We start from the raw sequence: 72,089 nt of genomic DNA, 5'->3' as shown, positions 1-72,089 counted from the left end.
TCACGAAACAAGAAAGTTTTTGAAAAGGGGTTTACACCGAATTGGTCTCACGAAGTGTTTAAAGTAACAGCTATGAGGTCCAGCTTTCCGCGTGTGTATAACTTGAGTGATATGGATGGAAATGAAATACAAGGTGTTTTTTATGCTTCAGAAATTCAAATTACAAAATACCCCGATACATACTTGGTAAATAAAATTCATCGAAAGTGTGGTGAAAGATTCCAGGTGTCTTGGAAGGGGTTTCCCGATACCGTGAGGACATGGGTAAAGAGAAAGGATATGGGAGTTTAAGATTACATATACACATTTTATTTTACCTTATTGCTTGTTCTCAATCGAAGCATATTCTATGGAATCGTTTGTGTGGGCTGTTGTTGAGATTCTATTCCTGCAATGTATTTATAATGTGTGGACTACTTCCTGAACACGACCCAGCACTCTGCAGCTTGGGATCAACAAGCTGTGACGTCAGCCCGCGCTGGGTGCCTCATTGGAATGTGTAGCGCGACATCGGGGTTGCATGTCATCTTTCCGTCAAGACCAGGTCAACTATAGTCTTCATTCTGTCTCTGACAATTCCATAATGAACATGGCTGCTTTTGAGGAAATGCGCGATTGCATTGAATATGCGCTTCATGCTTGCATCGGCATGAATATAGATGCGATAGTACACCATCTAGAGGTCTCCGCGATCAATTTGTTCGCTGCATTTCCAGAGGAATACGAGTTTCTAACATACCTTTACAACGGTATTATAGCATGCTTTGAAGCTGTAATGGAGGCTCAAGAGCAAGTGGAGCCAGATGATGGAGTGGACAGCGGCTTGGGAGAGAGTGACGGTGAAGCATAATGCTTGCGCCCTTGTTAAACATGGAAAATAGGCCTCTCGGGGAAACTCGCCATGTATAAAAAAAAGGAGTTAACGCATCTAATGCTGTACCTCCTGAGACATAGTCTCTAAGGTGATGTGGAAAGCAGCATACCACTATAAATTCAAACACAAGTTTTTATTTTTTTTTTTTTTTTTCAGCTTACACTCCAGAGAATCTTCCGCCACGTCGAGATGAAGAGAATGAGACTACACATCATAGTTATAAATTCACTATCACTAAATAATAATAATGAGCTTACACTATTATTAAATGCATTACAGGAAAGCTAACACTAAAGTATGCCTACAAGAAAAAATTTCTTATGCCTGCTTCTTATGCATATAAAGGAACACATATCATGATCATTCAATATGGTGCACTCTGTGCATGTAAGGGAACAATCTTTTCGGTGCACTCTGTGCATGTATTGGAACGAGTCCTTGGGTGTATCATGTGCTTCCAAAATGGTGGGGCTGTTGAATCCAAGATGGCGGAGAATTGTTTAAAGGTTGTAATATTTTTTAAATTTAAATATCGCGCCCTCTGGTAGCAACACTTGTTACTAAATTTATCGATTAGCATTCGACCTATCGAATGGTGCTGCGCCCTGGCAGCTGAAATATGAAATAAAAGTAAATATATCGATTAGCATTCGATCTATCGAATGGTGCTGTGCCCTGGCAGCTGAAATATGAAATAAAAGTAAATATATCGATTAGCATTCGACCTATCGAATGGTGCTGTGCCCTGGCAGCTGAAATATGAAATAAAGATGGCGACGGTGGCACACTCTGGTAGCCAACTTGAGAATCAAGATGGCGGCGCCTCTGGCAACTAATTTTTGAATTTGCCGCGCGATACTAGCGACATCTACCAGCCAACTTGAGAACCAAGATGGCGGCGCCTCTGCCAACTAATTTTTGAATTTGGCGCCATCTGGTAGTCTGCACTGGAATTAAAGATGGCGGCTGTATAATAATTTTTAATTTCAAATGTGGCACCTTAGGTATGCATTAAGGAAGGCAAAAACACCCTCCCCCCATTTATCATAAACTTGCCGTCAGTACATAGCATATATAGATTATTTATTCCACCATATTCCAATTGGTCTCGTGGTCTAGTGGTCAAGGCGTCCGCCTCGTAACCACGACATCCTGGACGTTTTTACGTCCCATGGATCGAATCCCAGCCTCGGCACTGAAAATATTTTAGTTAAAATAAAATAATACCTGCTGCTACCTGGTGGCGACCAACAGAACTATATGACGTCACACAAGATGGCGGCCTCCAGCAGCCGAAACAAGATGGCGACCAGGAAAAATCAAGATGGCGGCCTCCAGCAGACGAAACAAGATGGCGACCAGGAAAAATCAAGATGGCGGCCTCCAGCAGACGAAACAAGATGGCGGCCAGAAGAAATCAAGATGGCGGCCTCCAGCAGACGACACAGAATCATGACGTCACGATTCGAAGTTGGTGGAAATTTCTAGAAATACAAAATGGCGGATTTGCGAATTTGCGATTTGCGGATCTGCGGATTTGCGATTTGCGGATCTGCGGATCTGCGGATTTGCGAATTTGCGGATTTGCGAATTTGCGAATTTGCGGATTTGCGGATTTGCGGATCTCCGGATTAGCCACTGGATTAGCGGATTAGCCACTGGATTAGCGCATAAAAAACTGGATTTGCACATAAAAAACCATAAAAAATGCGTAAAAAACCATAAAAAATGGGATAATCCCCGGATTACCCCGCTCCCCCCTCGTCTATGTTCCAGAGTCGGCACGCTCTCCCTACTGACGTAGACCCAAGTGTCTCCTCGGCTCCTAAAAGGCCGTTATGCCTCGTCAACGTCCTCCCTTGTTTCCCCAGTGAACCATCAGTGTAGTGCAACGGCCAGGGACGCACCCGCGTGCGCCCTAGCATGCCAGTGGGCTTCTTTAGTGTTACGAATAATTCTGTTTTATGTATTTTTCAAATGGTCGTGAACCTCAATAAGTGTGTAAATAATGTAACCGTAATGTATTAATTATTGTGTAAATAATCTTGTAATTTTCTCAAATGTCTCGCAGTGCTAATATGTAATCGCGGCCTGGCGCCCGTCCGCGTCGCCAGTGGCGGGGGGGGGGGGGAGGGGGGGGGGGCGCTCTCCCACGCCGGCCGATTTCTCCTCCCCTCCCCCTCGGCCCGAGGGCCAAGGCCCACTGGCGGGCGGGGAAGGTCAGTGTTGCTCAGGGGGGTGACAGTAGATAGGACAAACTGAATCCTTAAAAATGAGATCATAGGCTACCATGTTTCACCAACATCGGAAAAAAAAAATTACAAGTTTTGATCTCTTTAGTTTATTACATATCCAGTTATTATAATTACATACGGCCATCTTTGTATTGTCTCGTGGTAATAATGGGATTTGAAAGTAAAAGTATATATTTTTTAAATGTCACTGAAAACTAGATGCTGTGTGGCATATTGCCGAAAACGAAAATTAGAGCACGTTGGCCTGTCGTTCTCCATATTACCTGCTAGGGCTGCTACTGTAGTTTTTGAAGTTGAAAATTAAAAAAAAATTAAAAATGGAATGGAAAATAAATATAATAAACAGAAATAAAATTCATTACTAAACGATCATTAGTTTCAATCTGGCTGTATAATTAATTTGGACTTTACTAGTGCAGAAAAATATTATATAAACACATACACTTGTTGAATCAATTTTAAGATAGATTGGTGGTCTTGTGAGTAAAGGCGTCATGGTTCGAATCTACCTTCAATCATTAAATTTTTTTTTCTATTGCGGAAATAGTTTAACGTCCCATTATAAGGACTAACATAAAGCAATTTTACAATATCAGTAGCCTTTATCGAAAAAATATAAAATATGACGACTACAAAGGTGCCAACAGTGCCAACTATCACACGCTAAACCTTTCTCAGGTTGTATCTGGCTGTAATTTTTTCGTTGTCAAGTTGCAAAGAAATGGTATGATCGCAAGGGTTTTGTTTACAAATTTAAGCAAACGATCATTACTATAGGAGTGGCGCCTCTCCCTTTACTTACTCTATGGTGTTGCTCAGGGCTCGTTCAGCGGCAGACGTGCACGCCGCTCCGCGCTGATCGCGAGGCGCGTCTTCCGAGCTCGCGGTCCGGCGACAGCGCCACTGTACGGGTTGTCGCGGCAGCTGAGCTGCCTTCGCTGTGTCGCTCACACGGTTGAGCTTACGAGTTACGAGTTACGTCACGAGTCGAACATCCTAGGACGCGTAAGCGTAGTTACGAACCGCCGAACCTTCGTCGTCATTACGAGTCTGTTAGGTAAAGGACCGCGCACGTGTCACGCGCCTCTGTGGAGCAACTTTCAATCGGAAACCTTGTTACGTGGGAGGATTTCTAGTTCGTGTCGAGACGAGTTGATTGCACGAGACGGTCTTCGGGAGTCCGGGTCTTCGTGGGAAGGGCGCTCGTTCCGCGACGGATCCGCCAGGCCGCGGCAGGCTCTCAGAATTACAATAAAAGGGGCTCGTGGAACTGTTAACATCGAGTGGTCCTTAAAAACTGCCTATCATTCTTCCTCCTCACCTCACTCTCCCTCCAGGTCCCGTATTCTCCGGTCCTGGCCACGTTAGCCTGGACCCACACCTCTCCGACGAGAGCAGTACGGGCACAACAGGAATTTCAAGTAAACGGGGAAATAGGGACCAGAAGCCGAGGGACGTCACCGTGTTCGTGTAAGTCGGGCCGACGCGACGGACAAGGGCAAGGGTGGAGTCACTCCCTCCCCCTACTTCCTCTCGACGGTCCTCGGTGTGCTGAAACATGACTGTCCTACGCACAGAAAGTGTTTTGTTTTATTTAAATAACATTTTTAATTATTATTATTTGTTGACATTTTTATGTTTTGTTCTATGGTTGTGTGTTTGGACGTATCTGCAACTACCATACTCTATGGTGTAATCTGAGTGACGTCGAAGCTCAATTAGCAAGACCCCTAGGGAGCAATAATGGACTTAAACGGCAAATTGAACTTTTTATACATAATTTGCATAACAAAACTTTCATTGTTGAAAAATCATATTTTAAATTTAAGGCATTTTAGCGTATTAATTTGTATTGTTAATTGTCTGTGTTTGATTTTGACGTGGTAATTAAGTCAACAATCTTAGTGTCTCGGCTAATCAGAGGCCATGTTACTTAAGATAAGCGTCGTTACTGAATTAACGGTAAGAGTCTTTGAACAACGACGATGATGGCTATATAGCCCGGGTTTAAATCCCCTCAAAAATCAACAGAATTTAATAGCTGGGTAGATTATCCTACTACTAGGACGTTTAAAACGTCGTATGAACCTATATTACATGTTGTTTAATTAGGGCACGTCCCAATTGACGTGTATTTAGGAGTGATTTACCGTGAGTAAAATACCGACTCATGACGATATCCTAATTGAACTGTTTTTCTACTTACAAGCATCGTAATATTGTCAACGGACTTATAAACATTGCATTTTATTGTTGAGCACGTTAAAGAACCTATTGAGACAAACATTTTATTAAAAACAATTACGTATCTTGTTCTACACTTGATTTAGTTCTTACACCCAGAGGTGAACTGAGACAGAGCTCTCACGATGCTTTACCGCAATTATCTATTGAGTTCAGCCGCGGTATATCAAAATTAACTTTAATCACGAACACAACAAATAAACATTATTTTTCTCACGCTAATTTCCGATTATAAATTGATATTCAACAGGCATATTTAATTTGAACTATATGAACTTTTGTTTTATTTCATCATGTGTGCAACATAACTCCAGTAATTTCAGAAGATACGAATGGTATACCACTGGTCCAACCAAAAATTAATTATATTTGATTTGATTAAAGAATATTTGTGTTAACCATATGTTACCCTGTTGAATTTAATTATATTTGTTGTTAAAGAAAAAAGAAAGGGGGTATGCTGATCTGCTATGAAATGATAACAAGAAATTTGCAGAAGACATCTATATGAAGTTTTATTGTGAAAGGGCCCTATACAGAAAATTTATTAATATCCACTATATGAAGCTCTCGATTTGCGAAGTTTGTTTATTTGTGTATTTTTCGATGAGGAATCTTGGTATAGGCTGACCTGAAAAACACTGTGTAGAATCCTATGTCGCGAGATGACACGCTCTTGCAGTGTGTGTCCACAGGCCTCAATATAAACAAACTTCAAGCTAATACAATTCTCCAAGCAAAAGAGAATTTTCAAGAAAATATAAATTATTTTTAAAATACTAATTCAGCTCTGAGAAAAGAGAAAATTGAAAATTTACTACTCAGCAGGAGCTGTTGCAAGCTATCCTGAAAAACATATGTTGTTTTGTTTACAATTGATAAGATAGCATGTTGCTATCTGCACCAAGGCCGAGCCTCAGACACATTACAAGGCTCAATTCCTATAAGGAATATATTTGTGAAAAATGAACGTGAATTTCCGACCCAGCGAAGCCCGCTGCGGGTCGTTAAAACACGATGAAAATGAAAGTGGAATGAAAGAGCACAGAACAGCTGATCTGCTCCGATAGTCGCCAGAGTGGAATCGGAGACCACCAGTCAGATAAAAGAGTTCAAGTTACTCACTCGCCGAGACGATTGAGATAAGAAAAGAAAAAAGAAAAGACAAGAGAATTCGCCTGCTGCTGTGATAAAAGAGGCGGATGAAAATTAAACAAGAAAAGGAACATATAGTGTGATTTCTTTCACACAGCCTTGTCACCTAGCTAAAAACACTTTGTTTAGCTAAACACATTTTTTGTTTAAAGAATGCATTTAAAATCTTATTAAAATCAGGCTATCATAATGACAGCCTATAACACTGTATATAAATGTAATGTAAATGTTATGATATATTGTGAATTGTAAATTTTTGTGAATTGTTAATGAAATATAGATGTAAGATATACATGATGTTGATATGTTAGGTGAATTGTGAATCATATAAGCAGCATTATGCTTAGACTGCAAGTAAATAGACATTGGAAAATCACATCCTAACAATATGAGAAATGTATTAATCTACCAATTAATTTATGCAAAGTTGTAATAACTTGAATTTAATCATTTCAAGAAATATGTTATTCATGTTTAATGAGCTTATTGTTGATTAAGCTAATATATTATTCTTGTTAATAGGTTCCGAACCGAGAATTATTAAAATTATTTGATTTGTTATTGTTACCTATAAGCATAATATTCTAAGTATATTTGGTTGGCTAGTGGTATGCATGCTTTAAGAATAGAAGTTGATAGGCCTGCAGACACTCGTGCTTGCAAGTGCACGATCACACATGTTATAATTGATAAACTTTGATTTACGAACGAGAAGTTTAAGTTAAGCGAGTGCAGTGATTACACTCGACAATAGGAGCGAACAGAGACGCGAATTCCTTCGGAAGTGTACCTAACAATGACGTGTGCTGCAAACGATGTGCTGGCGCCGCGATGCTCCGCCGCGTCACGCACTGGGCCAGGACCAGGGCGGCAGGTGTCGTTGCTCCGAGACGACTACCCCAGCGGGAGCAGGTGGCGGTGATCCCGACTGCTGCTCCGTCGCCGCAGCGCGCCTGTGACGTCAGCCGACGTCCCGCGCCGATTTGGTCGGCAGAGCTGTCCAAGGGCAGTAGAATCACCACTCGGTGATATGGTCCCAGGTTCGCCTTCCACAGGATGCTGCCAGCACCACGGATGGAGGCCGATCCACTGCTACAGTGATGACCTGGATAAAGTCCCATTGTTATGCAATATGTACATTTCCTCACACTTCCCTTGTGATTGCGACGAATACTTACTGTGAGTATTGTCCTCCGAGTACCACTGCATCCAACTTAGTTCCAGGACTGACGATGCCGAGAACTTCTACAAGATTGCAAGTTTTCCCGCGAAAATGCACCGACGACCAGCGCAGGTCTGAACTCTGTGACGGAGTGCCGCGTACTGAGGGAATAGTCCACGAATCAGGAGGAGGGGTGCGGGACAGGTGTCCTTTCTCGCGCCAAAGTTTTTTTCTTCTCCCTTTTTCTTTCGTCGTTTTGTGGTGTCGCGCGAGTCGTTGCCTGGCAACTAACTTTTTTATTTAACTCAAGCAGCGAGTTTCCAACTGAAAAGCACACCGTGTCTTGTTTGAAATTTTGAAAACTGCAACACACTATGCTTATCAAGGGCGGCAATTCTGTGCTGAAACATGACTGTCCTACGCACAGAAAGTGTTTTGTTTTATTTAAATAACATTTTTAATTATTATTATTTGTTGACATTTTTATGTTTTGTTCTATGGCTGTGTGTTTGGACGTATCTGCAACTACCATACTCTATGGTGTAATCTGAGTGACGTCGAAGCTCAATTAGCAAGACCCCTCTAGGGAGCAATAATGGACTTAAACGGCAAATTGAACTTTTTATACATAATTTGCATAACAAAACTTTCATTGTTGAAAAATCATATTTTAAATTTAAGGCATTTTAGCGTATTAATTTGTATTGTTAATTGTCTGTGTTTGATTTTGACATGGTAATTAAGTCAACAATCTTAGTGTCTCGGCCAATCAGAGGCCATGTTACTTAAGATAAGCGTCGTTACTGAATTAACGGTAAGAGTCTTGGAACAACGACGATGATGGCTATATAGCCCGGGTTTAAATCCCCTCAAAAATCAACAGAATTTAATAGCTGGGTAGATCATCCTACTACTAGGATGTTTAAAACGTCGTATGAACTTATATTACATGTTGTTTAATTAGGGCACGTCCCAATTGACGTGTATTTAAGAGTGATTTACCGTGAGTAAAATAGGTACCGACTCATGGTGCTATCCTAATTGAACTGTTTTTCTACTTACAAGCATCGTAATATTGTCAACGGACTTATAAACATTGCATTTTATTGTTGAGCACGTTAAAGAACCTATTGAGACAAACATTTTATTAAAAACAATTACGTATCTTGTTCTACACTTGATTTAGTTCTTACACCCAGAGGTGAACTGAGACAGAGCTCTCACGATGCTTTACCGCAATTATCTATTGAGTTCAGCCGCGGTATATCAAAATTAACTTTAATCACGAACACAACAAATAAACATTATTTTTCTCGAGCTAATTTCCGATTATAAATTGAGATTCAACAGGCATATTTAATTTGAACTATATGAACTTTTGTTTTATTTCATCATGTGTGCAAAATAACTCCAGTAATTTCAGAAGATATGAATGGTATACCACTGGTCCAGCCATAAATTAATTACATTTTATTTGATTAAAGCATATTTGTGTTAACCATATGTTACCCTGTTGTTATTTTACAGTGCATATGTATGTTTTCCCCATGATTTCAATTTGTCTGTTGTTTAGTCTCATGCCTTTTGAAGATTTAAAGTGTGAGAATATTTAATCTTTCTCTTATGTACCACACTACATTAGCCTTGACATAGTAAGGAAATTAAGTTGTGCATAAGGGTGGCGCCCATATATCAGTTTTAAAAAAATAATCAGAGAATATATATATTCAACAGAGCAATAAATAGCCAATGAGAACTATTTATTTTTTAAACCTTATTACACTAAGAGCCTTTTAACAGAGTGTAGGAGAGTGTATGAAATATAGTAAATATTATTATTAAAAATAGTAAAAGTAAACTATCTTTCTCTCCCTAACAACAACTCTAACCCTTCATTATATATATATACATCGGGAACTCGCGCATGCGCAGTAAAAGGTCCAGCTCTATCTTGTCGGGTTATACAAGTCGATTCTGAGCGAATGGCTATGATTAGTAAACATATTTTTGATATTTGTTCCTTAGTGCATATTTCGCATGCTTTTATTACTTTTATAGCATCATGAGGGAAAAAAAAATATCATTCGATAATAAACATTGCAAGAAATCACCTGACAAACCTTAAAATCACAGTGTAGAATATTTTTTTCTGATGTTTTATATTTGACGTCGTCCGGCCGGAGGCCGATTCAAGCCCGACTTGCAACCGCCCGCCAGTAAACCCACCTCTTTCTGGAACAGACCTTTGTCTGAAAGAAATTGTACATGTCTCCGACCTGGTGCTTCTATGGAATGTTAGTTCAGCCAGCGCCCATAGATGGCAACTATAATTTATACACATACAGACTAAACAATGATGTGTCTTGGCCTCTATTAAACTGTGGCACCAATTAGCATTCATGTGTAATATAGTAATGTTGTAAAGTATTTGTTAAATTAGGGAAGTGTGCCGAGATCTTATGGGTAACTGTATTTTGCCACTGTATGCCACTGACCATTGTACCAGGCTGGGGGATATATTACTCCAGCAATGTTGACATGGTGGGATCCTTACCCCAGAAAAATCTGGGGAAATAAAGCAGTAATATTGGATTGTTGCTTTTATTTACTGCTCTCGCTTTCTCTCGAGCAGCCTTCGGGATTACGCTCTAGACTCCCTCCCACCCTTGGAGCAGCCCATCTGGGATCTCGCTCTAGGCTCCTGTTCTCCCCCCTCACCACTATCTTCGCTCATGCCCAGCAAGAGGGCAGGCAGACGACATTACAGGCAGGGCAATCACCAGCCGTATAAGGAGGAACTCTTCGGGAGTGCCTGAACCCGCTACACCTCGGGGGTTTCAATCCTGGGACATGTCAGTACTGGATAACTAGCTGTACGAAAACCACCCTCTTAAATTCAATCACAGCCGAAGGCCTAGTGGGCCACGCCGGGGCAGAAAGTATCCATGCCCAAAACCATTGGTTAGCGACTGTGCTAGCCTGGCGCCCACCGGAACATACCCACACACCACCACTTCCCACTAGGCCCCGCCCAGGTGTCGAAGCCAAGACCGTGGGTGACAGCATTTGGCGCCCTCGGCGTGGGGCAGAAAACAGAACATTTTAGCACAGGGGAACTGCAGACGTTAACGCAGAAAGCCACGCACGACAACACCATGCAGCCACAACCAGCTAGTGACGTGTGCGCACAATGCCATTTTCCTAGGAAAATGGACTTGTTGACTGGTGCATTACCATGGTACCGTACATGCCAATGCCACGCGCATCGTGACGACGGCCAGCTGGCCGACAAGACCCAATACTACACGTGGGCGAAACTGCAACACGAACCAAAACCGGAAGTGGCCTACGGGCATCCCCCATGTCAGTGGCCACACACCGACACCACCTTAACACCCACTAAAACGGAACCCGCAATCAGCACCACGCTCGTCGATACAAAGACAACCACGCGCCAGACGTGCGCGCAAGCTGCACAAGATCAGACCCAGACCCGAGGACCGACACCACCTACCTACCCAAGTGGAGGGGCGTTCCCCCACCCGATATGGAACCCGGGTAAATTGGTCCTCCCCGAGTTCAGCGGGGCTGTACACGAAGGGTCTAATGCCATGGTCAGCAATTTTATCTTCTACAAAAATAACTATCCTTCCATGATATTCTACCTCCTAAAAGAAAAATTTCTCATTAAAACAATGTTTAAAACCACTTTTTTTCTGAGGCTCTCGGGATAGACTAATATTTTAGAGACCGTTTCATTCATGTAATGCCGCCCGTTGAGGAGCGGCCAGGAAACGTCGAGTTTTCTGTCCCTGGCCAACGTCCAGATGTGTTTCAATGGTTCACGCAGGCCGAGTGGGCGGCCTCTTGAAGTTCATCACAATCACTCAGTACCACCGCGTTTATTCCTTTCACAAGTTACAAACACGGCAATCTTAGGAATTATTTTCACAACACACTACAGTAAACCGGCTGATTAGTTTGACAAAGAATGACATCAAGAGCACCGTACAGGAATATGCTCAGGTTTTCGAATACATGCTCCCGAATCGCATTCATCTATTTTGTCCCCGCATTATTTCTTGCATCGTATTCAGTAACCCCCCTAACTATTACCCTACCCTCACGGCAACAGTTGCCTGAACTTCTGCCCATAATACGTGCATCTTCCACAGCGCATCGGACGGCGCGGGTCTGGCCACGAGGCAGACTGCCGTGGCGACATACAGCTTGCACCAGGCCCTGCCGCGGTACTGTCTGGATGAGCAACTGGTCCGAGCAATTGTTACATCCGCTCCACACTATGCCAGTGGTTGCCAGTTTCCACTCTGTCAATTGGTTACATGCTCGATTTAGTGCATTCCTGTGAGAGCTGCTTTGAGCACTATAAGAAAAGCGGTCGAACGAATATTCAGCCAAAAACGCTGCGGGAGTTTGAGCCACAGTGGGAGAAAAGCATAGCGTGACATCAGACTTAGATGACACTATTGCCAGGATGGCGAGGCACTTAAATCTGGCAAGTCCCAGTTCACCGTTAATTTAATCGCATAAGTTCCAGAAAGAAGATACAAAAAGGCACTAGGGTGTTCAGACGCATCTCTCAGCATGTGATATGTCGTAGATGGCTTGTAGGCACGTACACGCCACAGCGCTCGGCGGGGCTGACGACTACGAAGCAGGCTGTACCGCCGCGAGCGAGACGACATTCCCCTCATTCGCCACATTTCCGCCTGCAACAGCCGTGCCGCCACAACACACGCGACGCTGTCTAGACTCTGGAGCCACGTACCGTCGGCATCCTGCGGTTAAGCACATGCTATACTCCGTCAACGATCGTCTCCACATTGATTTGCATGGATGCGGCGCGATAAGAGACTTCCTTAATCAGTAATGCTTATGAGGACTTCTTCTTGCTATAGCGTAACTAGTTAAAACTTATTTTCCCAATGTATTGTATGTATACTTTCATACATGTGTTAACACTATATGCATGGAGTATTAATAGCCAGGATACGGCATGCTGTGACGTAGTTGGTCACTTTTAACATCCATCGCCATATTCTCACACCAAAAACATAGTGTAAATGGTGCTTTATAACTTCTCATGATGGTTAATGAGTGTGAATTAGAATTGTTAAAAACAGTCACTTTAATAAAAAAAAAAGTCATATAAAACTATTTTCACAATGCCTCTACACATAATTATTTTGGGCGTCTAACCAGTATAGCGCAACAAAGCTGTAGAAAAATAAATAAAGCTCCACAGAATTACCATGTAATCATGCAGACATAGACAACCCCTGACTGACTATATGGACCTTCGGTAATCCGTCAAAGCTGCTAATCCGACCTTGGAGTTACGAATTAGGAGTTAAGAACCCGACAAGTGTTTTTACTAAAGTATTTTAACATGTTGTATAGTCTCACCAACGAAAGTGTGAGTTTAACTCCTACCAGTGAGAAGTAGCTGCGTAAATAAACTATGCCGCCGATTAAGATATAGTGATACCAGCTAAACAAACAAAAAAATGTTAATCTCGTCGGTGATTGGAAGTAGTATTCACATTATCGGGAATTGGGCGCCATTGCAGACCCTTGAAAATATTTAATATTAACAAATTACTTTAATCAGAAGGAAATGAAGTTAATACAATTATTTCGGAAAACAACAGCTTTCAATCTGCATAGAATTAGACATTATTGTACGAAAAATGAAATTTAGTTATAAATTACCCTTATTTAGCATATGGGATTATGTACTGGTTAAATATAGCTAACATTCAAATTATAAAATATAGTAGTAGTGCAATTGATTAGACAGTTACCTATAGTAGTGTGCTGAAATATTTACGTTAAATATCAGTTAGGAGTCCACAAAATCCTCTACTTCTCAACATTTCAAAAATTACTCGGCTTGGTAAAGTCAATAAATACGTTATTATTTCTGGTATCCTCCGAGTATACGGGGAAAAAATGCAAGGCTGAATCAAAGCACTTAAAAAGGCTGTAAAACAAATGAGGATCCATTATGAAGAATAAAAACAGAAGTAAAAATAATACTTCGCTTGAATTTTAACTAATGTTATATCACTACTCAAAATTACACACAACACATTATAACCCTACACAAATCACAATATCTCAAAATACATGTTTTACATATCACATTTACAATCGGGGTTAATCGTATTTCCTACATTAGGAAATGATAGTTTTCATCTAGCATTAATGGCTGTGATATGGGTCCTTCTCCACACCACCACGGTGATAGTACTGGAATCCGCCGAAGTTTCGAAACAGGTCACTATGTCTCTCGGAGTGCCGAAATCCTACAACAGCGGTAGACCACTCTGGCTCCGGAAGTCTGTTGTAAGACTGTCGACGATTCACCGATTTAAAACCGCCCTCCAATTGTTCACTAGTGAAGTCAGTTCTTAAATCTTGCAGCAAACCCGTAAGAGCTGGGTTTCGACGTGGTCCGTATTGATCTTGATAATTCAAATATAACACGAAATCAGTAAAATCAATTGCTTGTGCAAATATAGTTCATGTAACTGGTTTCCACTTACAGTAATGCTTCTCTGATCGACGTCAGTTAAAATAAGTCCACTTATTGTGACTCGAAGTTCATTTCCCTACATATATTCTTGCACATCCACAAAATAAATATATATATTCCAGCAACACAAAATGCTTGATTAAAATTTCTGTCATTTTATAGACAGCTTCTTAGTAGTTCAAAGGAATATATTGTTACGAATGTGGGCAGGGCCACGGCGCGAGCAGGTTCGGAGCTGGCTGGCGACCCCACACGGCCACTGATGCCACGTGGTCACCGCAACATAAGACGTGCCGCGCGCGCCTGGTAGCCCTGGTAGGCACTGTGAGGCGCGACTAACCAGGTCCGGGACGCCAACCGACGAGTGGTCAGGGCGCACCAGCGAACAGCTGAGAGGCGCAGCCCGCCGATGGTGGGAGTTATGGGGACAGTTCGGCATGCAATGGCAAGAGTTCGCGGCGACCCTCACGAACCGCTTTGACACCGATCAGGCGCTGATTCAATGCACGTCCAGGTTCTACGGCGAGCACCAACGCGACAACGAGCCCGTTGAACAGTTTGTGGCACAAAAAATGCAATTATTCAGGCGCGTGTCACCACACATAAGACCAACTGCCGCACTGACGACAGTGACGTCGCTGCTACGGAACGAGTTACAGCCCTTCCTCCGGTGCACTCGACACGACTCCGTGGAAAGTTATGTTCGACAGGCCGTGGACACCGAACACAACCTACAGGGCCTTTGGCGCCGCAACCAACCGAATGGTGACCGAGGGCGCAGCAACACGATGCCTAGTCACGGTCTACCCATCGCAAACACGCCGGAGGCATTCAGAGACCCACCACACATACGGCGACGTGCCATCGAAGACGCCCGGCCGTCCCACACGCCGGCCGTGCCGGAGCGACGCGACAATGCGACAGGATGAGGGGATGACCTCCTGCCACTGTGTCGGCGCGGATGCCCCACTGGGACACGCCACTGGCATGCCAGCTGCCCCCTACAACACCGCCAACAACCGGGGCCGGCGAACGCTTCGGGAAATGGAACCCCGGGGGCGGGACACTAGGATCCGCACCTCCGACGACCACGAGACGAGACACGCGTGACGGGGGAGACCCACCACCGGTCCTCAACCAATTGTCCCGTCACCGGGATAGCCTAATCCGCATTCCTGTCGAAGTCAACGGACGTTCGGCAGCTGCCCTGGTGGATACGGGCGCGAGCCACGTCTTCGTGGCACCACACCTCGTACCGCCCGGCATGCTGCGACCACACCGGATGGAGCTACGATTGGCAACCAGCACCCAACCAGCGGTGACGGTGGGCCAGGCGGAACTACGGGTAAGCCTTCGGGACCTGTCGACCACCGTAAATGTCCTGGTCGTCAAGGACCTACACGAGGAACTCGTGCTAGGGCAACCGTGGCTAGCAGAGCAGAGCGCGGTAATCGAAATGAAGCCCAACCGGGTTTACATCGGTACCCAAGAGCGCATCACTGTGTACGCATTGGGTTATGCCCCCAAGGCCCCAGCAGAGTGTGTAACCCTAGACCAGCTGCGGCACAACGTCCCCCCGGGGTACCACACAGCTGTGAACCGAGTACTAGCGGAGAGGCAGGACGTGTTCGCTATAGCCGACCCTCTCAGACGCACCACGGTAACGGAACACCACATCCCGACCACTCACAACGATCCCGTCTACGAATCCCCGAGACCCTATGGCTTCCGCGAACAGCGCGCCATTAGAGAGCAAGTGTCGGAGATGCTAAGGGACGGGGTCATCGAACCCTCAAATAGCCACTACAACGCCTGCATAGTGTTGGCACCGAAGAAGGACGGCTCCCTGCGTTTTTGCGTAGATTTTCGCCCTCTGAATAAGATCACCATCGGCTCCCCCCCAGCACAGATTAGCGTCGATGCCGCGGTAGCCGGGCTAGGACGAGCCAGGGTCTTCAGCACCCTCGACTTGAAGGCGGGCTACTGGCAGGTGCCGATATGGCTGGAGGATAGGGTGAAGACCGCTTTCACGATCCCAGACGGGCGAACGTTCCAGTTCAGGGCAATGCCGTTCGGGCTGAAGTGCGCGCCAGCAACCTTCCAGAGTATGATGACCAGGGTTCTGGAGGGGTATGTCGGCCAATTCGCACTCGCATACCTGGACGACGTTATAGTGTTCTCGGAGACGTGGGAGGACCATGTCAGACACTTGGCGCTTGTCTTGGAACGCTTAGCCACACACCAGCTGACCGCAGCACATCATAAATGCCACATAGGGACACAAGCGGTCGAATTCCTTGGGCACCTGGTGAATGCGGAGGGTAACCGCCCCCAACCTGGCCACTTAAAAAAGATCGCTGAAGCGGAAGCCCCACGGACCAGAAAACAGCTGCAACGCTTCATCGGCCTCGTTAACTGGCTACGGGGCTACGTTCCCGAGTTCTCCCAGACAATAGCCCCACTGAAAGACCTCCTGTCGCCCCCGTTTCGCTACCGATGGAATGACTCAGCCCAACACGCTTTCGAGGAGGTCAAAGCCGCGTTCACCAGGTGCCACACGCTCACGCGCGTGGACCCTGAACGCCATCTTTACCTACAAACGGACGCGAGCGCCCTCGGGGTGGGGGCAGTACTATACCACATGAGCCAGGACGGCCACAGAGAAGTCGTGGACTACGCCAGCGACAAGTTCAGCCCGGCCGAACGCCGGTACCATAGCAACGAGCAAGAGTGCCTGGCCGTGGTCTGGACTATAAGGAAATACCGTCCCCACCTCGAAGGGAAGAAATTCACACTGAGGACCGACAACCAGTGTCTCACGTGGTAGCATACGATGCAGGGGAGGAAAGGAAAGCTGATTCGGTGGGCGCTCTTCCTCCAGTCGTTCGACTTTGATGTGGAACACGTCCCGGGCACCGAAAACCAACTTCCCGACCTGCTATCGCGGGAACCCGACACGCACATCGAGATCACTGACAAAGATGACTGGGAGGGGATGCTACCCCCCGGGCCATACGGGAGACCGGCACACTCGGACTCGACATGTGCCCGCATCACCTCCGGCATCCCAGGGGACGAAGAACCACCCAACACCATCGCCGACGTCCACCGCCGGGTGCGCCAAGCGCAAGGAACATCGCAAGACGCCGACCGACGTCGACGACAGGCCACCGCCGGGGAACACGAGGCGTGGTGCGTACAACATGGGGTGGTGATGACCCGGACACCCGGGGGAAACCGCGACTGGAAAACCTACGTCCCACCCAAGGCACGGGAGGCGACCTTGAGGTTTTTCCATGACCATGACCTCGCCGGGCACCCGGGAACAGACCAGACGCGATGGGCGATAGGTCAACACTACCACTGGCCTGGCATCACCCACGATGTGCGGGAGTACGTCCGGGAATGCGAAGTCTGCCAAGTACGAAAAGCCAGGAGACGGGACGGAGAGGAGCAACAGCGGCCAAGGGACCCCACCACCGCCTTCCAGACCATAGCACTGGACGTGATGGGCCCTTACCGCCGCACCCTGCGCGGAAAACGTTTCCTACTGGTAATAACGGACTTATTCACACGGTGGACAGAAGCATACCCTTGTGGTAAAATAAGGACCCCCACGATCACCAACATCCTACTGAGAGAGTTCCTCCCGCGCTGGGGCTACCCCCAGTCCATCCTGACGGATAACGGCAGTCAGTTCCTGGGTCGTCACTGGAAGACCTGGTGCACCGAGCACCAGATTGAACACCACACGACGCCCGCCTACCACCCCAGGGCCAACCCGACAGAGCGTCGCAACCAGGAACTGAAGGCCCAACTGCGCATCCGACTGGGGGAGGACCACACTCAATGGGACCTGCATGTAGCCGATGCATTGTTCTGCGTCCGACGGCGCACCAACGCGGCAACCGGCCTCACGCCGGCGGAGATGATACAGGTGCACAACCTGCCCCTACCGGGCCAGTGGGCCACCCACGGTACCCCGCATCCGACAGAAGACACCGAGGAGCGCAACTGGCGCCGCGCAGATGCGCAGGAGGAAGCACGACGCCGACAGAGGGCGTACGCCGAGGGTATCACCCCTGTAACCAACCACCCACCACCCGTCGTGCGGGTGGGCGATCAAGTGTTCACCTGGGTACACCCCCTCTCGGCGGCACCTCGCAATTACTGCGCTGGGCTGGCACCACGATGGGGAGGGCCCTACACCGTCCAGAAATGTCTAGGGAGGACCACCTACCTGGTGCGTCTAGGCGGTCGACGAGTAAAAAAGATACATCGGGATGACCTACGCCTCGCCAATCTACCTGGGGAAAGTCTTCCTGAGGAAAGCACCCCACCTAACCCCGCCAGAAAACCAACGCAGGAGGAGGCGGAGGACCCTGACCGGACCCCAGCACGACCCTGCCCCGAGCCACCTCATGCCGGCACACTCGCCGACACAGCGCCGCCCACTGACTTGGAGTACGGGGAGGAGTCGAGGATGCAATCGCACCGCCATCAACGACCACCGCGCCACCTAGAGGACTACGTTCTGGTCAACCCACAGCGGGAGACCGCCAGCACACCCACGAACGACCTCTCACGTGGCCTAAGGGCGGTCACGACACCAGACATCGACATCGCCAGGACGATAGCGGATATCGCAGAACACAACCAGACCCCGACACGGCACCACCTCGGACCGCCCCACTCGACCCTGTTCGCCGACGCAGCGTCGCCCGGACACCCGGAGTCGGAGGACGAGACGAGGACATGGCCACACCGACGGCGACACCCGCCGCGTTACCTGGAGGACTACTTGCTGAACACACCACCAGGGGAGACGGCGGAGACATCCGCGAACGGCCTACCAAATGACCAGGGCACAGAACAGGACGAGCCACAGCCGACAGTGGAGTTGGTGGACGAGGACCCGAGCCTGGAGGGCGCCCCACTCAGATGCCATCCCTGCGGCGACGACCCAGGGACCGTAACCATCACCGAGTTGCCCTACAGTCCTGGCGACCCCGAGATGGACAGCGACCCGGGAATGATCCCACTGGTAACGGAGCCAGAGAAGGAGGATGCGGAGAACCACGAGACGCCTCGCAACAGCCCACCCGGCATCCCGGAACGAGAAAGGCAACCATACCATTCGGCAACCCAACCAATAGAAAAGAGGGAGACCGTCACACATGGAACTTATACCGTAAATCACGACCCGGGTAACCCCGCCGGCGAGCGACCACGACGGACCCGCCGAGTCCCAGGGTACCTCGCGGCCTACGACCTGGGGGACGCTTAGAGTAAGCGGGTTAATAACCCGCCCCCCGAAAGGTCTGAAACACCCTTCCATGCGCCGTGCCGCCTCCCCCGGCCCAGCTGCCTCTGCAGTCGACCGGGCAGCGTGCGCCGCGCCACCCTTCCATGCGCCGTGCCGCGGCCCCCGGCCCAGCTGCCTCCGCAGTCGACCGGGCGGCGTGCGCCGCGCCACCCTTCCATGCACCGTGCCGCCGCCCCCGGCTCAGCTGCCTCCGCAGTAGACTGGGCGGCCTGCGCCGCGCCACTCTTCCATGCGCCGTGCCGCCGCCCCCGGCCCAGCTGCCTCCGCAATCGACCGGGCGGCATGCGCCGCGCCACCCCACCGCCGAGCGTCACGACGCCGTAGCTAGGGGAACAGAGCGGGCCCTACCAGCCGCAGTCGGGGCTAGGGGTGCCAACACGTGGCGGGACCAATAGCGACGCAAGGTCGGGCTTCTCCGAGGGGGGGCATTTGACGTCGTCCAGCCGGAGGCCGATTCAAGCCCGACTTGCAACCGCCCGCCAGTAAACCCACTTCTTTCTGGAACAGACCCTTGTCTGAAAGACATTGTACATGTCTCCGACCTGGTGCTTCTATGGAATGTTAGTTCAGCCAGCGCCCATAGATGGCAACTATAATTTATACACATACAGACTAAACAATGATGTGTCTTGGCCTCTATTAAACTGTGGCACCAATTAGCATTCATGTGTAATATAGTAATGTTGTAAAGTATTTGTTAAATTAGGGAAGTGTGCCGAGATCTTATGGGTAACTGTATTTTGCCACTGTATGCCACTGACCATTGTACCAGGCTGGGGGATATATTACTCCAGCAATGTTGACCTGATGGGATCCTTACCCCAGAGAAATCTGGGGAAATACAGCAGTAATATTGGATTGGCGTTTTTATTTACTGCTCTCCTCTCCTCTCCCTTCTCCCTCTCTCTCTCTCTCTCCTCTCCTCTTCCTCCGGAGCGGCCTTTAGGATTACGCTCTGGAATCCTTTGTTGGAGCAGCCTTCGGGATTACGCTTTAGCATCCTTCCTCCCCTGGAACAGCCTTCGGGATTACGCTCTAAACTCCCTCCCCCCCCTTGGAGCCGCCATGTGGGGATTTCGCTCTAGACTCCTGTTCCCCCCCCTCTCCCCTATCTTCGCTCATGCCCAGCAAGAGGGCAGGCAGACGACATTCCAGGCAGGGCAATCACCAGCCGGACAAGAAGGAACTCTTCGGTAGCGCCTGAACCCGCTACACCTCGGGGGTTTTCAACCCTGGGACACGTCAGTACTGGATAACTAGCTTTACGAAAACCACCCTCTTAAATTCAATCACAGCCGAAGGCCTAGTGGGCCACGCCGGGGCAGAAAGTATCCACGCCCAAAACCATTGGTTAGCGACAGTGCTAGCCTGGCGCCCACCGGAACATACCCACACACCACCACTTCCCACTAGGCCCCACCCAGGTGTCGAAGCCAAGACCGCGGGTGACGGCATATTGATTGAAGTATTAAAAACCAAACCATTACAGTCTATGTACTTTAAGGAATACATATAACATGCGAATTTTTTTTTTAGGTTTGTCCCTTAGTTTCTTCACATTGAATATATTTTTTTATCGCTGGATACTGCTGCGCTGATGTGGCAACTTCCAGCTGCAGATCACCCTCCACATGACGTCAAACCCCTCTAGCCAATGAATTCGCAGTAAGCGGAAATTGCTTACCTTTTATTCTTTAATTGTCTTGTTTTCATTCCTTGAATGTTGATATCTAAGGTCTTGAAGAATAACAAAATAAAAAATTTTCAAATAAAAAATAATGGCGGTAGCGTTTACGAAGTCTTTTCCAAAGGAATGTAAATATTTGTTGTATGGTGTAAATACATTATTTGTACCATATTTTATAAAATGTAAGTCCAAAAGTTCGTTCGTAGATGGTCCGACGGATCGTGATACGAATTCTGACGAAGATCCTAAAAAAGGCGGGTTTGCCGCAGCCTTCAAAAAATATACAGAACAGAAAAGTACAGCGACTACACCCAAGTGCGATGAAACCTTTGTTACTCTGCTTCGAAACTCCAAGTTTATTGATGTAAGTACAGGTTATTAATATCCGAGTTTTTTAATATGTGCTAAATACACGTATACACAAATATATCTCCTAATGTTTTGATGATTTGAGTGAATAAACAAGTAAGCATTTCTTACAAAACATATATTGTGAAACATTAAATTCTATTACAATAAATAAAAGAAGAAAATGCCAGGTCTAGTACTTACAATTACCAAAGAATTAGCATTTGCTTATAAGTAATATAAAATAAAAGAGTAAGCCTACATTCTTTTAGGCTGAAGAAGCTGCTTGAATTTTTCAAAGTTTGGGGTTTGGCAATTCAGCAAACTCAATGTCACACTATACTACTTTTATTCACTCTACATTCATTGTTCTCTTTACACCACTTAACTTTCTTAGCTTAATGTCGCATATCATTTACTGTTACATATTTACTTAATTTTATGAATGAATGTTTTTTTCGTATTTTGTATTCTTTTAATATCGCAAAACAGTAACTGTTGTTACTTCATAACTATTACAATTACAACTCTTTCTTTCTCTACACTATACCGTTAGTATTTAAATTTTAATTTTCACAACCTAACATTTCTATTATCTCTACAACATCATCCAATTAAACTATCCATATCCTTTGCTACTTCTTACTATACCTACAATTATTGTATAGTTTTCTACAGTCCACTTTTTACTTCACTATAATTTTCACGATCGTATCACTGCAAACCCACATGACAATCGTCTCCTACCACTCAAAAAAATTCTGCTACGTCATACATTACATTCATATTATTTTTATCATACTTGTTTACTTTTTTTCTACATCCATTATTTCTTTTAACACCTTTGCCATATTCTTTTTTATAAACACCTATATGTACACACTTAACACAAGTTCAACATAATTAGGTACTTATATTTATAACTTACACACACACACACACACACACACATATATATATATATACACACACACACACATATATATATATATATACACACACACACACACACTTATACTTATAATTAATCCATTCTTCTGTACATTTATTCTATAGTCACTAATTTTGTACTATTATGTTCTTAAATATAAATTTCCCTCTAACATACAATTAAACAGTCTCTGATTATTTTTCCTTATACTTTCCCCACTTCCCACAAAAATTCTGTAAACAATCATTCTTTCGCGCTCTTACTGTACCGCCAGATGTACCCTTAGAGATGACTTTGTAGTGTTCCTTCTCTTTCCTTTCCCAACACTATATTTTATTGCGCTCCCAAAACCTTCTATTGTGTTTGTGTAACAATCTATTTCATAATTTTTGAACTGTAATCCATGATTAATGGTTTTGTGTTTAAATTCCTCATCGTTAAGGCCCCCAATAGTGCTACATATCACAAAAATTATTGTCCTTTCAAATTTTCTATTATGATAGTACAGAATGTTTTCTAGTCTTGTTTCTCTAATACTTCCAAAACTATTCCCTTTCTCTCTTGTCCTTGATAAACAGCCCCAAAAACCCATTCACCCTTAAATTTCTTCCCTCTGTTGTATTTTTTTTTTTCCAAAACAACTCTCATCAACTTCAACTATAATCCCTTCTATATTTTCCTTTGTTTTTCTCCATTCTTTACAAACTTCTCTACGGAAGCTATACCAGGCAATTACACTGGCTCCAGCCAACCCCAGTTCATGCATGCACACAGATAGTATATTTCCAGACCCACATGTAAGTAATAAGTATTAGATCAGTGGTTCCCAAACCTTGTCAGCTGGCAACCCATTTTCCTTATAGGAATACCTTCACGGTCCATCGGTCCATGGTGGAATAAAAAACCTTATTTGTATCGTATCCCTTCCTTATGTATATATAATTTACCATCAAATATTGCATATATAGGCCTATGCATTTTTTCAGATACGGATTGATTATTGATAAACAATTTGTATTCTGATTTGAAAATGGTTGACAAGCACTTTGTAGCAAAACAGTTATTTATTTAACAATAGATAGCCTATGTGTTTGCACACAATTAAATTTGTTTTGATTTTTCTTTTCTGATGACTTATTCAATGGTTTCTGATAGTTTTAGGATCGAGTCACGATCCACTAGTGGGTCGCGACCAATTGTTTGGGAACCGCTGTATTAGATAATTTATGCTTAATTTCAATTTTTCTAACCAGGTTCCCTTCCGTATACTCCTTCTTTTACAATCCCACCTGCATTGCTACATAATTTTATCCTGAGTTCTTTTTTCGCTGTTGCATTTCTTTTCCACATGTTTCGCACATATACCTACTTACTTGACATTACTCCCACTTTCCTTACACACTGAATTGCTTGTTCAATCGAAGGTAATATTCCAAAAAGATACCTATCCCAAATTAATAACTATGTTTATCTTTCCACTACTCTCGCTATTACTCGTGCTACTACTTTCCCGCCTTCTTCCTACCCCTACACCGCTTGTCCCTGGATTAACCATTATTACTAACGATAACGTGCATGTTTTCCTATGTTTAAATACTGTTTCCCCTCCCTTTAAAAACACCTCCTATTTCACCATCTCTTATATCTCACTTACCTCTATATACGATGCTGTCTTTCACTCGTTCTTTATTTTTCTTTTGCAATAATTTGTTCCTCATTTAAATCTATTCTTAAACACATACTTCTTGTTGTCGAAACTCCTCTATTTTTCTTTATATAGCACCACTATTGTCAGTTAATAACTACATGTCTTATTTATCGCTTCCAGTGTTACCAATTGTATTACATACCACGTCGCTACTTTAGATTTCGCTATTGCCAATATTACACACACTACACACTCTACACACTCTGCAATACAATTTATCACTGGCCAATTTCCATGATGTCATTCTTTTCCCGTACTGTATTTCTGACCAGTAGTAAGGCCGATATCATATTTTGATCTTGACTCAAAAAAAATCTGTCAAGGGTTTGACACTAGTTTGGATGCACAGTAGGGAGTCATGTAATTTTTTTTATAGTTATTATTTACATATTATTTACATTTCATTGAGTTTAATTATCCAAATAGAAAATATACACATTCTTATGTATGGAAAACCACAGGATTGATAATGCAATTAAAGCACAACATGGCTACGGCCACTTCACTGCATAGGCTTTCTAATGTGACCTACAAACGGTAATTCTCAGAAATCAATAGAAATTAAGAAATGCTGTCTACAGGGTAAATAGATAAACATCTTTAGTGTTTGAAAAAAGTATTTTTAAAATTATTTTATTTACAGAAAAGCCGTGGCGCGAGAATTTTGCCTTTCGAACACTAGAGATGTTCCTGTATTGACCCTAAATCAGTTTGTATACTCCTACAGGTTTCCCATGAGTTTCACAAATACTACCAAGACTATTGGAACTTGAGGAGACTATGTATTATGCCAGTTGTCATACATATTTTAAAATTTGTGATTATTTATTTCTGTGACTGTTTTAGTTTACCATTTATATTTCATGGTAATTTCAATATCATGAAGTTTCATTTGGCACACCAATAAATTTGGTATGCCCCCTAATGTTTACAAAACAGAAGAATAGAAACGTTCTATTATGGTTTTGGCTAAGACTTCAGATATGAAAACTTTTTATGTCCAAAGCCAGGCCCCTTGGAAGGGTACTGAAATGTTATCTACATGAGAGTAGGTGCACTAACAGAAAATAGATATGAAAACTGCTAAGCAAATGGGTATCGTGTGGGGCTGGCTTAAATAACCATAAAATTTTCTCAGTGATACTTTTCTGGAAAACTAACATCTCATAGTGATGGATGTTACTGTGAGCTGGTGGGTTTTCTCGAGGTACTCTCGTTTTCCCCTCCCATTCATATGTCAATGCTCTATTCTCATTTCATCACCAATCATGCCAATCAGATGTTAAGCCTTTATTCATTCATAGCTGTATTTTCTTGCATTGTGTTATCCTAGACTTCAACTCACCAATACCAACCACAACACTTATCATCAATGAAGTCATTGCCTTAATGGATACTTTAGTGGATTTATGAGACCTGCAAATTTTAACACTGACTTTTTGGTAGAATTTTTTTCAACATTTTATTTATCACAGTTGAAATTGGTGGCCTGTGGGAAAAGAATTATGAAAGTAGAACTTTCATCCCCCAGGGGAAAAAAAAAAACAGCGCAACCATTTTTGACAATTTCAGGCTTGGAAAACCTGGAAAAGTCAGGGAATTCGGGAATTCATAGCTTTTAGAAACCCTGTTATTTATTTACAGTTAGGTGATCCAGAAGGAAAAACAGCAATTGGAGAAATATTTCAAGTTGTTGATGATGACCTATACATTGACTTTGGTTGGAAATTCCATTGTGTTTGCCCCAGACCAACCAAGAATGGCAGGTGAGTAATACTTGTAAGTCATGAATGTTTTTTTACTCATTTTGAGCTGAATAATTTTAATGTATTTTTGAATTACTCTTGTCTGATTTTCAGTGAATATGTCCGTGGTGCTAAAGTACTGATCCGCATAAAAGATTTGGAGCTTTCAACAAGGTTTTTGGGCTCGACGCGAGACTTAACGATTCTAGAAGCAGATGCATTTTTGTTGGGACTTGTTTCTTCGCCCGCAAGATCTCAGCAGGAGTCTTGGAGCCAAGTATCTAAAAGTGACACGACTTAAAAAATGGTTCGTCGTCATTCTAGTTACAACAAAAATGTTGAAAGTGAAAAAATATATATATATATTTGTGAGGTAAATAATGTACGAACATAAGTTTTTTATTAAATTATTACAGTTTTAATGTTGTTATTACATATGGGTACATTGAAAAAGTTTGTCTTAGTTTTTTGGCTATTATTTTGCTCACTTACCAGTATATTTTATCTTTAATAAAGCTGTGTGTTATTTCCTAATGGTTTGGTGGTTTCAGTAGTACAGCACACTTATTTAAAATGAACATACCAATTAATGGCATAGCAGTTGAAATACAGAGGTGTCTGGCCGTTCCTGTTTAAAAAATAATGATCCGGATGAAAACCAAGATCTGGATACCAAGGATAGGTGGACTGCTCTTCTCTTTAGAGTGGACATCAGCCTCGGAGGGCTTCTAGTCAAGCTAATCTATCTTTAAAGTAGTAACACACTGTAATATTCGTAATTAGATGTCTAAAACAGTAATGATTACAGAAAATCTTATTACTTTACAGCACAATGTTTATTCTTTGTTTACTATGTGTTTCTGACTTTAAAACATAAACCTAGTATATCATACATTTCAAGAATATTTTCGCAGATTTTTTTTACTTACAGAGTATTTTTGAAAAACTCAATCAATAGAGACTAACAGTGAAGGCATCCCAATTATCCGTCTTTTAATATTTCTTACCACGGGTTAACATAGACAGTAGCGTGTTAGTGTGAGCTCTATTTTTTAATTCAATCAAAATCATAAATAGTAATATGTAACAAATCTTAGAGAGGGTACAAATTCACAAAAAAAAAATTAATTGGTTGTGTTAGTTCAGTTCTGCTTGAATACATTCAGTAATGATGTAAAGTATTTAAAGTATCCTTTGTAAAAAAATATTAGCTGTTATGAAATTCTTACTTAAACTACAAAGCATAGAGTTTCTATACGACAAAACAATATATGCTGCCCACAGACATCTCCAAGTGATGTTTGTATGTACCTAAATAAAGATGGTTTACGTTGTCTTTTTGATTATGTGGCTCTTATTGCCAGACATTACACATTTTATCTTTGTGACAAAAAACTTTATTAAAATTTCACATAGCTAACTACAAAGCATAAACTTTATTCAGTTTTAATACTATCTATTATAAATACAGCGAGATGCATTTCGATCTATTCTTAATGTGAGGTCAATATCTATGGTAACTGGTGATATTTGATCAATTTCACCCAGTATTATACAGCTATTTCACAATTTTTAAACACCATAACACCATTTGTGGCCAAAACACACATATATATAAATACACATTTTGTTTAGGTCATCTTTTGTTGTATAACACAATTTGTGTGTGTATATTAATATGCACCTGTGTGTATGTAATAGACATATGTATACAATTCAGCTGATTTAATTACCTTTTTCGGTGCTGTTTGTTCTGTTGTATAGTATGGTTCACAAAAGATTTGTGGTCATTGTTCACCTTGAATAAGCTTGTATGTATACGAACTGAGTTAAGAAAAGATTATCTTTTGTTTTAATTTCATATCTATGATTCTACAATTGCCCACATTTAGTTTACTTCTGGAAATGCTCTGCAACATAAAGAGAGTTTCTTTGATATATGTTTAGCCGCCCCCCCCCCCCCCCCCTTCCCTTTTTTTTAAATGTAAAGTCTCTGAATTAATTATATTCAGTTCATAATCAGTGAACTAATATTCAAAATTTGACATACTACAAAACATGTATTTGTTTAAGGTCATCCAATTAAGCTTTATTTTTTGGAAACAAAATCAATTACAGGTAAAAATGTAGACTGAATATTAAACAGGTGATGTTGCAAACCAATACATTGCTAGGCTCTGACAATTTTGACTAGTCAATTTACAATACAATCTTTTAAGCATTTTTTTTTTTGTTTCGTTTTCTAACACATTGTACCAGGAACGTTGAATAAATACTAAACATCTAATTGCAGTTTCAAATTTTGTCATAGTTTGTTCTTAGTTTAAGCTGACTCCTTCCAGAATTTGAAGTTTATGGATGGAATAGAATCACACTGTGTCAACACATTTCTGAAACAAAACAAACATTGTTTTTGTTAGTACAGCGTACAATATAAACATGTTAACTGCAGAATTACAAGCAAAAACGTTATCTTGTGTTCCAGCCATTAAAAAATTACATTTCAAATTAGAGTATTCCTTATCATTTTAGAACTTTTGTAAGTAATTTTATTGAACTTCCTTTTTAATTTTCTTGTACAGGAGGCTTAATTTACACAGATTAAGTTCATTACATGGTGTAATGCAAAATAAAATAGTTTTAAAAATATTCAAAATAATAAAAGGGCAATCATATCCATTTACATTTCAATGGTATAGTTCCTATATTATTTTATGGTAAAATATTTTTACTTTTCATTACAAATGATGAGTTACAGTAAAACACATTGCTGGAAAAATCTTTACATTTTAAATTATTTGAATTTTTAATATTGTTAGTTATTTGTCACTATTTTTTTTTAGAATGATTTTGATTAAAGAATTTTTTTATTTAAGATTCTTTGAGTGGATTGTTTCTTTTACGGTATGTCAGGCTGGGCACAAGCAATTCCCCTTTCCACCAGTTGCATCAGTTGGTGCAAAAAGTTTAGATAGTGTCATTTTGTGCAAATTATTTATTTACACCATACATACATCAACGAACCTGCTCTTGCTCACATAACTCACCTTGATGCTCCTTTGACACTACTAACCTCTTAGTTGGTCGACAAATCTCCTTCTTTTACAAAACTTGTTTTGATTACAACTTGGCAGCATTAACAGATAAAAAAAATCTTATCACACCTCTAAACAACTGAATCTGTCTATACTCACTGTCCCCCTTTAACAAACATTTTTACTAAACAGACAATCACAAGAGCAATATATGTATGTATACACAAGCTTTTACTAGATACCCCATTACCCACACATACTGATTCTTCAAACTCATGTGTTATTTTTATTTTTTTGTCCATGTAATTGATTGGCACTTTGATCTCTCTACCTGACCTTGTGTACTTATAAGGATGTAACTTCACTTACTTTTGAAGTGTCTTTAATGTCCCCCCTAGAGTGTCCCATGTGGGAGAAGTAGTAACAATCCTAAGCTGATCTTCTGTTTCTTTCCATCCCTGAGTTGACTTGTGTACTAACAATTTCTTCCAGGTATCCCTTAAAATCAGTATCCAAGCTAAAATCCTGTGCATGAGCATCTGGGTTAAGATAAGATGTTTGCAAATGTATGGAATTCCTTCGAGACTACCGTTCTCATCTCTCACCCAATGTGACCGAACCGCCTCTGCTGGTTGCCACTGCCCATCCTTGTGCAACGATACTCTCTCTCATGGGAAGAAATGATATTGTTCTTTTTTAAGTTATTAAAAAATTTGCAAAATAGAAGCCATGTTGCCTATGGCTACTACTGTAGGTCCATAGGTACTGTTTACTTTTGAACAGTTTCTAAGTAAATGCTTTGACAACATTTTTATTGAATTGTGGGGCCAGTGGATTCTGCTGTATAGGCAATTTTATTCACTTATACGACTCAACAGCTGTGCTGGTGTTGACCCAACACCTGATATTGTTGCATTTTGATACTCCAAAAGCATAACTGGCAGCTCATCTATTTTCTCAAAACATTTTTTAAGCATTTTCTTGACCATTTGAACAGCTCTTACCTCCTGACCATTTGAACAGCTCTTACCTCCTGACCATTCGACCTAGGATAATGAAGGCTTTTGCAAACTGAAGTAAGACTTGAATGGCATGTTATGAAATGACTACCTTTGGTACCTCACGTGTTGCAAACAATGTCTTCATTTTAATAATCACATCTCTTGCTTGTTTGCTTAAGATTGGCAGTACTTCAATCCAATTAGAATAATAGTCTACAACTACAAGATAACTCTTCCCATAGTCACAAATATCCACTCCAACATTCTCAAATGGCGGATATGGAACCTCATGAGGGATGAGGGACTTTCTTGGACACTGGTTCCGCAATTTTTGACACTAAACATAGTTATTTACTAGTCCTTTAATATTGTTTGCCATTATAGGTCAATATAGCACCTGCCTTGTCCTTGATTTTGTTTGTTCAGTGCTCAGGTGTCCTTCATGCAGTAGTGAGAACATAACTTTCTGCAATTTGTAAGGCACAACTACATGGTCACCAAGGAACAACAAACCTATATCCACATGCCAGATCTTGCCTTTATTGAAAAAATCATTTGCATGTTTCCTCACATTCCTTTTGTGTTCAGGCAGGCAGGTACATGATCACTTCATTGAGTACTACATTCTTAAATGTTGCACTTCTGAACTCTTCCTGTCTGGCTAGAGAAACAAAGTGTCTGCCACACTTACCAGATGAACCATTTCAGCTGATAGTTCCTGATCTGTGGGGTCCCACTCAGGCAAGTATGACCTTGACAGCAGATCTGCCAAGTGTGAATACTATAGAAACCGTATCTGCATTCTCTGCAGTCGCACAAAAAGCTCTTCGGTTATCTTTTTCTTAAAAATAGGTACTAATGGTTTATGATCTGATCATACAGAAACATCTCTGCCATCAATATAATGGTAAAATTTCTTCTCCATAACTAGATCATTTCTTTTTCTACCTGCACATAGTTTTGACCAGTTGGCAATAAGCTCCTAGGTGCATAGCTGACATCACACATCAAGCAATGACCTAAACCATTCTTCAGTGCATCACACTGAAGAGATATGATCTTAGTGGGATTAAGTTGCCTAGTACTGGAGTTTTGCACACCAAATTTTTGACTTGCGAAAACACTTGAGGGTGAACATGTAACCACTGCCATACTCTGGTTTTCTTCAGTAGCTCACGAAGTTGTGCAGTAAGTGGCCAGTTTTGGCAGAAATTTCTAGTAACTCACAAATCCAAGGACTTTGCAGTTCTTCCTTATTGGTGGGTATTTTGATGGCTTTAACTTGCTCAGGGTCAGCTTGGGCATCTTGTTTTGATAATACGTGTGTAGAGTACTTAATCTCACTCTTCTTGAAATTAATTTTCTTTTCATTTAACTTAATCATTTAAGGTTCTGACTCTCTGTGTAACCTTCTGCACTATTTCATCAATTGTTGTACATTCTATGCTGAAATTAACAAGTCATCAAAGTAAACGACAACCCCAGGGATACTCCAAAGTTTGTCTTATTCACTTGTTTTAAGATTTCCAGAGCACATGTAAAATCGAAAGGAAGTCTTAAAAACTGGAAATATGCAAACAGAGTCCTGAATTTGCAATAATGACCAGTCTTTTCATCAAGTAGTAGCTGGTAAAACCCAACTTTAAAGTAAACCCTGTAAACACTGATTTACTTTGTAATAATCTCTTCAAAGGTTAGAATTATGTGCAATTCTCTGGAGACAGTCTTGTTTAGTGTTTTTGGAGAAATATCATGGCACAGAAGAACACAGTGGGCTGACAAAGATGGAGAAAAAAATGCAAAAAAACAATCTTAGACAACACAGCAGTAAACAGTCTAACCCAATTATAATACAAAACAGATAATCTTAACCTGCAGGAATGACCTATAAATATATTTGGGTCTTGCGTACTCATGCCAGTTGAAAGACAACGTTCAAACATTTTTTCAGGAATTCAAACATTCCATAAGTAATTCAGACTGACTTCATCAAATGTGATTAATGTTGAGTGTATGTGTGTAAAGCTGTTAAAATAATCACTGCTTGGGAGGATACATATTTTTAATTGCAAAGAGCTTAAAGAATTTATTTAATTAGCTCTTTAACAAATTATTTTTAAATTGATAGTAAAATTTTTTTTTTATCTAAGCAGTGCACATTAAATTACAGTTCCCAATTTAAGCAAGAATATAAAAATTTTATTTATTGAGCACCAAAGTTATAATTTTGGCAGTATTTTTGATCAGTTAATATTAATGAAATTTTTTAGGTTTTTTGTATTTTAAAATTAGTTTAATCACCTTATGGAAATATTAATATAATATGTAATTTAAGTCAGTTCATGATTCTGCAAATATTTGATGGTCTTGCTGTCTGCATGAAATTATTTCTCTTACTACCTGTAATAAATTTCATAAATTTAATACGTACGTTTTTGAGACATGAAGGAAACTATTTCTTGGAATTTTCTTTATTTGATCACCATTATCACATATCACCTTGGATAAACTTGATTTCTTTATCTCCTTTAGTTGCTCTGAAAAATAAAGAAAATATATTTTTTAGTTTATCACCCAAAATTTACCTTCCTTAACAAAGTGTGATAAAATGACTTAAAATTAAATTAGTCAACAAATAAGAAGTATTTAAATTGTTATATTATTAAAAAATGAATAATTCAATATGTTCAAATCCTCAATATATTCAGTTAATCTTATAAACATGTAAATTTTTTAAACAATTCCTAGTTTTATATTTACTGCATAATATAATTAGATGTGTATGATTCGGCACGTTTGGGAGCACAGCCGTGCCGGACGAGCGATATGCCAGATTATTGAACGTCAGTATAGTTTTAACTGGTATACCAAGTGTGAAAAGTAACGTATAACACTGGAATAACAATGCCACGACAGACTCGACACGACAAGCCCCGACACACTCAGCAGCCAATGAAACACAAGGTCGCAATGATGTCATTTCAACAAAATACGCACCCCAATGGCCACAAGAATAGATCCCATTTCTAATTCAATTTTATCATGCAATGTGACGACAAAACGGAAACCTTACAAAACTAAAGTTAAAATTTTTTTACCGTCTTGGTAAATCTTTATGCTGAAAAACAAAATTTTGTTTTTATGTTTGGGCACACTTTCATATTTCTAGTTTGCCGTCAGTTATTTATTGTGTTTATTTTTATTATTTACCATAGCTAACAGCAGAATTATTTTCTGTCCCTTATCAACATATCTATAGCTTCCTTTCTTGTATCTAAAATAAACTTAATCTCAATTTGTGCAAGACACGACTAATGTATATGGTTATGCATTTCAGCTATCAACAGGAACTAAAAGAATACTATAGGGCCAATGCTGTTTTTTTGGGACATTCTTTAATGCATTTTATGAACGAATTTGGCATGGAAAGATTTGCCGACGACCATTTTATAGTTTTTTGTGTTAAGTTATCGTGGTATTGTGACCCTACGCATTTAACTCTGTACTGCTGAAACGATGTACAACATATAATTGGATTTGTCGTGTCATGTCCGTCTTGCATTGTGACTTCAGCTTAAAATGCTGGAAAATAGGAAATGCTGTAACGTAATGAAAACCAATAGTGACGATAGACTCTAAGCAAACTTAAAAAAATTGGTTGTCTATAAAGTTGGTTTACGGACGATAGTTTAACGTGACAACGTCATAACAAAACATTGATTAAATATTTGCATACTTTTATGAATAAAATTGAATAATTTTTATTGAATTATCACTATTTGTATGGATACAAAGAAGGAGTGAAATGAAATCTACAATTTAATTGATAAATTTACTTTTATTTGCACTCAATAATTCAAATATGTTTATTACTTTAACGAAGAGATTATATTAACTATAACTTTTATACATGTTTGCTATTTAACTTCTTCCAATCTGTGTTATTCTGTTAAGGATAGGACGATGATAGGAAAAGTAGGAAATGAATGGGAGTGTTTCAGGTTTAATGTGCTTCGAAAAAGTCACATCGATGGTTGTTCCAATCGAGTGGAAGAGAGATAGATGCGGCGCAAACGTACAATGAGCGTAGCGGGACACAGCGTAACGGGACACTTTTTCGTACTTGCAGCCGGAGTTCATCGATTTATTAGACGTCACGTCAAAAGCCAGCAGCGCAGTAATGCAACTCAGTGGCCAAGGTCTACAGTTGGAATCTATCCGAAAACACCTGAACGCATAGATTGGTACTGGAATACAAACCATAGAATGCCGAATCAAAGGCATTTCACTTTACTTTCTTTGTGCTGAGTGGTATCACAATCTTCAATTTATCAATTTATTTATTTCTTCTTCTTTGAGAGCCCCCCGGCCACCCTTTGGTACATAGCCAGAAGGACTTTGTGGGGTCCAGACCCTCCCTTCCAGGATTTACAATAATGTATTTCCTCCCCATTATAGCCCAACGTGCCTCATACACAGAAGCATAAGGACTTGTATTTCCAAGTAGTCTATATTTCATGCCCGTTTGCACACGTGTTAATGTAAGCATGTTTTTCATACAAACTCACGTGTGTTCCGTGCATTAGTATCGTGTATTTAAAAATATTAATGTTTATGTTTTCATGACATTTTAACAAAATCATCAAAAAATTGACTTGAAAACAAAGTAGCGAAGTACAAATAAATAAAAAAAATGCAAAATGTTCAGTTTTCTTTTCTAGAGCAAAACATTACTTAAATTTCGATGTGTAAACGTGGGAGTTAAAAAAGTATACCATTCCCTATTATTTTAGTGTGACAATGTTATTTTAAAATCAAATTACAAAGAAAACTTACTCATAAAACATTTTTGTGATGGTCACACTGACCCCCTCGTTCACAAACCCTGTCCACGGCCTGCGCGTCGCTGGTACTTGCCTGGCGTGAACGCTGCGGGGTTCTCCTTGAAGTCGTAGAACCACAAGTCCCCGAACTTCCAGCGGAAGAACTGCTCGCCGATGATGCACTGGCAGGTCTTGCCGACCACGGTGTCGCGCAACAGGTTCTCCAGCTTGATGCCTACCATCATGTCCACGTCGTCCACGTGTGCGTACAGCTGAGACAGCAGTTCAACGTACTGAAAAATAAGCACTTTGTTAGGAACTTGACTACAGAATTAAAGCGCTAGTTTGTGTGAGTTGGTGAAAACATTTCAAAGCACAAAATGCTCTCCTCAATCATGGAAATTTAGCATCAACATGAAATACACAATTTACCTTACGTATAATTTTTTTTTACATACTCAATGTCTGTTAGATAGATTTCAATTAAATACAACCTATTGTAGCATTTACTCTCTCTCACTCTCTCTCTCTCTCTCTCTCTCTCTCTCTCTCTCTCTCTCTCTCTCTCTCTCTCAATCTCTCTCTCTCTCTCTCTCTATATATATATATATATATATAGACACACACACACATACATATCACGACTTTGTGGGCAACAATGTATGTCCTGTAACTGAAGTTTAAATTATTTTTTTATGGTTTAATTTGGTTCCAATGTTTAGTTTTACAGAATGCGTGTATGTTTAAATTAGTTGTATTTTCATCATTGATTTGATATAGTGAATAGTTTTTATTTTGCAGTAGTACCTTTTTGTCAATCACATCTGAGAAATCTGAAAAGTTGCTTGCTCGTGGCAGTTCGCACAGCTCTCTGAAGTCGTTATAAGATCGCAGGCCATGGTCCCTCGACCGCTGTATGTCTATAGCTGCCAAGTCGAGACCGAACGGAGACTGATGCTTGAACAGGAAATTGGTAAGCTGAAACCATAGAAATTTAAAGCATTTAAAGTTTATAAATAACTAGCTGTACCGGCCACGCATTGCATGACTCCCTGGTCTATTTTATAGGCCAAACACGTGTATTCGTAATGCCTCAACTTACTTTCATTACATTTTACTAATTATTTTTACAGTGTGTTGGTTGTATTACATTAATTTATGAAATAGCTATTTTTACACAAGATTCAAATAATTGAAATTTTATAAATTTCATGCCCGTGTGTTAAATAATAATGTGTTTTAATAATTTTTCTCTTTCAAAATTATAAATAAAAATTACATTAATAATTTCCCTTGAATACATTCTAGGCTGTGAGTAACTTAGCATTTCATAAACTATTACTTTACGGTTAGTACATTATGATGTTACTTAAAGTATATTTAATGACAGTAATATAATGGACTTGCATGAATTTCTAGAGAACATTAAGGGGGATTAAGCCTCACCATGTTGAAATTCAAACCACTTGCAACACGATTATTATTACTTTGGTTTGACATGGTCTAGGACTTAGTTTTGGCTACATTTTGAATTCAACACTTGTAAACTAGTGTGGTAGTTGTAGTTGCTCGCGATAAATAATATTATTTCCTCGCGGCGCTTACAGACTAGATCCTTTTAGTGAATACGTGGTTGCAACAAGGTACGCAAGGTCTGGGGGATATGATTTATGCCTTGACATGCCGAAAGTTGTGATAAATAACTTGCGTCTTGTGTGGTAAAGGGATCCATTGACTGGGCAGGCTGCCAAGCCAGTCCCCTCAGCATGCGGTCGAACTTGTCCTCTTCGTGCAGTATGCTCGGTCTGTCGAACCATTCTCTCAGAGGGAAGCCGAATTTCGAGCCCCCGTCGTCATCAAAAAACCTGCACGTGTAAACACTATTGTAAGCATTTCAGTCATCATTAAATATCTGTTTGACACGAGTTTTAAATATTCTGTCATCAAACTGTGAACATTGCAACCAATTCCCACGCTGTGCAGAAATATAGAACAAAGCGACTTTTGGCATAGACATATCCGTTTGTTTTCAAAACTTCTTTAAGAGGTGCGAACACAACAATTGTAAACATAAACAACATTGCATTAACAGTGAGAGTGCGTGACAAGTTACCTTGACAAGACTCATTCAAGTTTACAAACACAAGTCTGTGACATTTTCATTAAAGTTAGGCTTGGGTCAATTTTGATATGGCGAGTTATCACAGCAAGTTTAATTCAAGTCAAACTTCAAGCCTGCTACTAAAATGGCGTGTGACAAAATTTTAAATTCCAAACCTAGTGTGTCCTACATTTAGTAGGTACTATGTTTGATAAATGCGCTGTTAGTCTGTTACACCGTCAAATTTATATTTCCAACATTTTGACATAGAATTTTTTTTAAAAAAATAGTGAAGCTGGCTGTAAAATACTTTAATGAAAGGAAACTTATAAAATAAAAAACATATTTAAAACATTTTTCACACATTTTAAGTTAAATTTGTTAGTTCAAACGCAAAGTTTCTTCTAAAAATTTCAGGAACTACTTAAAAACAACTTATTTAAAGTAAACTGATTTTAATTTTTTAAATAATGTAATATAATTTTGTTATACTTAAAATTAAATGTTCCTAAAAATAAGTGTCAGAAATTATTGTATGAACTTTTAACTGGAAGATGTTATGTTATTAGTAACGTATTTTTGTAATATAAGTCAAATAAGCCTTAAAATATTGAATATGACACATAATTTTAGTTTCTGAATACTACTAAAACCTATATTTTGATTAACATATTGTGTATTACTAAACAGTGCTTAAAGCCACAGGAATGTATGCACAAATACATAAATTTTTGAATTTTTAAACTGTTGGCATTGCCGACAATACACAGAAAGAAAGAAGAGATTGAATATCTTTGAAAACACCCTAAAATTATACAGGAAATCGTGAAGCCAACATATACAGCCTGTTTGAAAATTTCGATAGTAGATTTAATCGGTGGCAGAGACTACCAAAAACAAGCACTTTTCGCTAAGGAACACATGTCCAAACGAAACCCTGCTAAGTTAAGTATGCGAACAGTAGACCGTGTACAATAATTTGGCGGGCTTCAGGGGACTACTCCACTGGCTGAGAGGACGCGTTATCGCAGTCAGTGGCGTTCAGACGCCCCGCTAGAAGCAGTTAAGAGTTAGTTACACATACTAGCAGCCAGCAGTCTGGTGTACGGCACAGTGGATGGTAGGTTGTGGTACTTCAATACGCTTGGCTCTGGGCGATCAGCGCAGTGTCGATTATTAGCGAGTGCGGCGCTGCAACTACAGATTTAACAAACAGCAACAGCCCTGCAGACTTCACGTAGGCAGAGATAGCCGATATTCTCACTGTGTACGGGCAGGTGAAATGAATCGCAGCAGGAGCAGTGCGCATTTGCAACAGACGTGTACCGAATAGGAAGGCCTTCGTACGACTTGAACGCCCTCCATAAACTGGAAGTTTCACACCACGAAGCGTTCTGCACGCCAGACTGCTGGTTGCTAGTGCGTATTGCTAACTTAAAAAAAACTGCGTCCGGCTCATCACCTGCTTCTCGCGGGGCGTCTGTACGCCACTGCACTGTGATAGCGCGTCCTCTCAGCCAATGGAGAAGTCCCTGGAAGCCCGCCAAAATTCAAATTTGCGCGCCATAGTTCGCGCCTCTTACATTGCAGGGTTTCGTTTCCGAACATGTGTTCCTCAACAAAAGTGGCTTGGTTTTTTCTGTCCCTGTCAAAGTACAAATTCTATGTTGCATGAAAGTGGACTGCTTGTGGCAGTATGTAAGTACGATAGTCGCATAGATGCGATGTTATGGTGCGTTCCGGTTTAACCTGTAACCCAGCAGTTACGGAACGAGTGTTACGCACCTGATGTTTCCCTGGACCATGCTGTGGAATGTTCTGAAGCACCCGGTCGTGAAGCTGTTCAGGGTGGAGGGGTCGAGGTCAATGTCGTAGCCTGAGCTGTAACCTTCGAGAACTGTGAGGTTGCGCTTCTTCACGTACTCTTGTCCTGAGGCAGAAACCCAACCTGTCTCTCAGTCTGCCACCGAGAGTTGTGTGCGCTTTATTGATGTGTAACATCTCAGCTCTCGGTGTACGGCATTTGGTGGGAGTAATTTCGTGAATGCGACGGAAGTCAAGAAACGGAAATGTGTAATAACCACGGTGCTGCCATCTGTGGCGGATGGCGCGAACCAAAGGTCGCAAAGAACAATGGAAACTTTAAAGTATTAACTGATTAATGAAGTTTAACAAGATGGGCAGTATTATAATAAAATTCCTTGTCGAAAATCAGGTCAAAAGCTGCGGTTAAGTATTTTTTTCAAGTCATTTTAGCTTTTATCGGAGCCGTCCCATTATATATCTATTTTAAAATTTCGGTCTGCTAATCAAATGATTCAACAGTCGAAGTAGCTGCTCCGGCAGCGAATTATAGCGGGAGATGCGGAAACTACGTGTGATTCACGTCCAGAAATGTAATTGAAAACACAATTTTTCGTATATTTATCACGCTAGGCATTATTTAAAATAATGCTACGTTAAATTTCGTGTCCGAGTTCCTTATTATAAGTGTATTTGAAACATGAGAACACAAAAATTTGCTCGTTACCGAGGCTAGATGTTACACATCACTAATGAGTACTGAAAGGCTCGCTCACAATTTATTTTCAAACACATTTCACGTGGAAACATCACGCCAAGCATCCATGTATTTAACTGTCAATTTGGTTATCCTACATGGTTCCTGCAGACCGGAAAATTAACAATATCCATTTAAACGAAATAATACGGGAAAAAAATCTATTACTCTATGTAAAGAATGATCAAGTAGCTGTGGTATACTTTGTGATGTATTTATAATCACAAAGAATGCACGTAATATCATGGCTTGTGCATTAGTCACGTCTGAACAATAGTTCAAAGTTGTGCTACAACTCGCTGTGTACTACAGAATTGTTTTATTCCTGTAAACGTGGCCAGTATTCTCTACATACTCTAGCACAAAAAAAACTCTCCATTCTCCACTGGTTGCATGCAACCATGATTCAGCGATGATGATTTATTGCTATAAATTACAGAATAGTACATTACGCACTAAACCAATTACTTATTTTCGCTTAGGAATAAACACGAATACGATAAAAAAAATAACGTGGTATAAAATATTGAATACATACCCAACACAATTGGAAGCCACTCTATATACACAATGTGCTGCCATACACCAATGACAATACGTCTCGCTTCAAAGTACAACCTTTCATCGTCCCAATGGGGGTTGAGTTTGCTCAAGATGTCAGCCAAACGGTTGTGTTCTCGGAGAAATAATACCTGCAATACCGACATCTGTGGGTGTTGGTTGATTCGAACATCCCCTGGAACATTCAAGATAAAAAAAAGTCAATATTTTGAGTTTGCTAATTAAATTTGAAACATGCCTAGGTGCAAGTATGCAATTAATTACATAACTCTCAATATTTTCATATTTTATGATCATCAGAAGAAAAATAGTATGGATTGTATATATTTATGTATAAAGGTAACATTTAAATTATTCGAAATGCATAATCATGCTAATGTATCTATGGTATTTCCTTAAAGCTGACGATTAAAATACATGTTGAAACATTTCTTTCAACTTCACTTCTCTTTACATCACACGGTGTAATCAATATGACTGTAGTTTCTTTGTGTCAGTTCAAGCTGCATTTTAATGCGATTGAATGAACTTGTTAAAAGCAGAACAATCTTCAGTTGAGTTGGCAGCAAGCAAAGACAATAGGGACCTTGACAATAGGAATCTTGACGCCCTAAATGTTGAGACAGTGGCCACATATATTTGTAGTGAGTAGTTTCATATCATTACAATAAAAAAATACTATGTAGTAAAATGTTTACGTTTCTCACAATGTTTCAGTATACCTCGCTGAAGGCAATGAACCTAGTCGCTACGTCCATGCCAATGTTGTTTCTGACGCGCGGAGGAAGAATAATTAATATCTGGAAAGTAAATCTTAAACGAAGTTATCTTTATCCAATGATCCCTAAAAGTCGATAAAGTTACAGTTTCTGCTGCCTAAAAGCTATATTTTGCAGTCCAGGTGCAAAAATAACTTTGCTTTCCTGTATTTCAAGCAGCGAAGAGATCTCCTACGCTCGGTCGAAAACTGTAAGACGGTCCGCTTTCCCCTGCAATGCCCGCCTCCTTCAAAGACATAATGCCGTGCAAATTGCCTACTCACCGTACCTGCAGGCGTTAGGCGCTCTTTTTTGGGCTGGTAACATCTAACCATTCGCAAGGCACGGGCGACTGAAATGGATGGCCGAGCGAACAGTGGTTCCAACGCTGTCATCTGCGCGCCGTGCTAACATATACGTCACTATTGATGAAAACATCCCCCCCCTCCCCCAAGGTTCAGTTCGTTGTAAACTTCGAGCCAAAGTATGAGAAATGAAGGTGTTTCCCAGGTTTGTGATTATTATTTGAATGATTTTGGGTGTTGTATGTATGTATGTATGTATGTATGTGTGTATATATATATAAATATATATTCTGAATAATGAATTGAATGCAAATACAAAATTAACTTATGAGTTTTACAGCAGTTTCAATGCTTGTTCCCACCGTTTTAACTTTTATGGTATTCTTTCTTGATGATGATTGGTCAAGCAAACGTGACACATGTTTGTAAGGTGAGACAGATGTTGGCCACTGAAATTCGCCACTGCGTAGTTGGGCTCTCTACCTGTGCAGCCACTCTATGGCGTCACGCTTCGTGCGGGTTGAAGGGCAACGATCCAGTCTAGGATGGTCTTCTCTGAACATGCATGGCGCATCCAGGTAAGAAGTTAGTGTGTGTGTGATCTTTGCCATGTTAATAATTTAAATCAAAATGTAAACGACTTTCCCACATACCTTTCCCCTTTGGATAGCAACCCACTTTTTGGTTGCAATGAAGTTTGTTGCTAGTTCCTTGCCGCTGTATTTTTAACATCTTTTTTAAACAATTCTCACTTCACGATCCTTCCTAGTGAATTCAGTTCAAGCTTTTAAACAAACTTTTAGTTTAAGCATTTATACAGCTCCGATCGTTTTACTGACCAGAGTAACTTCAACTGTAGATCCAGAGATGACGGAATTTCACTTTACATTAGAAAAGGGAAATACCATAGATACTACAACTGGGAGTACTGAGAGTATGTATTTTTTTTATTACATATTAATTTTTATTCTTCATTTTATAGAAAGTCTAATGCCTACTTCAAGCTGTTTCATTAACAATGTCCCTTACCTCCTGTATAGCAAGTTTGTTCGTTTGATCTTATATCGCAGTCTTCTTCAGGGTTGGCAGAATTAGGTGGGAAGTGTCGCCCATTATTTGCCACTTGAGTAATTAGTTTCCCACCTTTCTTGAGCCGAATCGACTCCGCCACAGCGTCTTCCGAGCCATAGATGTTGGAAGCGTCCACAAAGTGCGTTACCGCACTGAACTGCAAACATTTCGCAAACATAATTAAAATTTATTTATAGTAGAAATTTCGCAAACATAATTAAAATTTAATTATAGTAGAAATTTCGCACATTATGATTATAATTATTTTTAGGCATGTATTTAGGTCTTTTATGAATAAATTTTAGTTTAGCTATCATGTATTTGTAATACGTCTTACAAACAAGTGTACTGACGAACTTAGATACGGTTTTTCCCTTAGAAAAGAAATGAAAATTTCCGATTGAGGCTTAAATTCCCCATAGACAAGCATCCAATAAGTTTCTGGTGAGGAGCTTTGACTTGGACATTGACCATAAACTCGAATTCTTTAATTTTTCACCAAAAAATTCCAAAACAAATTCCAAAAATATATGCAAATCTTGCTTACATCACACCCGTAATTTTGGATTCTAGAAACGTTGCAATTTTCATTATGCCCACCAACTTGAAAATCTGTAAATATTATCAGATTTTAACAGAAAAAAATTAAAAATTAGTAAAAAAAATAATTTACAAAATCAATAAAAATAATTCCCGCCATCTTGGATTTTAGAATGTTATATTTTCCGCTACGCCCGCCATCTTGGATTCTAAAACGCTGCACTTTTCGTCACGGTCACCATCTTGTAGTACGTGCATGACTTCATCGTTGCGATTTGCATTACGGTCGCCATCTTGAAAATCCGTAATTATTACCCAGTTTTAATTTCAAAATATAAAAAATTAATAAAAAATTTTATCTTGAAATTTTTGAAACCTGGCCGCTATCTTGAAAATCCGTAATCATTGTCCGAATTTAATGGGAACAATTTTAAAATTAATAAAAAATTCGTTTGATTAAATTTTTTTTAGTAAAAATCGTACTTGCGTCTTGGAGTGCTCGGTTCAAACCCGGCGAGGGTGATGGATTAAGAATGACGACGGATCATTCGCCCACACAAGCCACAAGCCCGCCACTGACGCCAGCTGTGTCCCAGCGTGTCGGAACAGCGCCCTCGCTCACCTGCTCCGCGGGCCCCAGGTGGCAGTTCTTGGACACCGTCGTCATGGAGCGCACCACGCTCATGCACCGGTGGTCGAACTGCGAGTAGAAGGAGTCGTTCCTCGGTATCTCGATGGCGATGCACGCGCCGCTGGGGCCTTGCGCCGTGTTCCCGTCCGCCCCGCAGCAGTTGGTCGACACATTCGCTGCGAGCAACACCACCAACTACATCTGGGCTGCTGGGGAGGAGGCTCTCAAAGGACGGAGTTTAACATTGTGTTTTTAGCACAAACCACCGTGACCATCGGGGATGTACCAAGCGTGCTGGTGTTTTAGAGCAGTTGTCGATTAGTTTCCTTACTGGCATGGGCGCAAATCTGTATGATTTCCAGGGGGGGCCCGTGAATTCTGTGGTTTAAGAATTTTGCGCTAGAGGTCAACCGAAACAAGTATTCTCTGGATGATAAGCTCGTATGTTATACACTTAATTTTTACGTAAGTGATATTAACAATAAAGCAGAGCAACATGTTTTAGTAATTATTAATTAATGACATGTTTCAATAATTTGCTAACCTTAATACATAAAATATCCATGAAAAAAATCTATAAAAATAATATACGTGAATATAGTGCAAATAGATAACACCCCACCCATACATGACCATTTTCCAAAAGTGTTTATTCTAATTTCAGATCTTGAAGCAAAATCTTTAGCTAATTCATGTAAACTAAGTTCATCCAAACGACACAACAAATAATAAAAACATAGTAAAATAAATATTTAAGGGGGCTCCCATGCAACCAACGTTATTTTTTTTGGTCGTTTTTGCTCGATATTGAAAACGGCAACAGGTAGACACTTGAAATATTTACAGAATATTAAGTTGTATATTTACTTTACAAATAAATGATTAAATTAAAATAAAACAAATATTTAAGGAGGGCTCCCATACAACAAACGTGAAAACAGAATAAAATTTCACAAATGATGTGTTTATTTTGCCGCTATAACAAGAAATACTAAAACAGAATAAAATAAATATTTAAGTGGGGCTCCCATACAACAGACATGATATTTTTTTGCCGTTTTTATAGATAATGGTACGGAACCCTTCGTGCGCGAGTTCGACTCACACTTTGTCGGGGTTTTTTTATGCCACATCACATAATTACTGCGATTCAAATGCAGTTCGTAAAATTCATTGTTCACAGTTTTTGATGCTCCCTAAAAACCCAAAGCGCCAAATCTAATAAACGGATCAACATCAAATGAACGATCGAATCATATTAAAACCCTTAAAGACTATTTTATTTAGTAAAGGCATCAACCAGGTAAAAAAAAAAAAAAATTAATGACACAAATGAAAAATCTCGGAGATAGAACTATGAAATTTATCCTACAGCTAACTGAACCAAATACATTTATCGGCTTATATTTAGTATAATCAGTATTTGGCAGTGAATTATTTAGTTAAAATATGCCGCTTGATTAGTTATTAAAATTACGCGTTTGCTTCCTTGTTAACTTAAATACGGATATGTAACGTTTAAATACTTCCTTCTCACTCTTACTTTTGTTTACTCGTGCAAAGTTGCAGTTATCAAATAACAAATGTTATAAAGTGATTATCGGCCATGAATTGTGAAAATTATCGTTTGATAATAAAAGGGGAGTGATTTTAAATTCCATATTGACGAGGAAAAAAATTATTCCCTGTATATTCATTCACATATAACGTACAGAGCAGCTAGCCTTACAGAATGGAGATGAGCTAAAAAATTCCAGAAAATGGTATATAAGTTTCAGTTCGTAAATAAACTAAATTCTGCTATAATTACTGTCAAAGTATTAAGTTGTTTATTTACTGGAAAAAATAACGTTACATAATCACTTAAATAAAATATATTACCTAAATAATAGTCACTACTTATAAAACAATCAAGCGTACCAGGTGAGAATCAGATTCTGTTTTCCGTTTCTTCCGCGTCACGAACTTATCCATGTTGATGTTTGCCAAGAAAGCAGAAGACTGGCGCACATGAGAGCAAAACCACTTGAAAAACTGTCGTTTCAGAGGACATGGTAGGGTGGGTAACAATGGGGAGGAAATGCTAACGGAACCCTACCCTAGCTTCGTCCTTTGGAATGAAAGGTTTCTTGGAATTAAGGGTTTCAAAGTTCTCACTGGAAAACTCCATTCCATGGCTTTCGCAGAAGGGGTAAGGGAAAATAACTACGGAACTCGAAGGTAGGAATGTAAAGCATGTCAAAGTGTCTGTCGTCGTTGTAAATAATAATCTGATATATGTTGTGTACACCATTAACTTTAAAATCACGAAGTGGGCCCCCCCAAGGAGGGGCCCATTAATTCCAGGGGGGCCCGGGCCCCCCTGGCCCCCCCCGGGATCTACGCCCATGCTTACTGGTATTCGGTTTGGACACGTTCCGGAATACGGCCCGCGAGTTAGTTTACGGTCGTATCACAACAAAGGCAGTGCTTATTCGCTACCTTACCCGAACGTCTTGGAATACCGCCCTGGGTAACCCGAACTAACTGTAACCTTACTGACAACTTTAAGGAGTGTGAGTAGAAAATTGGGAACATGCCGGAAAAATAAGAGCATTAATCGAAATTAAGAAACTGGAATAAAAACAAACAGTACGCAAACAATAAGATTGGTGTTAAAGTAGGACGAAAGAGCTGATATAAGGACAAAATTTAGAAGCGATATGCCTGTCTATACTTTGAACTTTAGACCTGAGCGGTCATAATACTTCATCTTGATTATATTAAAAATGAAGTTTTATACCTCGACTGCATTTTTACGTAGATATGTATACCCCCTCCTTTATTCTAAAAAAAAAAAAAAAAAAAAACACGAGAAATTGTAAAAAAAAAAAAAAATCTTTCGACACAGCCTATGGGCGTAGGTAGATTTCGAGAACCTATTCATTCAAAAAAATTTTTTTTCAAACTTCTATAAACTTTTGGAACATAATGTACATAACATATTTATGTTCTCCAATATTACAAAATGATCACATAACATATTTATATTCTCCAATATTACAAGTTGATCGTTTAAATATTTGCTCAATTTCCATTCAGAAAAAAATATTACGAATATCTATAACTCATTGTATTCAGCATTGAATAGCTTAGAACGAATTTCATATTATATTCCAACTAAGATAATTTTTTTATGACCTTCAAACTCTATTTTTCATCCCTTGCACTGGCCGTATAAAAATTTGCTTTGAACCAATATTAATATTTTTAAAAATAAATTCAAACGAAATTGATACTAAGAAGATTTGAATATTTATTTTTATTTTTTAGATTTATATTCCTGTTTTTACGGGAATAATTAGTAACATAAAAAATAGTTTCAGCCAAAGTTTTGTATGAATTTTAGGATTTATACAATATATTATAACGAATTTGATAGTATGTTTATTTTAAAAAGGTACTGATGATTTTTTGCTTTCAAAAATTGTTATTTCCACCTCTTGCAGTAATGATTGGATATATAAACAATTTATTTTAACAATATTTTAGAAAATATTTAGAAAGTTACACAAAAATAAGAATGGATTCGATAGTGTAAATGATAGAGAAGTTTCATTTATTTTCTTATAAAAACCCCAGGTTTCTTCAACTCTTTGCAATAATGGTTTGTTTAATCAAAAATTGTTTCAAGCAAATGTTTTAGATAAAAATTATAAGACTGTTTTCACTCTAACTGAAAGCAATACAATATTGATTTAATTTAATTGAGATATGTTCTCTTATAAATAGATTCAATGACGAGTGATTAACTGACGTGTCCACGCCATATCGAAACCTATTATGAACGTTCGAATGTTTTTTTTTGTCTTCAAATAAGCTGATGTCAAACACCGTTTTACGAAATAAAGCTTCAATATTTCAACATATGTTTTGGCTTCTCTACCGTAAGACAAACAAAGTCAATTCAATTAAGTACGAGTATGACTGTGGTGACAATTCTCATTGCGATGAATTCGTTGCTCACTGCGAACTTTGTGAGAAATTCATAAACAAATAACTATAATTAACAATTCATCAACTTTTAACAGCATGAAACTATTTTAATTTTAGTTTGGGTGTTTATCACTATTTAAATAAATAATTTAAAAATGTTTATCACGTACCTCTCCCCAATATGCCTCTAGAACCAAAAAAAAAAAAAAAAAGGAGAAATAAAAACCAAAAATCTACTCAATATGTTTGATAATAACTTTTCAAGACGTCAGAAATGCTTTAAAATGGAATTTTAAGGTCGATTTTGTTTTCATAATTCTTGACACTCTCTTTAACTGGGACGAATTCTGCACCGCCCAACACACTCCAACTAGTTTTAATAGCTTTGAACTGCAGCAAGTAGGTACCCTATCAAAATAGTGCGAGTGGTGCGATGTCAGTACCAGGGCCCCCCACGTGGCCGGTGCTACCGTTGCTATGGCAACGAGGCCCATGAGTCTAGGGGGTCTGCGAAGGAAAGAAAAAAAAAACTTAAAACAAAAAAAGTAGACAATTTTAAATAAATCATAGAAAACAATTAAACAGTAAGGCCTAAATTTAGTTACCGATGAAATATTACACCAGAGTAATATTATTCAGAATATGCTGTGCGTACAGAACGTGTCTGAATCTACAACTGTGAGTAACAAAACCACCAAAAACTAGTTTTAATGTGTTTTAAAAATAATTGTGAAAAGGTTAAACAAATATATATAGGTAACTAAAACAATATACATAAAGGAAAAAACTTTTTTTATCTCTGTTATAAAAAAAAGGGGGGGGGGGGCATCATGACTTCTAGCAACGGGGCCCACCGAATGATGTGGGGGGCCTGGTCAGTACCTCAGAGAACACAGACGAAAGGTGCCAGTGCCACCAACCTTTCTGCGACTGCTGGTCGGGAGAGAGAGCCGTGTCGTGGGAGATCATCTGGCCTATCTGCATGACCATGAGGGTGTTCACCCTGTCCGGCACGTCCTTATCGGGGCTGAGCACGGTGCTGAGGACGCGGGAGTTCGGCAGGGGTTTCCCCCCCACCCCCGACACGGGCGGCTGACTCACTCCTGTAACAACGTCACCACGACGTCATCAATCCAAGGGCCCGCTCACAAGTTCACAATGCTGGTCAGGGGAGAGCACATTTCATTTCCTAATACACTTCCTAATACACGTTTTATTTGTGGTTCAAAAACACCCTGTTATCTATAGCACACTGCAGAAAAATAACACTTAAGTAAGTTTGGTGAACTATGATAATGAATTAGGAGAAAACTCACGAATTATTCAAGTTTCTGGGGGGGAAGGATGCTGCTATGCCGCCCTTCCCCCCCCCCCCCCCCATTTTCCTTCTGGATCATCCAGTGAATCAAACCTTCGTTACATATGATTATTAATTAGACAAAAAAAATATTTTTTTTTTAATATGCACTAAACAAAGAATACATTGTGAGTCTCGACACTGATGTGTAACATCTAACCTCGGTAACGAGCAGATTCGCATGTTCTCATATCGCGAATACACTTATAGCTAATGCGAAACTCGGACACGAAATTTTACGTAGAATGCCGACCGTGATAAATATACGAAAATAGTGGTTTCAACTACATTTCTTGACGCGAATCCCTTGTAGTTTCCACATTCGTCTCTAGAATTCTCTGCCCGAGCAGCTACGTCGACTATTTAATCATTTGATTAACAGACCGAAATTTTAAACTATATAATGAAACGGCTCCGATAAAAGCGAAAAAAGAATTGCAAAAAAAATGCTAAACCCCGGATTTGTACCTGATTTTTGACAATGCATTTTATTGAGATACTGCCATCGTGTTAAAATTCACTAAGCAGTTAATACTATAACTATAATATATGCATCACCGTGGTTGTTACATATTTCCGTTCTTTGACTTCCGTCGCACTCACAAAATTACTCCTACCAAATGCCGTGTACCGAGGGCAAAGATGTTACACATGAAATATACTTCAGTCCACGACTATATTTCTTGTTTCAGGCCGTATTTACATAAATCTGGGGCTAGCGAAACCTCTTGGGTGATTCTGAGCCTCAAGACGACGGGACATGGTGGGTTCGAGTGAGCCTCGCTGGGGTATGACCCATGACCCGCCCGCGAGCGAGAATCCCGACAACCACGGCCGCTGACGTCTCCCCGAAATGACTAAAGGGAGTAGATAGGAACCGAAAGACGTCATTTTGGTTTCAAAAGCACTTATGCCATGTCTATGTACTATACGTTTAGTATTGAAAATTTGCCTTCGTTCAGTCAGGGGTCTCACATGAAGATATTTTAAAATATAACTATACATTTTTTTTACAAAATGTCTATGGGGAAGGGGGGTGGGGAGTGGGTTTGGGAACGTAAGGTCAGAAAACTGAAAAATATATACTAAAATCATTTCTGAAATTTTTTCTAACAAGTTGTTTGTATTTCAACACTGAAAGAAACTAACTGCAGAATAGAGACACTGTATCAACCGTGAGAAGCATTACTCTTCAGCTGGAAAGGCAAGTGTAGCAACGACATGAAAGAAGTTGTATTCCAAAAAATGTAATTTGTGTCTACTGGCAGTATTACCACCTACAGTCGTAGTCGATCCAAAAAAATGAATACAAACCTAAACGCCAGTGACTTAAAAAGGAAAATTATTTGTAGCAGCCAGGCATTCCGTTGAATAATTTTGAAAGTTAAAAGAGAGAAAATGTTTATAAACTAAAGACTTTTTTTTTTAAATAAGATGGCATCTTTCGGATCCTACACGGAGTTAGGAATTGTCAGGAGACAACGTGAGATGATGTAGTTGAAGTCACTTTTTAGCCTCGTCAACGACATGTTGTTCCGCCCAAAAACATGATGTAAATCGTGGTTGATAACGTCTGATGATGGTCAGTAAGTATGAATTAGAATCTACAGTCGCTTCCATAAAAAAAATTGGTTGTCTGTAAAGTCGGTTTACGGACGATAGTTTAACGTAACAACATCATAACAAAACATTGATGAAATGATTGCATACTTTTATGAATAATATTGAATCATTTTTATTGAATTATCACTATTTTGTATGCATACAAAGGAGTTAAATGAAATCTACAATTTAATTGATAAATTTACATTTATTTGCACTCATTAATTCAAAAATGTTTATTACTTTAACGAAGAGATTATTTTAACTATAACTTTTATACATGTTTGTTATTTAACTTCTTCCAATCTGTGTTATTCTGTTAAGGATAGGAAGATGATAGGTCAAGTAGGAAACGAATGAGAGTGTTTCAAGTTTAATGTGCCTCGAAAAAGTCAAATCGATGGTTGTTCCAATCGAGTGGAAGAGAGATAGATGCGGCGCAAGCGTACAATGATCGTAACGGGACACAGCGTAACGGGATAATGTGCGTTGAGGGACACTTTTTCGTGCGTGCAGCCGGCGTTCATCGATTTATTAGACGTCACGTCAAAAAAATTAATTGAAACAGTTTCCACGGTGCAAACACTACGTTTTGGCCGTCTAACCAGTAGGGCGCAACAACAGCCGGTTGCCAAGTGATCACACAGACATGGCCAGCGACACTGACACACGGCAGAGCGCTTACCGTCGCTGTATCTGGCGGAGAGAAGTCTGCGGAGCGCGGTGTTGGTCTGGCCCCAGTCCGTGAACTTGAAGTTGTTGCAGGACCCGTCGATGGAGCGGAAGCGACTGGAGCCCGTGCACTTGGGCGGCCTGGGGCACGCCTGCGCCTCGGCGGGTATGTTCAAGCTGCTCAGCATGTTCCCAGATATCTCCTGAGGTATCGTGAAGCGCTTCAGGCTGGTTTCGTCAAAATAGCGTGTGTTAGCACTAGGATTAGCCACAGAGAACACCATGGGTTAGTAGAGAAGCTCGTTAAACGCAAAGAAGACTATTATGTTAATGGCGAAAAATAATAACATGCGTAGTAACTACATACAGGCAAGCAAATTAATTGATCATTCATTGACAATTAATCATTTATTTTTCTGGAAATAGAATAGTATTAGTTCTGGATGAACTTCAAGAGCGATTGAAGATGGCTCGAACAAGGCACGCCGAAACTTCTTGCCAACTTTAAATTATACACACATACCCAACTCAGAAGCCAACAAGCAGTCAGTGATTTTGGCCACAAAGTCTACTATTTAAATTTATTCAAGGTGACAACCCTAATTGTACTAGGTTGACTTATACTGGAGCTAGAATACTCACTACTCGACTATGCTCTGGGCGATGCTAACTCTACTGCCCTAAAGGAGCAGAGATGCAAGAGAGGGCACTCACTACTCGAGTATGCTCTGCGCGATGCTGCGGGAGCGCTCCAGGTCGGCGCGCGAGTCGGACCACCTCTTGCGCGAGCTGGGCGGCGCCCTGTTGGTGAGGAACAGGCCGTACTCGGGCGTGCCCGGCTGCACCAGGGGCTCGTCCGAGTCCTCCTCGTCGCGGGTCACCTGCTGCAGGTGCGAGTTCTCCAGCATCGCCTGCCACGAGTGCGAGTCCGCCATCATCTCTGCATGGAGGGGGACAACACATGTGTCAGAGCGACCGCGACACTCCACTCTTGTCCACACACACAGAGCGAGTCCGCCATCATCTCTGCATGGAGGGGGACACACGTCAGTACAGCCGCGACACTCCACTCTTGTCCACACACACAGAGCGAGTCCGCCATCATCTCTGCATGGAGGGGGACAACACACGTGTCAGTGCGGCCGCGACACTCCACTCTTGTCCACACACACAGAGCGAGTCCGCCATCATCTCTGCATGGAGGGGGACACACGTCAGTACAGCCGCGACACTCCACTCTTGTCCACACACACAGAGCGAGTCCGCCATCATCTCTGCATGGAGGGGGACAACACACGTGTCAGTGCGGCCGCGACACTCCACTCTTGTCCACACACACAGAGCGAGTCCGCCATCATCTCTGCATGGAGGGGGACACACGTCAGTACAGCCGCGACACTCCACTCTTGTCCACACACACAGAGCGAGTCCGCCATCATCTCTGCATGGAGGGGGACAACACACGTGTCAGTGCGGCCGCGACACTCCACTCTTGTCCACACACACAGAGCGAGTCCGCCATCATCTCTGCATGGAGGGGGACACACGTCAGTACAGCCGCGACACTCCACTCTTGTCCACACACACAGAGCGAGTCCGCCATCATCTCTGCATGGAGGGGGACAACACATGTGTCAGAGCGACCGCGACACTCCACTCTTGTCCACACACACAGAGCGAGTCCGCCATCATCTCTGCATGGAGGGGGACAACACACGTGTCAGTGCGGCCGCGACACTCCACTCTTGTCCACACACACAGAGCGAGTCCGCCATCATCTCTGCATGGAGGGGGACACACGTCAGTACAGCCGCGACACTCCACTCTTGTCCACACACACAGAGCGAGTCCGCCATCATCTCTGCATGGAGGGGGACACACGTCAGTACAGCCGCGACACTCCACTCTTGTCCACACACACAGAGCGAGTCCGCCATCATCTCTGCATGGAGGGGGACAACACACGTGTCAGTGCGGCCGCGACACTCCACTCTTGTCCACACACACAGAGCGAGTCCGCCATCATCTCTGCATGGAGGGGGACACACGTCAGTACAGCCGCGACACTCCACTCTTGTCCACACACACAGAGCGAGTCCGCCATCATCTCTGCATGGAGGGGGACAACACATGTGTCAGAGCGACCGCGACACTCCACTCTTGTCCACACACACAGAGCGAGTCCGCCATCATCTCTGCATGGAGGGGGACAACACACGTGTCAGTGCGGCCGCGACACTCCACTCTTATCCACACACACAGAGCGAGTCCGCCATCATCTCTGCATGGAGGGGGACACACGTCAGTACAGCCGCGACACTCCACTCTTGTCCACACACACAGAGCGAGTCCGCCATCATCTCTGCATGGAGGGGGACACACGTCAGTACAGCCGCGACACTCCACTCTTGTCCACACACACAGAGCGAGTCCGCCATCATCTCTGCATGGAGGGGGACAACACACGTGTCAGTGCGGCCGCGACACTCCACTCTTGTCCACACACACAGAGCGAGTCCGCCATCATCTCTGCATGGAGGGGGACACACGTCAGTACAGCCGCGACACTCCACTCTTGTCCACACACACAGAGCGAGTCCGCCATCATCTCTGCATGGAGGGGGACAACACATGTGTCAGAGCGACCGCGACACTCCACTCTTGTCCACACACACAGAGCGAGTCCGCCATCATCTCTGCATGGAGGGGGACACACGTCAGTACAGCCGCGACACTCCACTCTTGTCCACACACACAGAGCGAGTCCGCCATCATCTCTGCATGGAGGGGGACAACACACGTGTCAGTGCGGCCGCGACACTCCACTCTTGTCCACACACACAGAGCGAGTCCGCCATCATCTCTGCATGGAGGGGGACACACGTCAGTACAGCCGCGACACTCCACTCTTGTCCACACACACAGAGCGAGTCCGCCATCATCTCTGCATGGAGGGGGACACACGTCAGTACAGCCGCGACACTCCACTCTTGTCCACACACACAGAGCGAGTCCGCCATCATCTCTGCATGGAGGGGGACAACACACGTGTCAGTGCGGCCGCGACACTCCACTCTTGTCCACACACACAGAGCGAGTCCGCCATCATCTCTGCATGGAGGGGGACACACGTCAGTACAGCCGCGACACTCCGCTCTTGTCCACACACACAGAGCGAGTCCGCCATCATCTCTGCATGGAGGGGGACAACACATGTGTCAGAGCGACCGCGACACTCCACTCTTGTCCACACACACAGAGCGAGTCCGCCATCATCTCTGCATGGAGGGGGACACACGTCAGTACAGCCGCGACACTCCACTCTTGTCCACACACACAGAGCGAGTCCGCCATCATCTCTGCATGGAGGGGGACACACGTCAGTACAGCCGCGACACTCCACTCTTGTCCACACACACAGAGCGAGTCCGCCATCATCTCTGCATGGAGGGGGACACACGTCAGTACAGCCGCGACACTCCACTCTTGTCCACACACACAGAGCGAGTCCGCCATCATCTCTGCATGGAGGGGGACAACACACGTGTCAGTGCGGCCGCGACACTCCACTCTTGTCCACACACACAGAGCGAGTCCGCCATCATCTCTGCATGGAGTGGGACACACGTCAGTACAGCCGCGACACTCCACTCTTGTCCACACACACAGAGCGAGTCCGCCATCATCTCTGCATGGAGGGGGACAACACATGTGTCAGAGCGACCGCGACACTCCACTCTTGTCCACACACACAGAGCGAGTCCGCCATCATCTCTGCATGGAGGGGGACACACGTCAGTACAGCCGCGACACTCCACTCTTGTCCACACACACAGAGCGAGTCCGCCATCATCTCTGCATGGAGGGGGACACACGTCAGTACAGCCGCGACACTCCACTCTTGTCCACACACACAGAGCGAGTCCGCCATCATCTTTGCATGGAGGGGGACAACACACGTGTCAGTGCGGCCGCGACACTCCACTCTTGTCCACACACACAGAGCGAGTCCGCCATCATCTCTGCATGGAGGGGGACACACGTCAGTACAGCCGCGACACTCCACTCTTGTCCACACACACAGAGCGAGTCCGCCATCATCTCTGCATGGAGGGGGACAACACACGTGTCAGTGCGGCCGCGACACTCCACTCTTGTCCGCTCACACAGAGCGAGTCCGCCATCATCTCTGCATGGAGGGGGACACACGTCAGTACAGCCGCGACACTCCACTCTTGTCCACACACAGAGCGAGTCAGGATTCGACCGGCAAACATAGCTGCAGATCCATTAAAAAAAAACGTTGGTTTCTACGACTTTTGAGCCAACCTGCTTACTAAGGCCGTTGCACACTTTCGAAGTTAAAGGTTGTAAATTTTGGATGTGTAAACATCGTTATACGGCATTTGGTAGGTAATTGACATTACACTGTCTATCCTATATATAGTTATGCTATTCACTGACTATGTAATGCCAAATAGATATGTTGTAATGCCCCCTGCTGAGTACACAATTTACTGTCACAGTAAATGAGCCCTTTCACAGTTACAGATTAATAAATTCTCCCTGTCATGCGCTTCTGAATCTTTAATGGGCGCCAGTACCCGAAGGTACCTAACTTAATTATTTATTAGATAGAATAATAAATTTAATACTAATTATAATACTTTTATTGTTTAACATAAAAAAATAAAATGACAAAGACGGTGGCTTACACTTGAGAATAAAAAGAAAACAACATATTAAGTAGCTAATAAAATTATGTTGGGCACAACAGATACAAAAGTTCATTTGTTAGGAGATAAAATAAAATTTAGCTAGTTCAGTATTCGTCGGTTCGCATGAAATTCAATATCCTTCAAGACTTCTGAGTGAAGTCGTACAACATATTAATCGTGCCATAATTCCAAGAAAACTAGAGGCGATAGATTTAAAACAATTATGATAATCAGACAGCAGATAATCACTACCTCAAATAGTACTATGATTCGGTGACGCGACTGCTCAGGATTCAACATAGCATACAGTCATACCTGAAGATTTGATGATATATGGTTTTAGATAAAGCCCCAATAAAACCATTACTCTCTGAGCTTCGTCGAAGCTCGGGCGTATTTTCCTCGCCAATTTGAGAGACGCACAGTGGAGTATTCGTACCGAAATCCTGGCCAAAAATATTTTTTTGATTATTTGAAGTCAAACAGTATAGGCGACTTTTTGTGAACTATTTTTGCAATAAAACACTTAAATGAAGCTCTTGTGCACCAAAGAACAACTGGATTCAACAATAAAATAAAAGCAGCCTATTAAGTGGAAAGCTATTCACATTGCTGATTCATTTTACATTTACTTCTGTATTCATACCAGTCTTTATAGATGATACGTTATTTACAAAAATGAGTTCAGTTTATTCTCAGCCTTCATTGTAATTTCTTGTGTCTTTACGATGAACGCGCATTGTGTTAATCCGAGTCTTCGGAGCTACAGCTACGGTTCTCCTCTGCTTCCTCGTAATTATATTCAGCTTCTTCATCGCACCCATCTTCGCTTCTTTTGGTAGAACGAATTTCAGCCATCTCTGGCAGAAGAAGCTCCAGAGTCTCGCTGCTATATGGCTTAGTTGTTTTCCTTCGCCTCTGTGTAGAGCAGCTCAAAAAAGGATCACTGGTTAACAGCAGCCTATTGAGGACATCTCTGTTGCACACTTCTCTGTTAAATTTTCGGGAATACTTCGTCCTGTACATCCGGAAATGTTTGTTCCTAGCCTCAGCAGCTTCTTCTGATAGCTGGCCTATAGGCAGAATAGCTTCTTTAATAACTGCAGCTCCGTGAATCAATACTTTGTGCATTGTTGGACTCATGGGATGCCAACTATAGAGGCTCACATATAGCTTGGCTGTTTCATAAGCATACTTATGAAATTTCGTCTCATCAATATGGTGCCCACTTGAAATAGCTTCCAATATTACTTTTAATCTTTTAATAAGTTCAACATTCACGCCAGTAATTCGTGATGCAGTGTCTGGTTCTGCAAAGAAGCATCTTGATGTGTTCCCATCATTCGTAGTTCCAAATCCTTGCTTTGGAACATCAACCAATAATCCAAGTTCGTCTTTAAGCATTTTTTTAATGTTCTTTTTAGTATCCGCAACAATTCTCTTCTGTTCTTTACTTCTTGCTTGCCAAATGCTAATTGGTATTCTGTATGACAAACGCAAAATTGATTCCAAAAACCTGATCCGTGTGTGCAGAGGGGACAGTCCAAACGTTAAAGTATTGGGGTTTTCTGTGAAATCCTTACATAATTTATTAAAATCTTTTGATGTAGATCCACAGATGTAACACCTCATTGTCGATGTCGTGCCAGTTGCAGCATTGCAGACTTTTCCGTCAACCATTGTTAACAGTAAAGTGTGTCGAATCTTCACAGCTCCATGAAAACTTGGCACTTCTGTTTCTTTCAATGTTTTTATTTGTTCCTGAATGTACTTAATTTCATCAAGAGTAACATCTGCAGTTTCATGTACAAAACGGATGCGAATTGGCCTACATAATCTTGTGGAGGAAGGTGTTGGGTTCTGCCATATAATTTTTTTCTCTGTATGGTTATTAGCAATTAATTTTATGGGCACACGTTAGCTTTGAAAAATATTGGCATCACTATCAGCTATGTTTTCAAATTTTTGTTTGAACTGTGTTTGCTGAGAACCATCGCACCGCCATTTTGAGATTAATTCCAAATTTTTTTTTTCTTCTGTGGACAGTACCTGTCACACTTCTTCTAAGTATTTGCATAACCTTGAAGAGGTGTGATCCAATAAAGACTGTAACTTAACTTCTGCTTTTGTTTCAAAAACGACAATGGAGTCTTCGCTTGGGTAACATTCTTTTTTTGCTTTTGTGAGCAGTGAATATCAAGGGTAAACATTTTTGTTTGCACTATAAATTACTTGATATTGATGTTTTGTTAATTCCGCTTGAACAAAAATAGACAATGCTTCTGAAGGGTTGTGTTTTTTTACTGAATTTCTGTTTGACAATAGATTTGTTTTAATTTTACTAGCCCTTGTTGGAGTCTCAGTGATTTTTTTCATTAAATCAGCAGCATCAGAATTTCCTGAAACTCTGTGATTCATTGATGGAGCATATGTTAGTTCTTCAGGGGTGAACTGTTGTCTGAGTTCTTCTGTTTTCCTGCGGTTTGTCCTCTCACTTTACTCAATGAAGTCCTTCGTAGGACGACCGCGACCTGAGGTAGTTGATGAAAAGTTGGGCACCTTAATGGTATGCGATAACCATTTACCATTGTTCTGGAGAAACCGTTCCTCTTTGTTATTAGCTAAAGACCACCTTTTCTTAAAATCAGCTTTAAAATACCTGAGTAAGCGACTTAATGACTTTCTCTCATCTTCTGGGCACTTTGTTATGTCAGCTACACTGTGTTCCATAAAATAAAGCTTTTCAACAATGGACCTGTTTGGAGATTCCCGGAGTAGTTCATATAATGACATTCTTGTAAATTCCTTTTCCATGTTTGGAACCTAAAACAAAATAAACTAATATTTATGACTGTAATTAATTATGAAATAAAGTTTATACTTACATATTATTTTAAAAAATTATCTAAATCTTATTTACGGTTTATATTAGTATAACGTAGGCAATCACTTAAAAACCGATATCTTAAATCTTATCTATATCACGATAAATATAAATGTATAAGATTTTTAATAAATCTGTGTTAACAAAACCACATTTCCTATCACATTAATATCTGGATAAGAAGCATGATTGGGACAAAGAAAATAGTAAACGCACAGAACTTTGAAAGTGAATGTTGATGGGAATATGTCCACTCCGAAATTAAGAGAGGAGCATCACATAGGGTATTTTCCTCAATTTATTTTCTAATTCCCAGTCTCCAACACGTGCATATCTCAGCACTGATGAATCAACTGGCTCATAATATTAATTTAAGCACAAATATTGAATAGCAACTTGTACCTAGTTCTGTAATAGTTTTATTAGAATTTACAAGCGGTGCAAAACGTTTGGTAGAAACTGTAATGTTATTATTTCTTATTTAATAATGATGGCAATGTATTACAAATATAAGAGCTATAATAAACCAAAGTAAAATTAGTTTTTCCGGTATCCTTTGATAGGCAACAGTCAAATTTGTTAATCTGAAAACTATTGTAAAAATCCACACCAATGTTTAAAATTAATGTTAAATAAAAATGGCAACTACATGCGGGAAATTTCTCTTCTGGTATTGAAACTTAGTGGGCAACGTATTAAGAATATGTTAAAACGACAGCCCGACAAGGCCCGACACACATTCTAAAAGTCTCTTGAAATCATAAATTTTTTTCTAACCTTTCGAACACACATTTTGTCCTAAGTTTGTTATTTTTTATTACGGCACTTGAATAATTTTTCACAATAAAATATACATTGAAATGAAACAGTTACCTTATTTAACAGCTGTACGAAATTTCATGACAATATGTCAATCCTAACAGCTAGTAGAAACACGTATGTTGAAGAACACGAACGGTGAACTCTCTAGCACAAGCACGTCCGCACACATAGCCATCAACTCTTCAACTAAGCGTAGCCACAGAATAAACAGTTGTTTATTCTGTGGCGTAGCAGTCACCGGATATGACTCATGGTACCAAAATAGACCCTGCTCGACGCGCATGTGATTAGGCAACAAGAAAATGTCATTTCTGCTGTGACTAAACGAAATATATTTTTTTTCTTTTTTGGCCAGGATTTTGGTACAAATACTCCACTGTGAGACGTAGCGATGCTATATAATATTTAAAATGTCACGTCGGCAAGGCCCGACGTGACAACACACACAAGCCACAAGATGGCACACCGAAGTTTTTTTTTCTTCTCTTACAAAATTAATAGCGTCTATAACCAACAATGTCTTTAAAAGATCCGCCGATCTATCGGCCAATCACCGGCCTTGAATTAAGCATTTAAAAGATATTACATTTAATATTATTAACATAGAGAAATGTTGCGAAGCTCAAAACAATTATCCAAAACAAATATAGAAGTTAATTAAGATGAAAGATATATAAATCTGTAACAAACAAAAATGTAAACAAATACGGAAAAACATAAATAAATTATTTTAAATTAAAGTTTCAGTGTTCTGTGATCTGATGTAGTATCACAATGTATACAATATAGTTACATTTTAGATACAGCTATAACAGTGAAACATGCCTTAATTATTAAATTAAAGTGTTTTTTATATTCTAAGTGTTCTAATGGGTACCTCAGACACCTTATGATTAACTATGCTTATAATTACAAAAAAGGCTTACACCTCAGAATTTTAGCTACAAATGAAAAACTGTGAAAATGTTTCCTTTTTTGAAAAATAAGAACGCGTCACTGGTAATCTTTTAATGATATACTGAATGTTTTACTTATGCCCTTTTAAAAACTTTCTTTTATCTTTGTATAGGTACATGCTTATATCTATGAAGTTTATAATTTTATTTAAAAAAATCATTAGAACTTTGGTTTTTAATGTATGTAATATATGTTTGTATGCCCAAAAGGTTTTTTGACAGATTTTTTTACACTTTTTAGTTTTACTGTGGTCACTTAATTTCTTGCTGCTAAAATTATCGGTAAATACCACAGATGCACAATTATATACTGTATGTCAGAAATAATTTTTATTTCCACAATAATAAAATTAATTGAACTTTTAATAGAAATTCCGTGTGAATGAAATTAAATTCATAATTTTTGAACGGGCCCCTTAGGCGCCTTACAACCTCGTAGTTCTATATATAGCTACGCTCATCACTGACTTCATTATCGCGTAACGCTGTAGGCTATCTATAATTTTTATTGCTATTTGCTAACCTGCACCTCCTATCAATGCGACCTGGTCAATGGCGTAATTCTGTTTTTATGCGCTTACAGTGTAAAATTTGCATTCCTAGTATAAAAAAAACGTACACACTGACCCTCGAAATGTTATAAAAATGCTGAAAATAGTTATAACATGACTATAAAATACTTAATTAAATAACTGCAGATATACTAACGTTTGCGCTTAATGGTATACTATGAACAAAATGTATACTATGAGCAATTACAACTGCAGTCTGAATCTTGTAAAAAAAAACACTATAAGGGATTTATAGTTATCATAAGAAATGCTGTTTACCTTTCCACAACATTAGATGAGACACGTAAACTTTGCGTTATTTTCTTGTACTAAGCTAGAACCCTCACACTACTACATAAACACGTACGTATATGTTGTGAATTGATTGCTGCCAAATTTATTTCTATGTGGAATTTATACGATTGGCTCATAAATTTTGTAATTTTGGTAGGGTTTTAATTTGTTCCAGGGTCACTCAAACTACCCATTCTCCAATGATAATGTTATCAAATTAAAGAAAAATAAGATAAAATGGGGGCTACATTTCAGGGTTCAGGGAGAGTTTTAGAGGGTAAATTAATGACAGGCCGCCATCTTGAATTTCGATTACTTTTAACCTTTAAAAAAATTACCTTTTATAATCCCAAAAAAATTTTAAATTTACTTAAAATAACCCAAAAATTTTCCCTAGCTTTTGAGGAACATTTCACCGAAATCAAAGATGGCGGCCAGTCATTGATTCTCACTTGAAAGTGCACTCTGAACCCTGCGCTCGAAGACCCTATTTTATTTATTCTTCTAATGTAATAAGTTGTAGATGCTAGTCTTTCAGTAAACACCTAAAAGCGTGAATTACGCTGATAAACGGTTACACGACTCGCTAGCTAACACACGTCGTGCCTGCTGTCGCAGACCGGCGTGAGATGAGTGACCTGCGAAAGGGCATCTTGTTCTCTGCGGCAGCTCGGCGCCTCGAGTGACCAGAGGCACCGTGTCCGGCTCGCAGCTGAGTGACGGGTCCAGACTCGTCACGGCAGGCACGGACACCACGGACACCACGGACAACGTCGTCGCCAACCACACGAGTCTGTTGTCCATGTTCCACCTGGAACCAGACAATCGTGTAAAAAAAAATATCAGTTTAAAATGGACACCACCAAAGTTCGACATCCTGGTTTCTTTCCTCAGGTAAAACATACTGTAGAACGCAGTAGCGGATCCAGAAAGGAGGGGGGGGGGGCTAAGGGACTTAAGCCCCCTCCAAAAGCATCTAGGTCCACTATTGTTTTAGTGTTTGCCTTGATAAAGCCTAGCCTCAGCTGGGTCAAGCCCCTCCCAAACCAAAATTCTGGATCCGCCACTGTAGTAGAAGGAAAGAGTTGTCACATTTAAACGTACACGTAACGCCCACCATTGGCGAAGTGAGGACCAATCATCTATCCAGAGGTCTGTACACGACGGACTGAAGACCACATTCACAACGGATTGACCTGAAGGGTTCAGCACTAGTCAACTAAATAAAATATTCTCTAAATTCCACACAGTAAAAATGATATTTATAAAAGTTATAATCTCGCATAAAGTCCTTAATCTAGGTCCCCGAATACCAACACAGTCCAGAGAGTTACTTACATGATTGGCTACCATTTCAGAACAATAAACTAACAGCGGCCGTACCAGTATCAGGGGCGTAGCCAGGGGGGGGGGGGTTAGGGGTTCAACCCCCCCCCCCCCCTCCTTAGTACCAAATCTTTAATTAAATTTCTTATTTATCACTCAAACAAATTTCATTTTAAAAATTAATAAAATTTTTACCATTACAATATTTAAATTTAAGTACCGAAAACTTCTAAAATAGCACTATTTTACACCTTAAAATCCAAAATTCCCGGGGGAGAACCCCCGGGCCCCCCGCGCCCCCCGCTTTAATACGGGGGGGCCATGCTTCTTAACACCCCTCATACACAAATCCTGGCTACGCCACTGGCCAGTATGCTTTAAACCTTATACAGGATCAATATGCTAAAATATTCCATAGTCAACTCCGAGTCATAGGGGCCATTTACGGAATACATTAATCCTAAAATCGTAATGGCCTAAACAGTCTTAACCAGCGCGCTTTATAATTATCTTTAGGACTTAGACACACTAATTCTATAGCCTATACGTGCTCAGCACTTTTTTAGCAGAACAACTTAAGTCCTAGCTTCATATGAAACCACGTACTTTCATTATATAAACCAAGGAAATTATTCTTTTATGAACAAATAGCGGAGTCACTGACATAGTGTTAATATATTTTGGAAATTTTTGGTTTTAAAGGCAATGCTGATGACTACTATGTGGTATATTTCAAATTTAACTTTTTAAACCATAACAATTCTGAGTTTAAAATGCTAGCTTAAATTAAATACTTTTTTAATGAAAAAAATTAAACCATATCATATTGTAACAAGTAAAATTGATTTTAAACCTTAAAAGTTCCAGCTTTACATTACATTTCATTATCCTTATTAAAGCTGCATAAAAATTATTTTAAAAAATGCAAATTTGACAGCTAAGTACGCTATGTATATATATTTTTTCGTTTTGTGAAAATTCAGCCACTCAAAAGGCCGGCTTAACCGTGCGGAACGTACATAAATGTAACATAATGACTTGGACCGGGACATACACCCTTAAGGCACGCACACGATTCTCAGCAAACCAGAATTTCCTGTTAGTCCCGCTTTTTCTAGCTTCGATTGCATGTAATTGACCCCGCGGAAATAATCGAGCACCTGAGTGGTTTCGCGCTATCGCTCCGCATGTCCGACGTCGTGGGTTAGGAAAAGAAGCCCAAATCCAGATTTAATAATTTTTAAAAAATAATATGCGTGTTATGTAAATTCTGGAAGTAGAACACCATTGATAAAAAAGATAGTGCAAAAGAGGTCATTCATATAGAATCATTTCATTTTGAAAGAACGTAGCCTACTTTACGATATTTCCTATGAGACGCCCTCAATATCAGTGGGGCTTCCGAACCGGACTACTGTTCAGGAACCCAGGCCGGCCAATTGTCCATTGTCCAGGAACCTAGGCCGGCCTACTGTCCAGGAACTCAGGCCGGCCAATTGTCCATTGTCCAGGAACCCAGGCTGGCTTACTGTTCAGGGAACCCAGGCCGATCTACTGTCCAGGAACCCAGGCCAGCCTACTGTCCAGGGAACCCAGGCCGGGATACTGTCCATGAACCCAGGCCGGCCAATTTTCCAGGAACCCAGGCTGGACTACTGTCCAGAAGCCCAGGCCAGCCTACTGTCCAGGGAACCCAGGCCGGGATACTGTCCATGAACCCAGGCCGGCCAATTTTCCAGGAACCTAGGCTGGACTACTGTCCAGAAACCCAGGCCAGCCTACTGTCCAGGGAACCCAGGATGGGATACTGTCCAGGGAACCCAGGCCGGGATACTGTCCATGAACCCAGGCCGGCCAATTTTCCAGGAACCCAGGCTGGACTACTGTCCAGAAACCCAGGCCAGCCTACTGTCCAGGGAACCCAGGACAGGATACTGTCCAGGGAACCCAGGCCGGGATACTGTCCATGAACCCAGGCCGGCCAATTTTCCAGGAACCCAGGCTGGACTACTGTCCAGAAACCCAGGCCAGCCTACTGTCCAGGGAACCCAGGACGGGATACTGTCCAGGGAACCCAGGCCGGGATACTGTCCATGAACCCAGGCCGGCCAATTTTCCAGGAACCCAGGCTGGACTACTGTCCAGAAACCCAGGCCAGCCTACTGTCCAGGGAACCCAGGACGGGATACTGTCCAGGGAACCCAGGCCGGGATACTGTCCATGAACCCAGGCCGGCCAATTTTCCAGGAACCCAGGCTGGACTACTGTCCAGAAGCCCAGGCCAGCCTACTGTCCAGGGAACCCAGGCCGGGATACTGTCCATGAACCCAGGCCGGCCAATTTTCCAGGAACCCAGGCTGGACTACTGTCCAGAAACCCAGGCCAGCCTACTGTCCAGGGAACCCAGGACGGGATACTGTCCAGGAAACCCAGGCCGGGATACTGTCCATGAACCCAGGCCGGCCAATTTTCCAGGAACCCAGGCTGGACTACTGTCCAGAAACCCAGGCCAGCCTACTGTACAGGGAACCCAGGCCGGGATACTGTCCAGGAACCCAGGCCGGCCAATTTTCCAGGAACCCAGGCTGGACTACTGTCCAGAAGCCCAGGCCAGCCTACTGTCCAGGGAACCCAGGCCGGGATACTGTCCATGAACCCAGGCCGGCCAATTTTCCAGGAACCCAGGCTGGACTACTGTCCAGAAACCCAGGCCAGCCTACTGTACAGGGAACCCAGGCCGGGATACTGTCCAGGAACCCAGGCCGGCCAATTTTCCAGGAACCCAGGCTGGACTACTGTCCAGAAGCCCAGGCCAGCCTACTGTCCAGGGAACCCAGGCCGGGATACTGTCCATGAACCCAGGCCGGCCAATTTTCCAGGAACCCAGGCTGGACTACTGTCCAGAAACCCAGGCCAGCCTACTGTCCAGGGAACCCAGGCCGGGATACTGTCCATGAACCCAGGCCGGCCAATTTTCCAGGAACCCAGGCTGGACTACTGTCCAGAAACCCAGGCCAGCCTACTGTCCAGGGAACCCAGGACGGGATACTGTCCAGGGAACCCAGGCCGGGATACTGTCCATGAACCCAGGCCGGCCAATTTTCCAGGAACCCAGGCTGGACTACTGTCCAGAAACCCAGGCCAGCCTACTGTACAGGGAACCCAGGCCGGGATACTGTCCATGAACCCAGGCCGGACAATTTTCCAGGAACCCAGGCTGGACTACTGTCCAGAAGCCCAGGCCAGCCTACTGTCCAGGGAACCCAGGCCGGGATACTGTCCATGAACCCAGGCCGGCCAATTTTCCAGGAACCCAGGCTGGACTACTGTCCAGAAACCCAGGCCAGCCTACTGTACAGGGAACCCAGGCCGGGATACTGTCCAGGAACCCAATCCGGGATACTGTCCAGGAACCCATCTCTGGATAGGGTGCTTGTATGTGTTATGCTACCCATATGTTGGCCTATATGCATGCAATAAGCAGAAAGTTATTTATAAAACAAAGTTTTGACATAAAATCTGTTTCAGTCACAATTTTGAAAGCGCGAGCGGGCCTCCTTAATGAAGGGGTTCTTGATTCCACTCCCCCCCCCCCCCTTCTCCTTCATCATGGGTCAACGCTTGTGGTAGCTGTTGTCGATAGTAAGCGTGTTGCAAAAATGTCGGTGTCAGGAATGCTTTACACTAATATGAGAAGATATTCATAAAACAATTAAAAACTACTTAAAAAAAAATTTGAATGTTTAGCAATAAATTTTGGAAACAACTATTCTTAAATTTTTTCAACGTCTTTTACCTCAAGGCGATGTAATTTATCTAGACTTTGAACGCAGTACATCTAAATAGTTTATATAATTTAATTTATTTGTTATTAATCATAAATTTTGACTTTCATGGGCTTTGTGAACCAAATAGTACATGCTGCAAATTTAAACTGCCAATGACACCGGTCAACACGATTTTTGGGTCTGGCTTTTGCATGTGAAATTTTGGTTTCTCTTACGTTACAAATAAAGGGAAAAAATATTTTTCTGATAAAAGTTTGCTAGAGCAATTTTTTGAATTTTCAAGAAAAATTACTGATTTTTATAGTTCTTTTATAATTGTATTTTTAATTACGACCAGAAATTTTTTTGTGGAATATCAACTTTTTTTTTAATCTGGATTACGGATTTTGAGGTTAAAATAGACCTCATAAGCTTCGCAAAAGCTTCAAATTTGTTGCCAAAGCACATTTTTTGCTTCTTACTTGAATAATTTCACCGCAAATAAAACAGATTGAATCAACGTCCTGTTTACACTGTCTTGACGTCATTTTTTAACTTAGTAATGCACAAATTCGGTGTTACAGCTGTGATAGACAAGTAAACACTCACTACTGTGCCCTTCACAAATAATATGCAATTTGCGATCGGGATAGTCAAAGTGCTACCATCTATTGCTCATAAAATGAATTAAAATCTTTAAAACGTACTTATCGACGTAAATCAGACAAAAGCAAACTTTAAAAGCTAAAAATGGATATTTAAGTGTTTTTCGTTGTCTGGAATCAGAATTCAAGCATTATAACAGAACGCCCTCTCTCTCTCTCCCCCCCCCCCCCCCCCCAAAAAAAAAAAAATTGTTGACCTGTGTTATTTATGCTGAGAATTTTTTATTTTATTTATCTCAATGAATATCATACATTTTCACAATCATTCATACTTATTTTTGCAAACTTAGGTCTTACACAACAAAACCGGAAAAATCTTGGTTGACCAATGATGTAATATAGTACTATCATTAACGGACATGTTATATTTTAAGAAATAAATTTAATAGCTACCTTAGAAAACATTAATGAATTTTCAGTTTAATGATTAAAAAGTACCGGTATTCAATATGAATAATTTGATATGTATGAAAACAAACCCCACCTATTATATTACTGTTATAATGCTCTGGTTACAAGACAAATAAAGATATAAAGTTGTTATTGTGAGCTAGTTTTGCCCATTGTATCGACATCGGTTTACGGAAACGTTAGTGTTGAAGACGGATTAAGGCTCATGCATAAATTGCTGCCGCCCGTTTAAGGGTAGTATTCTAAATTATTATTATGCTGGATTTAATTCGTGTTTGTGTTCATTTTAAATTCATATTATAACCCAGGGTAATTAATGAAAAATTATTGTGTTTACTTATTGGTTTTGAGAAACTTAAAGGCCAATTTGTATTTCAATCTTAGCATGAACAAGCAACATGTAATGATGTGGTATACAGTTTTTGATTAAATGTTAGTTTAACTTCTTTAAATATTTTTCAAGGAATTACCATAAGAACCAACAACAACGATTTTTACAGTAGAAAGCCAAAACCTAGAATAATGTAAAAATATGACTAGCCAAGACGGTAGTGCGCCTTTTAATATAAAATATTACCCCAATTATCGTAATAAATACTCAGTATTACTTTTAAAAACGTATTTCTTATATGCAAAAATAACTAAATCAATGTGTTGTACAAAGTTACAATATCTTTCTTGTAGTATTACAAACTATTTCTTGGCAATTGGTATCCGAAAGAATATTCTGTAGAAGTACAGAATTTTTTTAATCTATACTCTTTAGGCACGTTGTGAAACTATGATGAGTGAATTTTTTTTCAATGCGTGCGCGCACTATGTAACGCAATAGTCACACAATGAAAAAAAAAAAGGCTGCTTATAAAAAAGGCTGCATACGAATAAAAATTATATATGTGCTTTTAAATTTTATACATTAGTGATTGATATTGAATATTAGTTCATTTCATTTATTGTGAATTTTAGTAATATAAAATGTCTATAAACTTTTTCAGGTGTAATTATATAAGTGAGGTTATGTTCTCGTATGTATAACGATGTCAGGTTACTTGTAAGCTTCCATTGTCGCTCGCAGTCGTTGCATTTTCTGTTAAAGGTTTAGTGGTCTCCTGGCCGTTTAAATGGGAGTGTTTGTGAGGTTATGTTAAATTAATAAATTAGAATAAACTCTCAGCATATTTATTGGTTTTTATTATTATTATTTAAAATTCATATCGAATATTTTAGTAAAGTAAATAATTTATTTTATATCCTTGTTTGTATTAATATTGAATACTGAGAATTTAATAAAATAAATTTTAATTGAATTGAATTTATACTTTACCAACCATATTTATAAAATCATTTTATTTCTATGAAATTTTCTGCATGCAGAATTAAAGTTAGTGTTGAATCACGTCAAGTATACTTGGAACGCGCTTCAACAAGTACACGCGCCCGTGGTTGTCTGTGCGCCTCACCTGTGGCGGGGTCGCCGCTCGGTCGCTCGGTCGCTCGGTCGCTCGGTCGCTCGGTGTCGCTCGGTGTCGCTCGGGGTCGCTCGGGGTCGCTCGGGGTCGCGCGGTGCTCGGCCCAACCTGCGATGAACCCGGGCGACCGCGCGCTCCGGAGTTATATACCGCCCGCCGCGCGCACGGCTTATAACGGTCCGCGCGCGCGAAACCTGATCCCGCTTTCATTACGGCCGTCGGGGAAGGAATTGCAGCTCCCGGCCGGTGCGATGATAAGGTGGGGGGGGGGGGGGAATATGTGACCCGCATAGCCCACTCTTGTCTAGCGCTCATAAGCCCTGTCACACCGTCAACACATTTGTCTCCCAACTGTATTTGATGCGAGAGTTTGGAGGGGTGGTATTGGACGGAAAATGCCTTCCAATTTTCTTCATCAAATAATAATTGGGACCAATAACCTCAAAAATTTGCTTTAAATCGTGTCACACTTTTTACGTTTATATTTGGTCTGAGCTATCTCAAACTCTTTTTTTTAGTTTTAATCTCATTTTTAAATTAATTAACGCATCACAGAGCTGGATGGAATTATTAAATTTGTTGTGCTATTTGTGTGCATTTATAATTTTTTAATACATTTTAATTTAACTCACAATAATATTCGTTACATAATAAAAATAAATGTTCAGTGGTTTTTTTAAGTTATAGAAAGATAATTTCCTTTTACACAAAATAAAACTATTTCGCGTACGACATTCATATTATCATTATTTTAATTACATAGGTATATTTAATAACTTCTTAAATCACAATGTAATTTCCATTTTAACGATTAGTTGTGACTGAAACAAATGTCATTTCCATTTTCGATAGGCACGATTTTTTTTCGTTTGATTGCATGCAACGTCCAACATCCAAAATATTTTAGAACCTGTCCTATATGCAAAATATTTTATGGAAACTCAAGTCATCCAATCTGTCAAACAAACATGGCTGCGCTAGTGACGATTTAGGTGACGTCATAACACCTCCAACTTTATTTGACATAACATATTGGAAGGTGTTGGGAGCGAAGCTGTGTCAGTGTGACAGGGTCTTAGGACCACCTCTTTTATTTAGGGTAAAACATTATTTGAAAAATCCGTTCAGTTCGCAGTATAACTTTGTTATCGTCAGGCTTGTCCACCCCCGCCTCCCACCAAAGCGAGCAGGGGTACATTCACGGTGGACGAATGCGGAGTTCTTAGCGAGTGGGAAACGTGGCGGACGTTTCCTTAAGCAGGCGGTACTCCATTCTTCAGGCTTATTTCTCATCGAAAAAATCGACATGTAAGGAAAGTAATCAGCCATGGCCTGTACGGGGCATGTGTCATTTTGCCTAAAGGCGTTTTGCCTAATTTTAGGCAAAACGCCGTTAGGCAAAACTCCGTTAGGCAAAACGCCATTAGGCAATTCGCCGTTAGGCAAAACGCCGTTAGGCAATTCGCCGTTAGGCAAAACGCCGTTAGGCAATTCGCCGTTAGGCAAAACGCCGTCAGGCTTATCGCGGTTAGGCAAATCGCCGTTAGGCAAACCGCCGATAGGCAAAACGCCGTTAGGCAATTCGCTGTTAGGCAAAACGCCGTTAGGCAAAACGCCGTTAGGCAACTCGCCGTTCGGCAAAACTCCGTCAGGAGAATCACCATTCTTGGCCAAATTTATCAAGCAATCAATTTGTCTCAAGGTTTATTATTTCAAATCTAGTTTTGATTAAATAAACCGTATTGCAAAATACAAACCAATTCGCTGTGGAATAATCAATGTTTCCATTCGCCCCAAATTAAATTAATTTTTTTGTTACTAGATGGCACCAAGAATCAATAGCAAGACTTAGTTCGTGCATATTTCGCAAGATGTCGCCACCGTCAGATATAAACTGCTCAAAAGCAGTACTAGTTGCGGCGGAAATCGCACGGAGTCGCAAGGGTTGTTGAAATTACCGCCAATATTACGGCACTGACAACGCCGGAAATTATCTGAACTTTGTACACAAGTAAATAGGTACACTTAAATGTAATAAAGAAATGCAACAATAGCGTAGGTATATATAGTACGGTATAGTCGGCGTAGGTATGTTTTGAGCAGCCTGCTGTAAGTTTTATATCGATGCATACTGAAACTTCACATATCCCACGATTCTCGCAATCAGTACGCCAAAGAGTTTTAATCATCAGTAACGTCCTTTACAAATGGAGGTTGCATTCTCCGTCCTTTTTTGATTTTCACACTGGTTACAATATGCAATTTTTCTATTTTATTTTGTTATCCAGGAAACAACACACTGTCATTATATTTATCTATTTCCGTTAAGAATAACATTTGTATTTTTAATACCAGGCATTTTTTATGTGTATATACCTTGCGCAGTCATTTCCTGTCGTATTTCAATAAAATCTTTGTTACTGACTTTTATCAATAGGAAAAACATGTCTAATTTTGTCGATAGAGGTTCCCAACAACCTTAACACTGAAAATCAATTTTTGTTTAAAAAAAGTAAGAAGTAATATTTATACTTTATTAATTCTCATGAATAATATTATCTAAAAATGTATCGGGAAACAGAGGTTGGTAAGTTGGTTGGATATCACAGAATCGCTGAAATTTCAATTGGTACGTATATTTGGTAAAAGTAAATCAATCATTTAAATGCATGTCTTTGTAAAAAAAACTATGACAAGGGCACTTGCACTTCGGTGAACCAATAGCCAATTAACCATTTAAATGATGGATATAATTCCATTTAAATATTCTTAATACTGGTGAAATCTTTGAAACGGTAGTCTACACAAACAATAAAAGTTTATTAGAAACATAATATTTTCAGGCATTTAGGAAAATACGAAAGAAATACTTATTTATTGCGTTTGAATCATCAAAGTGTTTCGCAAATGTGTTTTAAAACGTGCACTAAATATACAGGCCTATACTATGCAATGGTTGCTGCAAAATAGTTGTGTTAATCTTCATTTATTTCCTCATTCTGGTAAAAAAAAAAAAAACTTTTCACTTATCTTTGACTTCAGTGGCTTTTACATTGACTAATTTCAGTTTTCCACATTGATGGATTGCCAGACTTTCTAAATATGGGCATGACGCGAGTACTTGCAATGTTTACTTCCTATCATAACACAGTGATTCAAGTACAGTGTAAGATATATTTGGTCGTTTTATTTATCGGATTCGAGGATTTCTAGTATGGTGTGCAAGAGTGTGTATGTGTG

At 41.0% G+C, this 72,089-nt stretch overlaps 1 protein-coding gene across 1 annotated transcript; it reads right to left on the bottom strand.

Annotated features, from left to right (window-relative positions):
* Nucleotides 1–28,057: 28,057 nt before the first annotated feature.
* Nucleotides 28,058–69,019, bottom strand: LOC134533168 (peroxidase-like). The gene is made up of 14 exons (XM_063370532.1): nt 68,841–69,019; nt 61,850–62,022; nt 51,701–51,926; nt 51,000–51,214; nt 48,276–48,458; nt 43,372–43,556; nt 42,168–42,366; nt 40,053–40,250; nt 38,740–38,884; nt 36,562–36,718; nt 35,661–35,831; nt 34,948–35,146; nt 32,462–32,567; nt 28,058–28,384 (listed from the first exon to the last, which is right to left on the bottom strand). The coding sequence occupies exons 2-14, from the start codon at nt 62,013–62,015 to the stop codon at nt 28,318–28,320; spliced, it is 2,217 nt and encodes a 738-aa protein (XP_063226602.1). The 5' UTR covers nt 62,016–62,022; nt 68,841–69,019; the 3' UTR covers nt 28,058–28,317.
* Between the last annotated feature and the right edge of the window lie 3,070 nt (nt 69,020–72,089).

This window comes from Bacillus rossius, chromosome 6 (assembly GCF_032445375.1).
Source record: "Bacillus rossius redtenbacheri isolate Brsri chromosome 6, Brsri_v3, whole genome shotgun sequence".
Taxonomy (NCBI): domain Eukaryota; kingdom Metazoa; phylum Arthropoda; class Insecta; order Phasmatodea; family Bacillidae; genus Bacillus; species Bacillus rossius.
This window is presented reverse-complemented; position numbering and strand designations above follow the sequence as displayed.

Excerpts from the sequence above, each read along its gene's own strand:
- LOC134533168 (XM_063370532.1), bottom strand. The coding sequence starts at position 62,015 with ATGGACAACAGACTCGTGTGGTTGGCGACGACGTTGTCCGTGGTGTCC. Across the intron at positions 48,459-50,999 it reads CTCCGCCAGATACAGCGACG|GAGTGAGTCAGCCGCCCGTG; the intron begins GTAAGCGCTCTG and ends ACGTTGTTACAG. Across the intron at positions 35,147-35,660 it reads CAGATGTGATTGACAAAAAG|TACGTTGAACTGCTGTCTCA; the intron begins GTACTACTGCAA and ends CTTATTTTTCAG.